This window comes from Ceratotherium simum, chromosome 15 (assembly GCF_057802395.1).
Source record: "Ceratotherium simum simum isolate JZ-2026a chromosome 15, ASM5780239v1, whole genome shotgun sequence".
Lineage (NCBI taxonomy): Eukaryota > Metazoa > Chordata > Mammalia > Perissodactyla > Rhinocerotidae > Ceratotherium > Ceratotherium simum.
This window is the reverse complement of record NC_141914.1, coordinates 50762047-50822994: the sequence shown is the minus strand read 5'-3', so window position 1 is coordinate 50822994 and position 60948 is coordinate 50762047. Positions and strand designations below refer to the sequence as shown.

General features: G+C 39.2%; 2 protein-coding genes across 3 annotated transcripts; both read left to right on the top strand.

Annotated features, from left to right (window-relative positions):
- Positions 1-407: 407 nt before the first annotated feature.
- SKIL (SKI like proto-oncogene) lies at positions 408-27331 on the top strand. Of its 2 annotated transcripts, none has more exons than XM_014783190.2 (7): positions 408-607; positions 2238-4012; positions 16443-16540; positions 18068-18300; positions 21503-21744; positions 22040-22264; positions 22921-27331. In XM_014783190.2, the coding sequence occupies exons 2-7, from the start codon at positions 2915-2917 to the stop codon at positions 23077-23079; spliced, it is 2055 nt and encodes a 684-aa protein (XP_014638676.1). In that variant the 5' UTR covers positions 408-607; positions 2238-2914; the 3' UTR covers positions 23080-27331. The 2 variants fall into 2 exon arrangements, with proteins under 2 accessions (XP_014638676.1, XP_087296160.1); XM_087440034.1 differs by lacking the exon at positions 408-607 and adding an exon at positions 1205-1488.
- A 16435-nt stretch (positions 27332-43766) lies between these two features.
- CLDN11 (claudin 11) lies at positions 43767-58346 on the top strand. The gene is made up of 3 exons (XM_004424749.3): positions 43767-44194; positions 47738-47902; positions 57070-58346. Exons 1-3 carry the CDS (start codon positions 43966-43968, stop codon positions 57300-57302), a joined length of 627 nt encoding a protein of 208 aa, XP_004424806.1. The 5' UTR covers positions 43767-43965; the 3' UTR covers positions 57303-58346.
- Positions 58347-60948: the final 2602 nt, after the last annotated feature.

The window sequence follows — 60948 nt, the reverse complement described above, 5'->3', positions numbered from 1 at the left end:
TGGCCCGTCACCACAGAGCAGCGGGTGGGGCGGGGGCGGGCCGGTGGCGGCCCCAGACAGCCGGCTGGGCGACTCGAGGAAGGAAGGAGGGCGGGCGGACGGCGGTGGGGGTGGGGCGGGGAGGGAACATCCTGTCTGCGCCGGGCGCACCGCAGACAGCGCCGCGCGCCAGCCGCCCAGACGGCGCGCGGGGCCGGGAGCGCCGGGCGCGCGCCTGGGGGGGTGGGGCGCGCGCGCGAGACGACGGGGCGGGGGGAGCCCGGAGGAGCCACAATAGGCCAGACGGCGCGCGCGTCCCTGAGGGACTGGGAGCTTCGAGGCCAGGGCGGAGACGGCGTCGCCGGCGGGCCCGCGCGCGCGGTGCCGCCGCTGGCTCCGTTCCCTCCCCTCCCCTCCCCCTCCCCCTCCCCCTCCCGCCGCCCTCGCTCTCCCCCGGGCGGCCGGAGACGGCGGCGGCGTCTGCGGGAAGCCGTGTGTCTCCGCAGTGACGTGGGCGGGCCGAGGGCTCGGTGACGTCAGAGGGCTGTGTGTAGCGATGTGTGTGGGGTTCGGAGCGGCGCCGGCACAGCCGAAGGGAGCGGGCGAGCGGCGGCGGCGGCGGGCACAGGTGCGGCCCGGGCTCGCGAGGGGGACGGGGCGGGAGGAGAGGGGCGCGGGGCCCCCCGGGAGCCCGACGGCGGCGCTAGGGGCGGGTGAGGAGTTAACAAAGCTCGTCGAGCTTCCCCGGGAGCGGAGGCCGGAGTCGGGGGTCCGGATGCGCGGGTCCCGGGTGGGGTCGGGGCCACGGGCGGCGCGGGGCGGGGGTCCCACGGCGGATCGTGCCTCGCTGACCCCGGGCGGTGGGCGCGGGCAGGGGAAGGGCGCTGCACTTGACCGGAGCCGTCGGGACCCCGGAGACCAGCACGCCCGTCGCCGCCTCCCCCACCCCCGGCGCCGGTCTGCGCTCGGTGGGGATGCCCCGAGCTCGACCTGGTCGACCGGCGCCCGGCGGCGCGGGGATCCCGGCTCGGGCGCCCCACCCGCCCGCTGACCCCTCTCCCTTCTGGCTCCGGGCGGGCGGGGGGAGGTGCCGTCTTAGGGGTGCTGGGGTAACACCCGAAAACTTCCCGGGGAGAGGGTGCGCGGGGGATTTCCACCGTCCTCCCCGCGGCCCCCGCAGTGGGGCCGTGTTGCGAGGGCACTTGGGGTTGTCGTGAGACTGCGGGTGGGGGTTGGGGGATTCCTCTTCCTGCACTTCCCACTCCCCCCTTGCACACCCCAAGGCGTCCCGGGTGCCTTGTCTTCCACTCTTCCCCTCCCCCTCGGGTTTGAGATGGGTGGGCGGCTTTGCGTGGGCCGAGGATTTCAGGGTTTGGGGGGCTCCCCGGTTCTAGGTCATGCCTGCTGCCCTCTTCCTTGGCCTGCGTTGGCTGAGGTGTTCCTGTGGTGGGCGAAAGTCAGTACATTGGCTACTGGCCTTGGTCCTTAACCCTTTGGGTCTGTTTTAAGGTAAATTGCTGGGAGCTTGGGAGGCAAAAATTTCTGTTTATTGGATTTCTTTTGGATTTTTCTGTCAAGAAGGAAGTGGAAGAAGAATCTTTTCTTTTTTCCTCTTCCTCCATTTGCATTCTTTGTGAGGTCTGTCTGCCTTGTGCTTTTTGTCCCGGATTAGTCTTGTTCAAGGATGGAGATTCCCAGGAGTGGAGTCTCTAGCTTTTGGCTTCCATTAAGCAAATTCGCTAATCTTTTAAAGGGAATGTTAAGTTTTGCCTGCAGTCATTCCAGAAAAATAGCATAAACTGACCAGATGAATTGATGCACTTAAGATTGTAACTTAGTTACATATGGTAGATATGTTAACTCGTGTCTGATTTTTTTGGATCAAACTGGTGTTTTTTTTTTTTTTTTTAAATTAGGAGATGAAGTAATGGATTATTTTAGTTAAAATGGCATAACTGAGAAAGCCTCTAGTCCTGAGTTTTGGGTGAGATGATCTGTTTAAGGTTCTTCCAATTCTGAGTTGGGGTAGCCCTCACCCTCTTGAGGGATATTACTGCTCTCTTTACCCATTCTCCAAATTGCTTTCCTATTTGAATGAAGGTTCTTCTAGTTAACTGGTGTTAGATTTAAAAAAAAATGAAGTGTCACCTTTGGTAAAGTGAACTTAGTTTAAGATTAAGAAACTAGTTTCAAACTGAGCCTTTGGCCTCTGGAGCAAATTCAAATGTAACTCTTGCCCCATCCCCATTCTCTTCCAGATTCATTAAAAGAAGAATGAACAGTAATCCTTGAAGATAACTGGGCAGTTTTTCTTTAGGTATCATTTTTAACTGTAGAAGTTCAAGTGGAGTGAGAGGCTCTTGCTGGTGTGAGGATTTATTCAAGTCTTCAGGTTGTCGACACAGACCAGCAGATCATCGTTTTTAGAGAAGAATTTTTTTTCTTTTTTTGGTGTCCTTGGTGCCAAAAATTAAATTTGGGTGCATCATTTTGACTTGTGTTTGTGTCTAGGTTTTATGATACAGTAATCGCATAAACTTTTCATGTGTTTTGCTTAAAACCAAACCAAACCATTGCATTGAACCTGGACATCTTGAATTGAGAGGATTGGTAACTTTATTTTAATACGTATATCCGAAGAATTAAAAAAGAAAAAAAAAAACTTCCTCAGAGGTGTGCCTCTTCAAATCATATTCTTTATTAAAGACAAAACGAGGAATTTTTAGCATTTGTAGTGAAATTATACTAGAGTATAAGCAGAACCAAAACAAAGTTGCAAAATCTATTCACTAGGGAGATCTCTCTTTGGAAATTTAAATTTTCTATGAGAGTAAATTACCATAAGTATTGGTGTATATCGCTTTTCTCTCTTCAAATAAGCAACTAAATAACAATGCAAATCTCAGACTTACTTATTTAACAGTAGTTTTTAGCAATGGAAAACCTACAGACAAATTTCCCCTTGGTTCAGGGTTCCAATAAAAAACTGAATGGGATGGGAGATGATGGCAGCCCTCCAGTGAAAAAAATGATGACAGATGTTCATGCAAATGGAAGAATGATGATCAACAAGATGCCAACAGTAAAGAAGGAACACTTGGATGACTATGAAGCGCCCATGGAAACTAATGGAGAGCATGTCAAGCGAACCTGTGCCTCTGTGCCTGAACCTTTGCATTTAAATCCCAGTTTGAAACACACTTTGGCACAATTCCACTTAAGTAGTCAGAGCTCTCTGGGTGGACCAGCAGCATTCTCCGCTCGGTATTCCCAAGAAAGCATGTCACCTACTGTATTTCTGCCTCTTCCATCTCCTCAGGTTCTTCCTGGTCCACTACTCATCCCTTCTGATAGCTCCACAGAACTCACCCAGACTGTATTGGAAGGGGAGTCTATTTCGTGTTTTCAGGTTGGAGGAGAAAAGAGACTCTGTTTGCCCCAAGTCTTAAATTCTGTTCTCCGTGAATTTTCACTCCAGCAAATAAATACAGTGTGTGACGAGTTGTACATCTATTGTTCAAGGTGTACTTCAGACCAGCTTCATATCTTAAAGGTCCTAGGAATACTCCCATTCAATGCCCCATCCTGTGGGCTGATCACATTAACTGATGCGCAAAGACTATGTAATGCTTTATTGCGGCCACGTACTTTTCCTCAAAATGGCAGCATATTGCCTGCTAAAAACTCATTGGCCCAGTTAAAGGAAACTGGCAGTGCCTTTGAAGTGGAACATGAATGCTTGGGCAAATGTCAGGGTCTGTTTGCACCCCAGTTTTATGTTCAGCCTGATGCTCCGTGTATTCAGTGTCTGGAGTGCTGTGGAATGTTTGCGCCCCAGACATTTGTGATGCATTCTCACAGATCACCTGACAAAAGGACTTGCCACTGGGGCTTTGAATCAGCCAAGTGGCATTGCTATCTTCATGTGAACCAAAAATACCTAGGGACACCTGAGGAAAAGAAACTGAAGATAATTTTAGAAGAAATGAAGGAGAAATTTAGCGTAAGAAATGGAAAGAGAACGCAATCCAAGGCAAGTTTTTTTTTTTTTTTTAAATAGCAATTTTGAATAACGGTAATGGTTTACTTTGAAATTAAAAGTCTATTTAGAATGTAACGTAACCTGTGTGTTAAACTGTTACTGCTCATATAACAACAACAAGAAATACTGATCTATGTGATATGTTTGTTTAACACGTTTTAGGCTATAAAGTGCTTTCCTGTGTGCGTTCTCATTTGATCTTCCAAACAGCTTAGTGAGAGAAGTAGAATTATTCCCATTTTACAGGTAAAGAGAATGAGGCTCAGAGAGATCAAGTGGCTTTCCCAAGATTACATAGCCAGAGAGTGGAGGATTTGGGGCTTCTTTCTCAAGTCATGTACTCTTTTTCACGCGTCCTCCTTTTTGATGACTATATCGGTTGTTTTCCTAGGAGTCAAGATAATTTACACTTCGGTGTTATTTCCATTTGCAAATGGTATAATAGCCAAAACAATTCTGGTGGTGGGCTCCTCACAGCATTTTTTTCAAAGGTACATCTACGATTTCTGACATTATTTCTATAGTTGGATGTTTGGCCTTGATCAATATTAGAAACAAATGGAAAAAACAGATGTATCTGAAGAATTTGTGATTCTTTTTTTTTTTGTGAGGAAGATCAGCCCTGAGCTAACGTCTGCCAATCCTGTTTTTGCTGAGGAAGACTGGCCCTGGGCTAACATCCGTGCCCATCTTCCTCCACTTTATATGGGACGTCGCCACAGCATGGCTTGACAAATGGTGTGTCAGTGCGCGCCCGGGATCCGAACCGGCGAACCCCAGGCTGCCGCAGCGGAGTGCGCACACTTAACCGCTTGCGCCACCGGGCCGGCCCCGAGATTCTTTTTTTTAAAAGGAATAATTTTAAAAAATTATGACAGATAGAAAAAAGAAAAGATTATTTTAGACTAAGTAAATATTAATATAAAAATGTATCAGTAGAGTGATCTTAAACTTACTATTTTTCCCACTGCATTTTCTGGTAGGCTAAACTAATATCTTCATTCTAAGAGTTTGAATGCCTGGGTAATAGACCAGATTTGGGTTATTAAATATTCAGTTTATTGATCTGGTTTTTAAATATATTTTCCTACTTGTTTAAAATCATTATAGTAACTAACACTAAGTGTTTAAAATGTGGCAAGCATTATTCTTGAGCAGTTTTACCTGTATAATTTTATTTGATTCATAAACTAAGAAAAGGTTGGCCATGTTTCATCTTAAGAATCGAATTTTTCCGCTATTAGTTTTTATTCCTTGAAATAATCTCTGCCCTTTCTACTTCACAGAAGAAAGGAATGAAGTGTATTAAATGACCGAAGGTCATTCACAGCAACGTTAGAGCTTGGGCTAGAACCTAAGATTTGGTGTCCTGTGCACTGTTATGGTGCCTTTAAGGTTTTGAGGGAAATTTAGTTACAGCGTAGTTTTAGACAGTGATTTGTTTCTGAAGCCCAATGAAGATAATTTTAGACTCTAATTCAGGGTGGTTTGCTACTTGCTGCTTCCAACGGGTCAGCACTTCTTTGAAATTCCTTGCCTGTGGCTACTGGATAAGTTTATATTGTTCAGGTGCAGTTATTAACTGATTTTGAAGCAGGATTGACTTTAAGCCACTTCTCAAATTGCTAGACTGGCTTATAGCTGGGCTGGTCCCATGCTGAAGCTTGTGCTTAGAGATTATCTATATTATCAAAATGTGGAATGCCCTTTTTGATGTTTATATTTTGCCCTAAGCTAATTAGGGGCTCTACTTTACATGTCCATAGGTGGCCACGTTATTTGCCAGATACTCTTGCTCCAATCTTCATTGCTCTGACATAAGCATTTTTGGAATAAACTACTTTGCCTAAATATTCCTGCTCTGTGTGTGAGAAAAAAATATCTGAGAACCATGAGAAAGGTTAAAAAAAAAAGATGATGAATTTACTTAACTGAAACTAAATGTGCTAGGGTTTGGTTAAAATTGAAACCATCCTTCATCTGGCTGTAGTCCTTTATTGTCTCAGAACTTATTAATTTGAATTCATTTTTTGTTTGTGAAAGGTGTGAGATTTTTTCATCTTTTTGCTATGTTATTTTTTGCAATATTTGCTACAGTGTTTCTGGTGTATTTTGGTATTGTTTCCAATTTTATGTGAATTCTTGGCAATTTAAGGAAATTTAAGAAAATTTCAGCAATCAAACCTTTAAGAAAAAATTTTTTTGGGTTCGCGTGTAATACATACTTGAGTGGTTGTTTTATTACTTGCCACTTCACGTTTTAAAAATTTACTCCTCAAAACTTTGTGAGGTGGTTCTTTTTTGAAGTTCTGTGAGCAGGGTTTCCCAGATGGGTCACATGCTCCTGGTTGTATAACTGGTAGGTGGGTAGAATCAGGAGTTGAATGCAGATCTTTTTACTTGAAGTCTCGTATTTTCACTACTTTTCCCTAAAGCAAACTTCGTAGCAGAAACTGAATTTGAGAAACATTAACTTTTCTTATCAACTTACCTTAATGTAATGGTTCTTAAACTTTATTAACTTGTATATAGACTAAGGTATTTTACTGGGAAGGGGGCAAGAAGATGGTCCTTGACTGGGGAACATTTTTCGTTATCGTCTGTGAGTCACTGAGTTGGTTGCTAACCAAACCAAACAGATCCAGAGGATGCTTATTTTAAAAAGTCCGCAGACTTTTTTTTTTTTAAACAAAAGAATATACTAAATGTAGAAACCTCTTATATAAAGGGCATTATGTTTAGTGTGAATACTAATGTAATTTGATATGTTTATATAGTTAATGTAGTCAAAGTATTGTTTTTGGATTAAAAAAAAACCCTGAAACTCAATAGGCAATTGTTTGGAATGTAGCAACTGTTAAATTATTTCTAAGGATGTAAATCATATTAGTAATGATCGCTAAACCATTTGCATAGCTAATAGCTATATTTAATTTGCATAGTTAGTAAGCTATGTTTAGATGAGAGAAATCAGTGGTATAAGGTCAGTGTTCTGAGTGAAGAACTGATGCTGTTCTTTGTAGAAATTAAAGATATGTTTTGACCTCTTTATTACTCAGGTCACCACAAGAAATACACTTGATTTTAGATCTGCCTAGGTTGCTTTGCAAGATGGTGTTACCAAACTATTCATATCTTCATATCATTTAAGCTTTTTGTGCTTTTTATTAGAAAAACGGTTATTGTATTTTACAGTGCACAAATATATGCAAGAGTATTATATTTCTGATTCTTTTCCAAATCTTCAATGGGTATTATTTATTTTATCTAATTCCGATTTTGTTGAATGTTACGTTTCTGTCTATGGAAAAAAGGTTGCTAAGCAAATTGATCATTTGTAAATAAAATTTGAAGAGTGATGTTTACATAAGATTATTTTCAAGCACACTAGAAAAGCCCATTTGTAGTCAATTGATAAGGTAATTATAGGAGATTCTTTACTGTTACAGCATTTGGCTGACAATCTCTACTAAGTTAAAGATGGTGTATGCCCTTATAAGTGTATTTTTTTAAAAATTAAAATTTAGATTTCTGACATTCAGACGTGGCTACTCTTAGTAAGTAAAATGATACAGTTTTTACTCTGCTTAGAGAAAAAAAAAACCTATAGATTATCTGTGATGCAAATAGATGACCTAAAGATGTCAACTTAAAAATTTTCCTCTTAAAGCCTATTAGGCATTTCACTATTTTTAGTTTTGCGTTTTCCTTTTAGTTCGTCATTTCTGCAGAGGTCGTTGGGGTAATAATAATAGTACAAAAAATTTCTCACCTCTTGTAAGCTATTTTGCTTTTGTTTAGGAAATGTGTTTCTTAGTACAAACCTAGATGAGGTAAGGAAATATACTAGAGAGAATGGGCAACTACAAAGAGTAGTGTTGGGACAAAATGTGTTCCAGTAATGATTGGAGTAGATTTGGTGTAATTTGTTACATCAGTGGTATAGTTTGCATTTTGTGATTAGCATAAATTTTGATCAAGTGGGGATAAGGTCAGAATCAAATGAAATATTTGTGCTTGTATAAGGGACCAGTATGAATATTTTTGTCTAACTTTCTAAAATTAATAACTGTCCTTGTGAGTTTAGAGACTATCTTTCTCCTGTTTTCCCAGAACATAGTTTAGTGCCTCGCATGTCAAAGGCAGTCAGTGAAATCTTTTTCTTTTTAACTGAACAGATTTTTGAAAAACCACACTACATTATATTTTAGAATATTTGGGATTTTTTTGAAAAATGATGCTTTAAGCTTTAATAAACACATGTAATTTGCAAATAAACTGTTGAATAAGATAACTATCACATGAGAGAATACATCTGAAAGCATTTTGGAAGTGAAGAGTCTAGAAATGTAGGATAGTAGTACTTCAAACTATTACTGAAATATTTACTAATTGTATTTGGGAATTTTTCCTTTCCTCAAAAATTTTGTTTACTTACCTAGAGTTATGTGAAGATATTTCTAAAACAAAATAATTGAGTATTGGGTTCAAATGTATCTTGCTCTTCGTTGTTTGTACACAACAACTAAGTATACCAATGAGTAATCATACTAGTTGGACATTTGTTTACTTACTAAAACGAAGTATACAAGAAGAAAGCATGAAACAGGTTTGTTATAAGAATTATGTTATAAGAACATTTCAATGAAATCTTTAGAATGGCTTTGGGAATAGTGCCCCCTTATGGTTTAGGAAATACACAGTCTTTATTCATTTTTACCATTAAAAAATGGTAGAACATTTAAAAATGTTAACCTTTTTAAAAGGCTTCTGATAGAAAACTTAGAAATTTATCCTTTTGGTCTGAGAAATGGGAAAAAATTAAGAAACTTCAAGGAAGAAAAGAAGAAGAGTAGTCCTGAATCACTTTGTAGTTAGCCTATAGTGTTCTCATAGCTGTGCATACATTAGTTTATGCCACTGGGAGAACAAGGAAGTAATCAAGAATTGGGTTAATTTCAATCCCTTTAGAATTCTGGGAGTGGAAAATGATTGTGGGGCCAGAACTTAACCTGTTCAAGAAAAGAGGTGGAACTAGTTTGGGAATATCTTTGGGGATGGCTTGAAACCTGTGTTTTGTCCGTATATAGAATTTTGGTCTATTGAGGGTTTATATCCATAAAATAATTTAAGTATTTTGTTAGACTATAAAAAGCAAAAAGAATATATAGTTAAACCATAAACCTTTTTTTAATGTGTGGTTTGCTTCAATCACTAAGTAAAATATTACAGCACATGCTAGGCAGAAAGAAGAATGAATAGGCAAGATAGAAAATTAATTTAAAACTCATTTTGATTTCTAGACTGCGAAGTGGGTCACAGAAATATATATCTAACGACTAGTTGGAGGCCCTCTGGGGCAGGAATTTATCTAGTTTTCGAATCTAAAATGTGGTAGATGCTTAAAAAAGGTTTGGATAACTGAATGAAAAGACTTAGTAGCCCTGTAAAGTTACCAGTGATTTTCGATGAGGAAAACAGATTTAGTTTTAAGGCAAAGTAATATTTTATTTTTATTTGTCAAATTCAATTTGTTTGGAGATTTCAAATAGCATTTAAAGTGCATATTTTGTTTATCTTACGGGGACAAGGAATAAAAAAGTTTAAGAAACTTACTAAAGACCGTTTTGGTAGGACTAGGACTTTTATTCCATGTTATAAAAGTTTTTTGGTGTGATTATGAAAGCAATTTAGACCCATTGTAGTAAATCCTAAAAAGCGCAAAGAAGAAAACAAAATTTACTCATATTTTCACCATGGAGTGATAATTACTATTGGAATTTATTCCTTTACATTTGTAATACTTTGTACATCTGTTTGTGCAAGAGCATCTGTAGAGTGCACAAGTGTTAATTAATACCGGGCTAGTTGTTGAAATAATACTTTTGGACCATTTTTAAGACAGTTCACTTAGAGCGGTGTTTTTCAAATTGCACTTTGTCACCCATGCAGCCTTTCTCACCTGGGGTTCCATGAGAGGAGAATGAAGCCCTACAGAAAATGATTTGAGTGATGGTTTTGTCAGTTCTCCCAAGGATGGCGTATCGTACCATTCTCAATGCTTTGAAGAGAAGTTAATTCATTGCGTACAATGGATGCCTCGGGGCATTTGGGCTCTTGAGAACCCCAGTGGAGAAGGGCCAGGGGGTCATGAAATCAATTTAGTGGGTCACCAGCATTTAAAAAAACATGAAACAGAGTAAAATAAAAATAGAGTACATTGTATATAGTAAAACTAATTAATCTACAATTTGTTATTATCAGTTTACATTAGTTGAAGGCCAAAATAATCCGAGATCATAATTTTTTTAAAGCATATATGCTGAAATGGGATAGAAAAGGAAAGCCTTAGATTTATATAGATTAAAACTTTTGACAACAAGTGTTTTAGTGAAAAGATATATATGACATGGAGATTTCCAGGTAATTGCAATATTAAATGGATAGGACACCATAGAATTCCAGTATAAAATTCCAGTATTTTTTAACAGTCCCAGGAATTGACAGGATTTTTTATCAGTTTGTTCAAAGGAACAAGTTGTAAAGGGAGTGGCATCATACTACAGACTTCACATGGCTTTGTTTCCATGAAGGATTTATGATAATAGTTGCACGTTATAAGAACGTGAGCCTTTGCTTTTCCTGTGAAGATTTCTAAGCACTTTAAACTTAAAATTGGCTTTGTGAGGTAGGTGGTATGATCTTTCAGTGTGGGGGCATTGCTCTAACTCCTGAAGGTCTGTCTTTAATAAGTTAGTGGAGGTGCTTAGATCCTATTGTTCCAGTTTTGCTTTAGGTCGATTAATTCTAATAATTACAATGAACTGAGGCAGAAGACTAAGCCTTAAAATCTCTTAAGTAGCTATTTGCTACCTTGTAACACTATTCCTGTTTCAGTTGTTGAAACGTTGATTCACAACATGGTGGAAGTTTTGAGGAAACCTGATCCTGTACTCAGAGATTGAAGTTTCTTTCAGTAAGAGTTGTTGGCAGCTGTCTGGTACGGTGTCTTTTGTGTCCTTCTGAAATCATTTATTGACCACTTGAATGTCCTAGTGTTATGCACAATAAAAAAACCCTGACAGGTATATTCACTTTATACCTAAGGAGTTATTGCTTAACTGTATTCAGTTATGTGTTTAGTAAGATTGCTAAGGATTTATGTTGGGTTCGTACAAAGTAATGTGTCTTTAATATGCATTATATTTTATTTCTTGTGTAAGCACACCATTAGTAAGATAGACTAAGTTTACCAACCTACTAGTCCTTTGTATGCTTACTGTCTTATGAATACCAAAACGTAAAAATTAATCTTTATCTTTCATAGCACTTTCTAAATTCAGTTTTTAGAAATAGTTTTTTCCACTTTTTTTTTAATTTGTTTATTTATTTTTCCCCCAAAGCCCCAGTAGATAGTTGTAGGTCATAGTTGCACAACCTTCTAGTTGCTGTATGTGGGACGTGGCCTCAGCATGGCCGGAGAAGCGGTGCGTTGGTGCGCATCTGGGATCTGAACCCGGGCCGCCAGTAGCGGAGCGCGTGCACCCAACTGCTAAGCCATGGGGCCGGCCCCCACGTTTTAAAAAGATTTAGTTTTGGGCCGCGTCCTACATACAGCAACTAGAAGGTTGTGCAACTATGACCTACAACTATCTACTGGGGCTTTGGGGGAAAAATAAATAAACAAATAAATAATTATTAAAAAAAAATAAAAAAATAAAAAGATTTAATTCTGACTTGGGGGGATTTTGGAAATCCCACTGATATTTTGAGGCATTGTCTTGATTTCTTTAGTTTGTCAATGTTTGTCATTAGGACTTAATTGAGGATCATCATATTAATTTGATACTGTAGTTAAAAACTAGATTGCCAGGGCCGGCCCCGTGGCATAGCGGTCAAGTGCGCGTGCTCTGCTGCTGGCGGCCCAGGTTCTGATCCCGGGCACGCACAGACGCACTGCTTGTCAGGCCATGCTGTGGCGGCGTCCCATATAAAGTGGAGGAAGATGGGCATGGATGTTAGCCCAGGGCCAGTCTTCCTCAGCAAAAAGAGGAGGATTGGCATGGATATTAGATCTTCCTCACACACACAAAAATAATAAATGTTTTAAAAAAATAAAATAAATAAAAAAATAAAAAAAATAAAAACTAGATTGCCACCTAAAAGCAAAGTTTATTATTGAAGATAAGCCTAGGGATTTTAAAGGTTTTGATTTTTTTTTTTTAGTACAAATTGGAATGTTTGTATATGAATAGTGCTGAGTGGGTGGAATTGCTTTTGTATCTAGAAAGTGGTAACAAAAATGCTTATTGGTTTTTTTGTAAATGAAATCAAGTTCTCTAAATTATTTGTCATTGTGAGACTAGTAAGCATTGTACTACCAAAATACAAGGGTTCTTTATTAGGAAATCTGATTATCGAAGGGTCATGTATGTATAACACAGTAAGTTGAAATTTAGAGAAACTTTCATGAAACGTTTCCTAATTTTTTAATAAGGAAATTATTATTTAAAATTAACTTTTAATTTAACCTAATTTTAAATAACCTAATTATTTAAAATTAACTCTTTACGTTTTGAAATTGTTTAAATTTTGCTTTCCTAGACGTTATTTGTTGTTTTATGACTTAGAGAAAGAACCTTTGGAATGAAATAATATATCTGAAATTTTTCTTATGTGTTTCAGATAAGATGCCATCTGTTCATTTTGTGGTAGATAACGGTAGGGAAGTTGGGCGATAAAAGCATTTTAAAATGTTAAGGCTCTAACTTAAGCTACTAAGTGATCTACTTCTCTCCTTTTCCAAGTAATGTAATGTATTTTATTTTAATGTTTACACAAAGGAAATTAAATTATTCCCATATTGAAAGCTAAGATAAAAGACAATAGATGCTCATATCACGGTATCTTATTTTTATTCTCGATCAGTACTTAGCATTACTGCTGTGCCATTTAATTATATTGTTCTTTTTTTTGAAGACCTAATTTGTATGTTGACACAAATGCAGAATGGATGAGAAAATCTGGCATGCCTGTGAATGTTCTGTTGAGTAATGTGTGCTTTTCTTAATTGTTTTTAACACGCAGTTAGGATAATTTGTTATAAATGTGTTTATGGCTTACCACAGCGTAATAGGTAAAATTAACTCCCGACATTTTATCATGGTTATGTTGTGCATTTCCCCATCGTTTGTATTATTTAATTTGTAGATCTGATCTCTAAAAATAGATTCCAGAGACTGTTGGGCTTCTTTGGTACTTCATGGAGTAGAACGGTATTGAACGTGAAAGAGACTATCCTTGTGAGTTTTGTGGTAGCAGAGTAACCTTATAAAAGGCGACCCTGGGTATTAATGAGCTGTGCTGTCATTCAGAATTCATTCAACAAATATTCATTGAGTCCCTACTATATGTCAGGCATGGTGCTTGGTACGAAAATACAAAAGTAAGGAAGTCCCTGATCTCAAACTGCTGTTCAAGCAGAGGCTGGGTAGCCACTTGTCAGGATTTCGAATAGGGATTTCAGACATTGGCTAGAGGACTGCACTGGGTGATCTTTAAGGGAGGTTTTTTTTAGAACTCCTTGTCTGTGACTCTGTTAGTGGGATGGTGCAAGAACAGGAAATAAAATAAAGGACAGAAACTAGAGAAGAATGGATGTTTAAAAACAAATGAATGTGCTAGCAATTATTTAAGGAGGCATCTGAAGTTTAGAGACATCATACAAATAAAGATACACTGAGTTTGGATCATGAATAAAAGTAAAACTTAAATCAAGCCTGTAGAGTTTTGAAGTGAACTTGATTATCAAAATTAAGTCAGATTTCAAGTCAAGATCTTTGGCTGAAGAAGTTTAGAATTCGCTATTCTCATGGGCCGGCCCTGTGGCTTAGTGGTTAAGTACATGCGCTCCGCTACTGGCAGCCCGGGTTCGGATCCCGGGCGCGCACCAACGCACCACTTCTCCGGCCATGCTGAGTCTGCGTCCCACATACAGCAACTAGAAGTATGTGCAGCTATGACATACAGCTATCTACTGGGGCTTTGGGGGAAAATAAATAAATGAATAAAAAAAAAAAAAAAAAGAATTTGCTATTCCCAAGATTTGAGATTCCAGATCATCATAATAGGGAAAACTTTTAATATGTAAATAAATTTTAGTTAAAAAAATCTGGAACGATTTATTGGGCAGTACATCCAGAATTGTTTCAGATATAAAATTGATTTAAAGTGGAGCTTTATTTTCTAAATCATGAGTTTAACAAATAACTTCTAGAAAAGAAATTCTCATTTAATTCAAGCTGATTTTTTTTTTTTTTTAAGATTTTATTTATTTTATTTTTTCCCCCCAAAGCCCCAGTGGATAGTTGTGTGTCGTAGCTGCACATCCTTCTAGTTGCTGTATGTGGGACTCGGCCTCAGGATGAACGGAGAAGCGGTGCCTCGATGCGCACCCGGGATCTGAACCCGGGCCGCCAGCATCGCAGCGCGCGCACTTAACCACCAAGCCACAGGGCCGGCCCTTCAAGCTGATTTTATATTTCATTGATTTGTTACAGTGAGCTTATCCATGCTCATTAACACCTCTTTTATCATACAGTGTTGGGGTGAAAAATGTTCTGCCTACGTGAATTTTCTAGATAATAAAGCTGTTCTTTTCAGCACTGTGTTTTTTAAAAGTAACCTTTTTCATGAATTCTAAAATATCTTAGTTTTCAGTCTTTCTAAGTGGTATATAGTATGGTATATATGTATATGGTATACTATTTATATAGGGTATAACTATAGAACATAGTTTAACTACGTCATGTTGACTCGAGACTTTTTTTTTTGTGAGGAAGATCAGCCCTGTGCTAACATCTGCCAATCCTCCTCTTTTTTTTTTTTTTTGCTGAGGAAGACTGGCCCAGGGCTAACCTCTGTGCCCATCTTCCTCCACTTTTTTATATGGGACGCTGCCACAGCATGGCTTGCGATGCGGTGCGTTGGTGTGCGCCCGGGATCCGAACCAGCGAACCCCGGGCCGCCGCAGCGGAGCACGCACACTTAACCGCTTGTGCCACCAGGCCAGCCCCAAGACTTCTTAAATTTCAGTTACTATACTCTGTTATGATGAGGGTAGGGGTCAATTGAGATATATTAAATTATTTGCCCTGGCCTATAAAAACCCTCAGATTGTCTTGCTTTTTGAATCAGTTTTTATGTTTGCATCTTGTAATTCTCTCTCCTTAGGCTGTCAGCTGTCACCTGGCATCTATCATTTAGTATTTCTGTTGCCAGCAGTTAGTTCCTTTTCTAATTTACTGGTAGAACTAAACTGTAGGCTGAGAAACTATGTAAACAAGCGATTTGTTTATTTTATAAATAAACAATTGATTTTACCCCAGATTCTGAACTTCTTTAGAGTATTTGATCAGGATTGTGAGGTTTTAAAAAACATTCTACTCTTATATAGAGGCTAGAGGCCCTCACTGAATACTCAAGTCTTAAATCCTTTCAGAATATTATTATTTTCCCTATAAGCTTGTGGTCTTGTTAGTCTTTCAGATTCTTTTCCCAGTAATTCTTAACAAAAATGTTGATTTCCCACCAATACAAGTTACTGTATTTTTATTTTTGGCTTTTAATTGGCCTTAAGTCATCTCCTGATTGATAAAGTTGTGTAGTGTGTGCTCCAAAAGCTGTTTCCTTTCCATTTTCAGTCCATTTTGTTGGGGCAGTGGGTTTCTTGTCAGGACTCTCCTGCGTTTCTTCATCCTCATTGGTTTCCTCCATTGGTGTGAGCTCCTTAATTAAATCATGGACAGTTTATGACTTTTTTTTTTTTTGCATATTTTAATGACTTTTTAAAAAAATTTTTTGTTTATTGCAGTAACATGGGTTTATAATATTGTATAAATTTCAGGCGTACATTGTTATACTTCTATTTCTGCATAGATTATGTCATGTTTACCACCCAAATACTAATTGCAACTGGTTTATCACCACATACATGTGCCGAATTATCCCTTTGACAGTTTATGACTTGATTTTGCTTTAATCACAACTGCTTCGCGTCTGGAGATCTGTTTCTGTTCCATTTTATCTAGTTTCTCGGTTCTGAACTGGAATATTAGGACATCAGGTGAAATAGTTTTCCGAAGATTTTGGCATTTAGTGGCGGTCCCCTGAGTGTGGAGTAGTAATCAGATGAGGGTGTCATTCCCCACACACCTTGCCTAGTTGCAGAAGGGAGTGGAGCCTCTCAGAGATAGTACTGTAAGGAAAGACTGCCTTCTTAGAAGGTGACTCTTAAATAATATAACTCTTCTTTATTAGTCAGGATTTTCCAGAAGCACCCTATGGCCCTGTAAAATTGACACACAAAATTAACCGTCAGAGCTTCCCTGAATAAACTTTTTCCCTCTGCATTTTTCTACAGATAGATACACCATCAGGAATGGAATTACCATCATGGTATCCTGTTATAAAGCAAGAAGGTGACCATGTTTCTCAGACACATTCATTTTTACACCCCAGGTGAGTGGGTATTGGCTCGTTCGTTCATTATTCATTCATTCAACATCTATATGTCAGGTACTATTCTAGTTCCTGGGAATTTATTATTTAGTTTTAGGCTTTCTTGTTAATCAGTGAAATGAATTGTAAATTGTGTTGAGTATTTGAGAACCTTTTCTTGATGTTATGTTTTTTCTAGAAATAGGTCATTTCCCTTTTGCCCCAAAGTAAAAAATGAAAGTTTTCTTTTAATTTCCTTGCTTCCCATTAAGAGATAAATGAACTCTTTAAGAGTTTGGTGTGCAACTTTGATATTTTAAAAAGAAATTTTTTTTTTGAAACTTACAAGCTTTCATAGTAGCCACACCCCTCAAAATCAAGTTTTCTTATTTTCGATAAAAGTGGACCTTAGATTATAAACTTTTTATTTATTGAATCCTAGATTTTTGTCTGTTGCTGTAAATGTATATTTCCCCCATGCATAGTGATGAAGAGTCTCAGTCTTATTTACATTTACACAGTTCCACCATTCCTATTGAATTTGGAGTAAGTCTTTGGAAGGTATTAAACCTGTCAGTTTTCTTAGCAGAGTACTGAGTTTTCATCCTCAGAATTCAGGTTATTGGTAAAGAGAAACAATATAGATGTCCTGTACAAAGAAAATGAGATGTAAGAGGAGGTTATTTAGAGTTTAGGAGATGAAGTGTTTTATCAGTTAAATTGTTGCATCTTTTGGCTAAAGGTTACTTATGCAAATTATAGTTAATAATATGGTACCTAAAGATCTAGCTTAAATTTGTCCCATGAGTCTCTCAGATAATTGACTGAACAATTTTATGTGAATTTTGAGCAGAATTGGTAGTTATCCCTTCAATCTTAGTTTTGCATAATTTATTATTGCTGTTTTATCAAATAAGTAGGAAGTGCTAAAGTATTTTAGGCAGATTGCTCTGTGGGGTGTGACACAAGAAGGACTGCCCAGTAGCTGGGCAGCCTTCAGAATGCCTGTTCTCTCCCTGAGCTATGTAAGGAGGGCCCTGGGAGCTCCTCATTGGACCTATGGTAAATCAGGCCATAGCCATGAAGTGTGGGGCTGGATCAGCCTCACCATAATAAAAAGCAAGAATTTCTTGCCTTGGAGGAGTAGCGGGCAAGAAAACGGTCCTCCAAAGTAGCATATCGTCTCTTTTCTTTCTAGCATAGACTTACCTGCTCAGGGCTGTTAAACAGCTCTGGAAAGTGCTTCATGCTTTTAGTTCTCAGGTGGTTTTGAAGGAAAGAGGAGAGACGATGATTTTTCTTTCCCAGTGAGTATCATTTTAGTGTTTAGAAATTACTTTTTGCAGAATAACAAAAGTTCCTCCTGATTTTGCTCTTACTTTCTAAAGTACTGACTTTTTCAAGAATTGTTTTCTATGACTTTATTTTCTGAGTTGTTATGTTGTCTGTTTTGGTAAAAAAATTGTTTAACCATAGAAATAGATGTAACATATTTTACTTTTTACCTGAATGTAATATGTGTCTTATTTTGCCTTTCTTTGTTTTCAGTTACTGCTTATACATGTGTGATAAAGTGGTTGCTCCAAATGTGTCGCTTACTTCTGCTGTATCCCAGTCTAAAGAGGTCACAAAGATAGAGGCGAGTAGATCTGTACCAAGACAGTCAGAGAAGCCTCACAGTGGTGGGAAACATCAAAAAACAGTGTCTTATCCAGATGTCTCACTGGAGGAACAGGAGAAAATGGATTTAAAAACAAGTAGAGAATTATGTGGCCATTTAGGTAAGTATTCAGAAATTATTTTTTTTAAATCAGATATCTAATGAACACATATATTCAGCATTTTCAAAGAGGATTTCTATTTAAGAGAATTGTCCAAATAATTGAAGCTTTTATCTTAAAAAAATGCCTCCTTTCAAAGCTCTGAGGAACTATTTTGAACCTCAATTGCTGTATTTTCTAAAATGGTGATAGTTCTAGAGGCTGATGAAATGGATACATAGGCTACATGGCTTCCTACTGTAAGTGATTTTTGTCTGATTATTTTTTACCCTTCCTGCCTTTTATTTGCTGTCAGATTTCTTCAGAAGGTCCTTGTTTTTCTTTCTAATGTGCCGTGAACTGAAAACATTTAACTAATAATGCTAAGAAGTATATGTAGGAGTAGTTAGGTATAGGACTCAGGGAAACTTAGTCATGGAATAAGCAAGAATTGAAATCTCATAGCTGTGGGAGCAAGGCAAGTGGCATAAATGCAGAATGCTTGCTAGACATCTAAAAAAATTAGCTACCTAGTTATAGTGGCTTTTAAAATACCGTGGGGCAAACCAGACATGTCCACTCAAATGCTGCCTATATTACCCTCTATATAGCAGTAGAGCTTTTCTTACAGCTTAGGCAAGTGTGATAGTTATTCTACTTTCTCGCAACAGTTGAAGAGTCCTCTAGTCATTTAACTGTTTTCGTAGATATTTGAGATTCTTGGGGGATTTTCTGTACTTTAATTTTGAGATTTTAAAAACTTAGTTTTCTTGGGATTTAAATTTGTAAACAGTAAGTAGTAATGTGCCATTATGTCCTATTTGCATTATATTTTATTTCCCATATTAGTTAAGGTCTAGTGACTTGTAAAAATTGTTGTGATATAATTCATATAAAATTTACCCTTTTAAAGTGTACAATTCAGTGGTTTTTAGTAAATTCACAAAGTTGTGCGATGATTCCAACTATTTAATTTCATAAAATTTTCATCACCCCAAAAAGAAACTCTGTAATCCATTAGAAGTTACTCTTCATTCTCCCCTTTTCTCAAACTGTCAACTACTAATCTATTTTCTATCTTTATGTATTTGCCTGTTCATATCAAAGGGATCATATACTATGTGGCCTTTTGTGGTCTGGGTTCTTTCATTAAGCATAATATTTTCTCAGTCCATGTTGTAGCATGTATTAGTATTTCTTTCTTTTTTATGGTTTAGTAGTATTCTACTGTGTGGATATACTATATTTTGTTTATTCATCAGTTGATGGACATTTGGATTGTGTCCACTTTTTGACTGTTATGAATAATGCTATGAACACTTAGGCACAAGTTTTAATGTGGACATGTTTTCATTTCTCTTGAGTATATATTTAGGAGTGGAATTGCTGATTCATATGGTAACTCTATGTTTAACATCTTGAGGGACTACTAAACTGTTTTCCAAAGCAGCTGTACCATTTTCATTCCCACCAATAGCTTATGAGGGTTCCAGTTTCTGCACATCTTTGTCAACACTTGTTATTGTCTGTCTTTTGATTATGGCCATCCTAGTGGTTGTGAAGTGTTATCTTGTGGTCTCGTGGTTTTGATTTGCAATTCTCCAATGACTGATGATATTGAGTGTCTTTTCATGTTTTTATTGGACATTGCAGATCTTCTTTGGGGAAATGTCTAATTAGATCCTTTGCCCATTTTTAAATTGGGTTGTCTCTATACTATTGAGTTGTAAGAGTTCTGTATTATTCTGGATACTAGACCCTTATCAGGTATATGATTTGCCATTCTGTCAGTGTCTTTTCGCTTTCTTGTTAGTGTCCTTTGAAGCACAAAAGTTTTAAATTCTGATGAAATCCAATTTACTTATATATTTTTTTGGTTCCTTACTTAAGGTGTCAAGTCTAAGAAACCATTGCCTAATCCAAAGTCACAAAGATTTACATTTAAGAGTTTTAGCTCTGACATTTAGGTCTTTGATCTGTTTTGAGTTAATTACGGTGTGAGGTTCAAGCTCATTCTTTGTATGTGGATACAGTTGCCCCAACTGTATTTGTTGAAAAGGCAATTTTCTCCTGATTGAATTGTCTTGGCACCCTTGTCTGTTGCTCATAAAAGCAGTTGCTCATAAAAGTATGGGTTTATTTCTGGACTCAATCCTTATACCAGTACTACACACAGTCTTGATTTCTGTAGCTTTATAATAAGCTTTGAAATGGGGATTGTGAGTCCTCCAATTTTGTTATTCTTTGTCAAGATTGTTATGGCTATTTTGGATTCCTTGCATTTCTTATGAATTTTAGAATCAGCTTGTCGGGCTGGCCCGGTGGCTTAGCGGTTAAGTGCGCGCGCTCCGCTGCTGGTGGCCCGGGTTTGGATCCCGGGTGTGCACCGATGCACCACTTCTCCGGCCATTCTGAGGCCGAGTCCCACATACAGCAACTAGAAGGATGTGCAGCTATGACATACAACTATACACTGGGGCTTTGGGGGACAAATAAATGAATAAAAAAAGAATCAGCTTGTCAGTTTCTGCCACAAAGTCAGCTGGGATTTAGATAGGGATTGCATTGAAAAAGTAGATCAGTTTGGGGGAGTAGCACCGTCTATTGTAGTCCTTTTGGGCTGCTATAACAAAAATACCACAGACTGGTGGCTTAACCACAGACATTTATTTTTCACAGTTCTAGAGGCTGGAAGGTCCAAGATCAAGGTACCAGCAGATTTGGTGTCTGGCGAGGGCCTGCTTCCTGGTTCATAGATGACCATTTTCTCACTGTGTTCTCACATGGTGGAAAGGACGAGCTCTCTTGAGTCTCTTTTATAAGAGCATAAATCACATCAAGGGGGCTCCACCCTTATGGCCTAATTACTTCCCAAAGGCCCCACCTCCTAATGCCATCACATAGGATTTTAGGATTTCAACATATAAATTTTGAAAGTCACTAACATTTAGTTCATAACACCATCTTAACAGTGTTAAGTCTTCCAGTCCATGAATATGAGATGCCTTTCCATTTATTTAGGTCTTTAATTTCCTTCAGTGATGCTTTGTAGTTTTCATTGTACAAGTCTTGTACTGCTTTTGTTAAATTTATTCCTAGATATTTTATTATTTTTTATTCCATTTGTAAATGGAATTATTTTCTTAATTTCACTTATGGATTGTTCTGGTGACTTTTTAACAGTGATATTCATACTTTGTTACTTCATTTTTGCCTCTCAAAGATCCATCGGTCTCAAATAATTCTACAAGTAAAAAGAAACCTGAGTCTACCACTTGCAACTTAGTCCGAGACACAAGCAAGGCGGGAATTGACCATGATGCTCTAGCTTCATCTTCACTTCTTGTCAAAGATGTCATTTGTGAGGATGATAAGGGAAAAATCATGGAAGAAGTAATGAGAACTTATGTAAAACAACAGGAAAAACTGAACTCAATTTTGCAGAAGAAGCAACAACTTCAGATGGTAAAATTGTTATCTAAATGATAGTCCATTATGAAAAGATACTTTTGCATATTCTTAAGAAAAGTCAAGATGAGATGCTGCAGATGTATTTAAGATTGTTCAGACTTGTACACTGATAAGCAATTTTAATATACTTTTAAATTTTTAGAGAAAATAGTTTTTCAATATAATCACTTCTGTATAGAACTCATGATAGCTGAATTTTAGATATTTTCTGTCCTATTTTTTCCTGAATTGAAATTTTTAACATGATGGAAATAAAGTAAAAATTGTATTGTGATTCTTGATATTACAGGAAGTTGAAATGTTGAATAGTTCAAAAGCTATGAAGGAACTCACTGAAGAACAGCAGAATTTACAGAAAGAGCTCGAATCTTTGCAGAATGAACATGCTCAAAGAATGGAAGAATTTTATGTTGAACAGAAAGACTTAGAGAAAAAATTAGAGCAGGTAATGAAGCAAAAATGTACCTGTGACTCAAATTTAGAAAAAGACAAAGAGGCTGAATATGCAGCACAGGTAAGAATTACTCAGTTTGTTTGATGTTGCCCTTTCAACATGAAAATTGAAGCCGCCTTTATTAAATTACTTTTCGTCAAGCTCATTAGGCTATATTTCAAAATAGATAATTCTGTTAAAAGAATTTTATGCCATACCATCCAAGATGATTTTTTGACCATGATTGCTTTATTACTTTAAACTTTTATTGAGTTTCTGTAGTTTAGTTGCCCATATTGCTAATCTCTAGCTATGTGAATATCAAATGTTATATTATTTTAATGTAGCATATGGGCTTTCAAATCAACAAATTAGCAAACATGCTCTGTTGCCTACTATGTTCAAAAGCACTAGAGCAAAAATGCATGGTAGCTCACAACTTGGGGAAGGTGAACAAATAACTCTTAACAGGAGCAGGCTGTGATGAGAGGTGTACTAAAGCTTGGAGCATAAGGAAAGTGCTCTAGGTGTTCAGTTCTCTTGACCCTTGTTTTTCCCTCAATTTAATGTCATGTTAAAGTTAGGTTAATATTATTAGATATTCAAGAGATTATAGTATGTATGAAAGTAGTTCATTTTGTAAGAAGTAACTTGAAAATAGGTCTTTACCTTGATGTGAGGATTACATGGAAAAACAAAACTGAATGAAAGCTGACACAGTCTTTTAAATCACACAGTTGGCAGAACTGAGACAGAGATTGGACCATGCTGAGACTGATAGGCAAGAACTCCAAGATGAACTCAGACAGGAGCGAGAAGCAAGACAGAAGTTGGAGATGATGATAAAAGAGCTAAAGCAGCAAATTGTGAAATCATCAAAGACGGCTAAAGAATAGAAACCTTTAAAGAGATTCATCTGTGTATTCCCAACAGGGTTTATTTTTGTTTGTTTGTTTGCTTTGGTAGTTGAATTCTGAACAAGTTATCTGCATGAAGATTACTTAGCATTCTATCCATTTGTAGATCAGAGAAAGTGAAGAGATTATATATTAGTACATAAATTTTTACATTTTTCCAAATGAATGAAAATGTATGTTTCTTTGTACTTTTTTTTCCACCAGCTTAGTAACAGTACTATATGGTTTCAGCTATTAGATAATCTGCCTATATTTCTAATACAAATTTAGCAGTTGTATACTTTTTAAAAGCTGCGTTATGTGATGGAAAATAGTTGTGACCAGTTTTGTTATCCGTATCTCATACTCAATTTTAGATACAGTAGTGACTTCATATTTCAGATATATAGAGCTATTCAAGGAGTTGAATCTCCATTTTTTTCATTAACATAATCTCCTTTCTAAGTTGATATAGTATGCTCATTATTATATACAAAATTTGCTTTTATTTTGTTCATATTGTGGAATGAATTTTCACCAGTTCTCTTTAGTGTCTCCTAAAAGACGTTTTGTCAGAAGAGGAATTTCACTGACGAGGTTACAGCACACCCCATGGGCATAATGGGGAAGGATAACGTGTTTTGTTATACACTGCTGCTAAACACAAGAAGCAGTTGTAATTTGTTTTTTGGTTTAAATGTGGTTATAGTTAGAAAAATTTTTTTATGTAGCAACTTCAGAAGAGGAAATAAAATGGAATAATTTTTGAACTTTTGTTTATGTTGTTAATAGTGGTGAGAAAACATTAATGTTCTTGAGGAAAACTGATAACCATTGATGTACATCAGTTTCTATACAATCCATAATCCTCCTGTACAGTTTTTATATGTAGTTATGGGTCTTACTGAAATTTATATAATGGATTTGTTTTCCTTAGTGGATTTGTTTTCCTTTAAATTGTAAAATATTAAACACCTTGAAGGTTATTTTGGACTTTTGTATGTTTAAATGTTAAGTCTTACCAAATTTGCACGGATGGACCATTTTCAATTACTACTTAATATCAAAATCAGGTAGTTACAGTCAACTGATAGTGTATGATAGGTTAATTTAGGGAACTTTAGTTATCTGCTACTAAAAGTTTTTAGATAATTTTTAGAAGTCAAAGGAATTCCATAGTTTGGGGTAGGGGCAACATCTTCTGCACTTTTTTTTTTTTTTTTGCACAGAAAAGTCTATCATTCTTTAATGGCAAATTTCATATTAGTTAATTCTTGGCTTAAAAGATGTTAGGTAAAATTTCCAGTGTGCATTTTTTAAAGGAAGTTTTCTGAAGCTGCCATTAATTGACATTATTATCCCATGAATTTTGTCTATGTTCTCACGTAAGGGACTGTATGAAATTAGTTGAGAGCTAAATTTATATTTAAAATAACTCAGCTACAGTTAAGGTTATAGTCCCAGCATAGATGATAGAAACTTGAATGGTATAGAACTTCAAAAATCAGTGAGTTATCTATCATTTAGCCAGTTATTTCCATATTTTGCTTAATGGTACTTACATGTCCTAAAAGAATTTTTGTACTTCACAAAGTATAGTTTCTTTGCTAGGGTGTGATCTAAATGTGTGTTTTCTATTTTTCATTTAAATGTTACTGTATTAACCCTAAAATTTAATTTGTTGATTCTTGGAATCTCCCTAAGGAGGAACAAATGTTAAAAATAACATACCCTCCTAATACCTTTTATTTAGATCCAGAGAAAGAAGAATCACAAAGACAGTTTATGATGGATACAGTTTCATTGTAGTTGTGAATTAGTTGTGTTACAGCTAAGCTTTTTGGGAGACAAACTCAAGCCACTATAATTTCACTTATTTTTCTCATTCACTCAAAATCTTTCTACTTACGTTATGCAGTGAATGATAAGCCAAGTTCAACCCAAAACTTCTAAAATAAATTGCTTAAACTTTGAAATATGTTAAGATTTTAAGCAGTTCTTAAACACCTTTAAATTATCATAAACTCTTAATTTAGAATTGAGTAAAGGAATATTTTTTCTAGTCCTTCACGTAAGGAAAACTTGCGACATGAAATTGTAGTCTTCATTTTCCAGAAGATACGTTGATGTGCCATAGATTTCTGTCTAACTTCCTTGGAAATAGTCTTTTAGTCCATTGTAAATATTATACCTATTCTAGCTGAAAGTAATTTTAAGTTAAACTGCACCACATAGCTTGAAAATATAGAGATTTTGTATACTTTAAAAGTGACCTCTGCTAAAAAAGCTTATCCATATAAACTTATTCTATTCTTTGCATGCTCATTTTGAGTGTTGGTTGCTAGCTTAAAGTTTGTTTTGGTGTTAGTTTTTGTGTGCCAATTCATTAGGCAAGGAGATTTTTCCTCAGACTTTGTAATATTATTCTTTTTAGAAAAAATATAAAAATATTTACTTTAAAAAGCTACATAAAAGGAACAGCCTATGAAAAGTGCTAGAGCATCTTTAGAAGGAAGAAAAGATAGAATGTTAGCTTACTGGGTGATGGGTGATGCTTAATTTGGGTGATGATGGTTTCTATACTCTAAACTTGGTGAGAAAAAGATACCAATCTGTCAAGGTAGTAGATGTAAAACCTCCTGTCATTGAGGAAGCTCTGAACCACCCTGATTTCACAGTTGCAACTTATAACACTGTGAAGGGATGTGACCAACAGCGTAAGTTTGGCTTGTGTTTTAGTTTTGTAAAGCATATTTTTTTGCTTGAATTTCTGTGTCCATGAGAGTTAGGATGTTTTATGCTTCTTGAACTAATTTTATAACATATTTAATATATTACCAGTTGAGATATAAAATCATTTGTACATAATTGAATTAAAAACCAGTTACTAAATAGGTGAAATAGACTGAGTACAATGATATTTACAGGTTAGCCATATGTTTTGGAAGTCATGACAGAATAATTTATTTGCACATCTATGACTTCTGTTTGAAGGCAAGTAAAATAAGGAAACTCCAGTAATAGGAAACATGCTCAAGGTATTTCCCTAAAATTAATGGTAAAGCTGGTGCTGAAGGTTTTTGATCAGCTTCTAAAATTTTCTTCTCAATGACTTATGTTTTGATTGCTTAGGGAAGAATCCACATTTTTATTTGCTCTATGCATTTAATCCTCACGACAGGACGTTAAAAATTAATATAGTGAAAAATTGTGCTCATACTGTACATCTATTTCTGTGCTTGGAACTACTTGTTAATAGTTTGTATTGGAGCTATCAGCAATAAGGGACACATTACTGCTGTATTATACATTGCGGGGTTGAATAACTTAAACAGAGCTTAAATTTTTTTCTAGTATAGGATACTTCAGCATTTCCATTATTGGAAGAAATTTGTATGGGTATTCTATATTGCATCTTGTTTAAAAGGACAGTGTTTTTTTTTTTGTAAAATCTTTCCATTTTAAATGGCTTCTAAACTACATAATGCAATTTGGAGCCTGTTTCTTTAGTAATAGAATTAAGCGTCTTATATAGTGCTACTGTTTTTAAATTACAAAGCGATCAAATGTAAAAACTGAAATTTAAAAATTAAGCCCAGAAAACAAAATAGTGTATTTAGTTGAATGTAAAAGGAATTTATAAGATTTTTTCTTCAATAGAGATACCTCACTTGAAAATAAAGCACAGCGTACTTAAAGTAGTTCTAGAAAAAAAAATCCTACAAAAAGAATTGCTAAATCTAGGACAACTTTTGGGAAATTATAGATTGGGAGAAATAAAATAGACTTGCTTTTAACCATCCTGTGAGAAGTATTTGTTTATCCTGATAATTTTAAGCCAACACAATAGTCTTAAATTATTTCTGAATTTCCAATCTGTGAAGGCAGTAAATATCTGTTCTGCAACTGTTGAAATTGTTGACTACATTGACCATAATTCAATTTAAAATTTTGCCAATGATGTACAGTTTTATGGTTAAAATTGCTGTGGTTGGTTGCATTACATGACACACAAAACTGTCCTCTACCTCACGTGAAATAAATATTTTATATGGTTTTACTATAAAACAAGACTCATCTATCTGGTCACTTAGTTTACAAATTTTGAATTATATTTATTGAAATATGACATACTGTGCTCTTAGCTTATACCTCAATTGTATTTTGTGCTGTTTTCCATTTTCATGCCTTGTAAATAACTTGTATAGATTGTGGATTAAATTCCAAATAAAAACTTTTAATGCCAATGAAATTGGTTCAAGTTTTCTTAGTATCCTGTGTGAGCTCAATTTTCTTATCCCTTAAGATTGACATTTTCTCCTTTTGTTCCTTTAAAGTCTATTATTCATTACACACTAAGTGATTAACTTGAGAAACCTTTTTAAAATTTTAAAATGTGAAATTTTATGCAGTATTTCAGTTGATGAACATACTAGCATTTTGTGATTATTCTCTTTCATGATACTTGGAATCTTGCTTCAACATCTTTGCCTTACCCTGTACCCCTACCTCTGGTATTAGTTATCACTGTGTAACAAATTACTCTAAAATTTAGCAGCTTAAAACAACAGATAACTCACACAGTATCTGCGAGTCAGAAATCCAGGAGCAGGTTAGCTGAGTGATGGCTCAGGAGCTCTTAGAAGGGTGAAGTTACAATGTTACCTGGGGGGAAGCCATCTGAAAGCTTGACAGCTGGAGGATTTACTTCTAAGCTCACTCACATGGCTATTGACAGGCGCTCAGTTCTTCACTCTATGGACCAGTCCATGGAACCTCTTCACAACATGGTGGATGGCTTCCCCCAAATGAGTGATCCAAAGGAGAGAAAGAGAGATGCCACGATTTCTTTTATGATCTAGACTTTAAGTCACATACTGTTACTTTTGCCTTATCCTATTTGGTAGAAATGAGTCACTAAGTCCAGCCCATACTTAATTGGAGGGAATTACACAAGGGTATGAATACCACGAGGCAGGGATCATTGAGGGCCATCTTAGAGTCTGTTTATGACATCCTCCAAATTTTTATTTTTTTGTGGCAAAATATGCATAACAAAATTTACCATTTTAACCATATTTAAGTGTATAATTCAGTGGCATAAATACATTTACAATGTTGTGTAACTATCACCACTATATCCAGAACTTTTTCATTATCCCAAACAGAAACTCTCTACCTATTAAACAATAACTCCCTATTCCCCCCCTCCCCAGCCCTTGATATCCTCTATTCTACTTTGTCTCTGTGAATTTGCTATTCTAGTTACCTTGTATAAGTGTAATCATAAGATGTTTGGTTTTTTGTGTCTGACTTCTTTCACTTAGCATAATGTTTTCAATGTACATCCGTGTTGTAGCATGTATCAGAATTTCATTCCTTTTTATGGCTGAATAATATTCCATTGTGCATATATACCAAATACTGTTGATCTGTTCATCTGTTGATGGACATTTGGGTTGCTTCCACATTTTAGTTACTGTGAATAATTCTGCTATAAATATTGGTTTACAAGTATCTATTTAAGTTCCTGTTTTATTTTTTCCACCCAGAAATGGAATTGCTGGATCATATGGTAATTCTATATTTAACTTTTTGAGAAACTACCAAACTTTTTCACAGCAGCTGCATCATTTTACATTTCCACCAGGAATACATAAGGGTTCCAATTTTAAATATCCTCACCAACACTTATTTTCTATTTTATTGATAATAGCCATCCTAATGGATGTGAAGTGTTATTTCATTGTGATTTGATTTGCATTTCTCCAGTGACTAATGATGTTGAGCGTCTTTTCATGTGCTTATTGGCCATTTGTATGTCTTTGGAGAAATATCTATTCACGTGCTTTGCCCATTTTATTTTATTTTTTAATTTTTTGTTTATTGCAGTAACATTGGTTTATAACATTGTATAAATTTCTGGTGTACATCATTATACTTCTATTTCTGCATAGATTACATCATGTTCACCACCCAAATACTAATTACAACCCATCACCACACACAAGTGACGAATTACCCCTTTCACCATCCTCCCTCCCCCCTTCCTCTCTGGTAACCACCAATCCAATCTCTGTCTCTATGTGTTTGTTTATTGTTGTTGTTATCTACTACTTAATGAGGGAAATCATAAGGTATTTGACCTTCTCCCTCTGACTTATTTCACTTTGCATAATACCCTCAATGTCCATCCATGTTGTCACAAATGGCTGGATTTCATCGTTTCTTATGGCTGAGCAGTATTCCACTGTGTATATATATCACATCTTCTTTATCCATTCGTCCCTTGATGGGCACTTAGGTTGCTTCCAAGTCTTGGATATTGTGAATAACGCTGCAATGAACACAGGGGTGTGTGTATCTTTACGCATTGGTGTTTTCAAGTTCTTTGGATAAATACCCAGCAGTGGGTAGCTGGATCATATGGTAGTTCTATCCTTGATTTTTTGAGGAATCTCCATACTGTTTTCCATAGTGGCTGCACCAGTTTGCACTCCCACCAGCAGTGTATGAGAGTTCCCTTCTCTCCACATCCTCTCCAACACATGTTGTTTCCTGCCTTGTTAATTAGCCATTCTGACGGGCGTCAGGTGATATCTCATTGTAGTTTTGATTTGCATTTCCCTCATAGTTAATGATTTTGAACATCTTTTCATGTGTCTGTTGGCCATCTGTATATCTTTTTTGGAGAAATGTCTGTTCAGGTCTTTTGCCCATTTTTTAATTGGGTTGTTAGTTTTTTTGTTGTTGAGATGCATGAGTTCTTTATATATTTTGGAGATTAAGCCCTTATCAGATGTATGGTTTGCAAGTATCTTCTCCCAATTGTTAGGTTGTCTTTTCGTTTTGTTGATGGTTTCCTTTGCTGTGCAGAAGCTTTTTAGTTTGATGTAGCTTTGCCCACTTTAAAATTGGATTGTTTGTTTTTTGTTGTTGAGTTCTATGAGTTTTTATATATTCTGGATATTAGTCCCTTATCAGATACATAATTTGCAAATACTTTCTCCCATTCTGTGGGTTGTCTTTTCACTCTGATTGTGTCATTTGATGCACAAACGATTTAAATTTTGATCAAGTCCAGTTTATTTTTTCTATTGTCTGTGCTTTTGGTGTCATATTCAAGAAATCATTGCCAAGTCCAATGTCATGAAGATTTTCCTATGTGTTTTCTTCTAAGAGTTTGATATTTTTAGCTCTTGCATTTAAGTCTGTGATGTATTTTTAGTTAATTTTGTATATGGTGTAAGGTAAGGGTCCAATTTCTTTCTTTTGCATATGGGATCCAATTCCCAGCATCACTTGTTGAAAACTGTCCTTCCCTGTTCAATGGTTTTGACCTTTGATGAAAATCACTGACTGTATGTGAAGGTTTATTTCTGGGCTCTCTGATTTATTCCATTGGTCTATATATCTGTCCTTATGCCAGCACCACACTGTTTTCACTACTGTAGCTTTGTAGTAAGTTTTGAAATGAGGAAGTGTGAGTCTTCCAAGTTTGTTCTTTTTCAAGATTGTTTTGGGTATTTGAGGCCCCTTAAGATTCCATATGAATTTTAGGATGAGTTTTTCTATTTTTACAAAAAACACCATAGGAATTTTGATAGGGATTGCACTGAATTTGTGGATCACTTTAGATAGTATTGTCATCTTAAACAATATTAGGTTTTCCAATCTATAAACATGGGATGTCTTTCCATTTATTTGTCTTCTTTAATTTCTTTCAGCAATGTTTTGTAGCTTTCAATGTACAAGTCTTGTCCTTGGTTAAATTTATTCTTAAGTATTTTGTTCTTTTTGATGCATTGTAAGTGGAATTGTTTTCTTAATTTCCATTTCAGACTTCATTGCTAGTGTGTAGAAAATGCAATTGATTTTTGCATGTTAATTTTATATCCTGGAACTTTGCTGAATTCATTTATTAGCTCTAACAGGTTTGTGTGTGTGTGTGTGCGTGTGTGTGGACTCTTTAGGGTTTTTTACATATAAAATCACATCATCTACTAACAGGTAATTTTACTTCTTTTCCAATTTGGATGCTTTTTATTTCTTTTTCTTGCCTAATTGCTCTAGCTAGAATCTCCAATACTGTGTTGAATAAAAGTGATGAAAGCAGGTGTCCTTGTTTTGTTCTTGACCTTAGATCGAAAGCTTTCAGTCTTTCACCATTGAGTATGATGTTAGCTGTGGGTTTTTGTATACGACCTATTTATCTTATTGAAGTTCCCTTCTATACCTAGTTTACTGAGTGTTTTTATTATGAAAGGATGTTAAATTTTGTCAAATGCTTTTTCTGCATCAATTCAGATGATCATGTGGCTTTTTCCTTCATTCTATTACTGTGATGTATTACATTGCTTGGTTTTCCTAAATTGAACCATCTTTTGCATTCCAAGAATAAATCCCACTTGCTCATGCTGCATTGTCCTTTTAATATGCTGTTTTGTATTTATTTAATTGAAATATATTTGACATATAACATTGTATAAATTTAAACATTGTGTACATGTTAATTTGATACATTTATAAGTTGTATAATATACTGAATTAGGTTTGCTAGGATTTTATTGAGGATTTTTCATCAATATTCATAAGGGATATTGGTCTGTAGGTTTTTTTTTTTTGTAGTGTCTTTGGTCTTGGTATACGGGTAATCCTGGCCTTGTAGGATGTGTTAGGAAGTGTTCCTTCTGCTATGATTATTATTTTTTTTTGTGAGGAAGATTAGCCCTGAGCCAACATCTGTTGCCAATCCTCCTCTTTTTGCTGAGGAAGATTGGCCCTGGGCTAACGTCAGTGCCCATCTTCCTCTACTTTGCATGTGGGACACCTGCCACAGCATGGCTTGATAAGCGATGTGTAGGTCCATGCCCGGTATCTGAACCCACTAACCAAGGGCCGCTGAAGCAGAGCATGCAAACTTAATCACTATGCCACTGGGCCAGCCCCCCTCTGCTGTGATGTTTTGGAAGAGCTTGAGAAGGATTGTTGTTAATTCTTCTTGCAATGTTTGGTACAACTCACCAGTGAAGCCATCTGATCCTGGGCTTTTCTTTGTTGGGAAGTTTTTGGTTACTGATTTAATCTCCTTACTAGTTATAGGTTTATTCAGATTTTCTATTTCTTCATGAGTCACTTTTGGTAGATTGTGTGTTTCTAGGAATTTGTCCATTTCATCTAAGTTATCTAATTTGATGGCAGACAACTGTTCATAGTATTCTCTCTCTCTCTCTCTCTCTTTTTTTGCTGAGGAAGATTCACCCTGGGCTAACATCTATTGCTGATCTTCCTCTTTTTTGCTGAGGAAGATTTGCCCTGAGCTAACATCTGTGTCCAATCTTCCTCTATTTTGTATGTGAGCCACCACCAAGGCATGGCCACTGAACAAGTGGTGTAGGTCCACACCTGGGAACTGAACCTGGGCTGCCAATGCAGAGCACACTGAACTTAACCACTAGGCCACTGGGGCTGGCACCACAATATTCTCTTAAAATATTTTTTATTTCTGTAAAATAGGTATAAATGTTCCTATTTTCATTTCTGATTTTAGGAATTTGAGTCTTTTTTTTTTCGTTAGTCAATCTAGCTAAAGTTTTATCAATTTTGTTAGTATTTTTGAAGAACCAACTTTTGATTTTTTTGATTTTCTCTATTTTTTAAATTCTCTATTTTGTTTATTTCTGTTGTAATCTTTATTATTTCTATTAGCTTTGAGTTTAGTTTGCTCTTCTTTTTCTAGCTCCTCAAGGTTTACAGTTTGGTTATTTATTTGAGGTCTGTCTTCTTTTTCAATGGATGCTTTTATAGCTATAAATTTCCATCTTAGCACTGCTCTTGCTGCATCCCATAAGTTTTGATATGTTATGTTGTGTTTTCATTTTCATTTGTTTCAAAGTATTTTCTAATTTCCCTTGTGATGTCTTTTTTAGCTCATGGTTATCTAAGATTGAGTTATTTAATTTCCACATAGTTTTGAATGTTCCCATTTTTCTTCTGTTATTAATTTCTAGTTTGATTCCATTGTGGTTGAAAAAGATACTTTGTATGATTTCAATCTTTTTAAATTTATTAAGACTTTTTTTGTAGCCTAACATGGAGAATTCCCATGTACACTTGAGAAGAATGTGTCTTCTGCTATTGTGGGTGGAATGTTCTGCACATGTCTGTTAGGTCTAATTGGTTTGTTGTGTTGTTCATGTCTTCTGTTTCCTTATTGATTTTGTCTTGTTGTTTTATCCATTATTGAAAGTGGGGTATTAAAGTCTCCAACTATTCTTGTAGAGCTATTTCTCCCTTCACTTCTATCAATGTTTGCTTCTTATATTTTGGGCTCTGTTATTTGGTGCATATATGTTCATAATTCTTATATCATCTTGATGACCCTTTTGTCAATATATAATATCCTTCTTTGTCTCTTGCAATAGCTTTTGACTTAAATTGTGTTTTGTCTGATATTATCATAGTCACCCCAGCTCTCTTTTGGTTACTATTTGCATGGAATATCTTTTCCCATCCTTTCACTTTCAACCTGTTTGTGTCTTTAAAGTGAGTGTCTTGTACACAGCATATAGTTGGATCTTTTTTACATCCATTCTGCCAATCTCAGTCTTTTGATTGGAGAGTTTAATTCATTTACATTTAAAGTAATTACTGATAAAGAAGGCCTTAGTATTGCCATTTTGCTGATTTCTGTATGTCTTATAGTTTTTTTCCTCCTTTATTTCTTCCATTATTGCCTTATGTTATATTTAGTTGAATTTTTTGTAATGAAATATTTTGATTCCCTTCTCATTTTCTTTTGTGTATTATTCTATAAATATTTTCTTTGTGGTTACCATGAGGCTTACATTTAACATTCTAAACTTAAAATAATGTATTTTAAACTGATACCAAATTAACTGCAATTGCATACAAAAACCTCTGCTCCTATGCCACTCCATTACCCCCTTTATGTTTTGATGTGACAAATTACATCTTTATACATTATATGCTTAATAACAGATTTATAATTTTTAATGCAGTTTTTTAAATCACATAGAAAATAAAAAATGTAGTTACAAACCAAAATTACAATAATACTGGCTTTCATATTTGCCCACGTATTCACCTTTACTAGAGATCTTTATTTCTTCTTACAGCTTCAATTTACTGTCTAGTGTCCTTTCATTTCAATCTGAAGGATCCCCTTTAACATTTCTTGTAGGGCAGGTCTAGTGGTAATGAACTCCCTCAGCTTTTGTTCATCTGGGAATGTCTTAATTTTTCCCTCATTTTGGAAGACAGCTTTGCTGGATACAAATTTCTTAGTTGAAAGTTTTTTTCTTTCAGCACTTTAAAATACATCATTCCACTGACTTCTAGTCTTCAAGGTTTCTGCTGAGCAGTCTGTTGATAATCCTCTTGAGGACCCCTTATATGTGATGAGTCACTTTTCTTTTGCTGCTTTCAAGATTCTCCATTTGTCTTTGTCTTTCAACAGTTTGATTATAATGTGTCATGGTGTGCGTCTCTTTGAGTTTATCATATGTGTAGTTCATTGATCTTGTTGGATTTGTACGTTCATGTATTTCAAATTTGCAAAGTTTTCGGCCATTATTTCTTCAGTTAATCTTTCTACTTCGTTCTCCCTTCTCCTTCTAGGACTCCCATGATGCTTCAGAATTTGGTTTATTTTTATAATTTCTATCTCTTTATTGATATTCTCATTTGTTTATAAATTGTTTCCTGATTTCCATTAGTTCTTTGTCCAGATTTTCCTTTAGCTTTTTGAGCATATTTAATACAGTTGTTTTGAAGTCTTTGTCTAGTAAGTCCAATGTATGGGCTTTTTCAAGGATAGTTTCTGTCAATTTGTTTGTTCCTTTGAATAGGTTATATTTTCCTGCTTCTTTGTATGCCTTGTGATTTTTTTTGTTGCAAATTGAGCATTTGACAGTTATAATCTGGTAACTCTGGAAATCAGATTTTTCTTTTCCCCAGGGTTTGCTATTTTTTTTTTCTTTTAATTGTTGAAGGCTGTGGTAGTCCATTTGTTTGAAGGCTTTTCCACACTATTTTGCAAAGACTATTCCTTATTGTGTGTGGTCAGTGAAGTATCTGTTCCTTTAGCTCATGTTCAACTAATGTTTTGACAGATTTCCTTGATGCCAGGAGCTAAACAAACAAAACAAAACAACAACAGAAAAACTCACAAAAAAATAAAAAAAGAGAAGCAGAAAATAACAACAGAAAATATGACCACTTCTCCCAGTCTTTTCAGGGTTGCTCTGTGGTGGGGCATTCCTTCAACACTTAGCTAGGCTTGCTCTGATCTGAAGAATCAGCCCAAAGTGAAAGCTTAAGCCCATCTCAGGTCTTTTCTGGGCATGCATCTTGCCTGGACATGTGTGTGACTTTCTAAATTCCCCCACATATACAGTTGCTTTTGAATGTCTTAATTTCCCAAAGAATCTCATCCTAGCTTCTCCTCCAGTCCTTAGGCAGTCTCTTGATTGTTTCCACCCATAATCTCTTGTCCCAGGCATCTGTGAGTCTGTAGTCCAATTTGCAAGCAGTGCAAAAGTGGAAAAGTGGGAAACTGCTTTTTCCACTTAAGTTCCAAGTTAGGCGAATTGAAGATGAGAGCTTTGTGTTCATAGTTCAAGCATTCCCCAAACAGGTCAGAACAGATGTACACTATGATTTTCAAATAAGGTCTGCTCTGCTCCTTCTTGTTCAAGGGAGGGAACTTGGAACTGGGCTGCTGCTACTTCAAGATCAAGACTGCTGCTGCACTGGGAAAGGGAGGCAAAAAGTGAATAAAATGCCCCAAACTTTTCTTTCGAATACGGCCTTTTCTTGATGGGGTATTTTGCTTGGTTGCTAAAAACCTTTGACTATTTTCCAGAGCACCGACAAAGTTGGTCCCTACAGTGTCTTCTTTTTTTAAAAATGTTTCTGTGATAGAATGAAAGCTTGGAGCCTCCTAGTTCATCATTTTGCTTACCACGCTCCTGTTTTGCCACAGTCTTTTTATAACCTGATCTTGCAAGTGATATACCGTTGCTTCTGTCCTATGCTGTTGTTCTTACAGACTCCCCCTGGAGCAGTGTGGGAGGTCACTACGCAAGAGCGTGAATACCAGGAGGTGGGGATCACTGGGGGTCATCTTAGAGGTTGCTTACCACAGAATAGGACCAGAATTTTCCTCCAAAATGATCTTGGTTGAAACCACAGAGTTTTATACATTAAAGCGAGAACTTTCGTTTGGAAAGCTTTAAGAAGGGATGGTTAGCTCAGATAACAATGCTTACTGTTTGCCCTGGCCTGACACTGACACTCTGCTAGATACGGGACTTTCCGGAATGAGTCAGGCACAGCTTCCGCCCTTGAGGAACTCCCAGATAGATGAACAGATAATTTCAAAGCAGTGTTGCTCAAGTTCTATACAGAGGGCTAGGGGAACACAAGAAGTACACCTAGCTCAACCCAAGGGTGAGGAGTGTTCCTCTTCCAAATGACACCCAAACAGAACTTTGAGAGATGTGAGTTGGGGGAGGGGGTGTGGGGCTGTGCTGGGAAGCATTCTAGGCAGAAGGATCTGCATGAGGGTAGGTTGGGGGCTAGGAATGAATGCAAGGTTATAATTTGTGAGAAAACAATTCACACAGTTAAATTCGAAACTAAACAGTAGAATATGGGTAATTTATGTTTTGATAAAAGTATACATAAGGTGCTATGGGAACTCTTCAGAATTTCATAGGAAGAGGCAGGAAAATCCTATCATAGAAGGTTCATTAATTTTGGGTGACCGGAAAGTAGCTAGGTGGAGAAGGGCGTTTCCTGCAGGATGAGGGCAGGTGTAAAGCATAGAGGATGAGAAAGTGCGCTCTTCCTCTATGAGGAACTGCCAAGGAGTTCATTGTGACTGGTGTGGACATTCCTTGGAGGGGAGGGGTTGCTGAGAGTGTTGTGTCATAAAAGGCTTGTGTGGTCTTTTATCCTCAAGGGTCTGAACTATGTTCTGAAGGTGAAGAGGATTGCCAATGAGGTAGTGACATAATCATCAGGATGGTCACATAGCGTAAAGGGACATGAGTGCTCTTTATAGAGCCTTATAATAATGAATACTTAAAAATATTTTCAATTAAAAAATTAAAAATTTTTTCTCATATAAAATCAGCTTATGTTTATTATGGAAAATTGGAAAATGCCTAAAAAACAAAAGAGAGAAAAAACCCTCAATTTCACTAACCAAAGGAACTGCTTGTCAACGTTTCAGTGTATATTTTCCAAATATATTTTTATATATTTAAAAACCAATCTCCAACTGTACAGATATTTTTAAATGAAATTTAGCAATTTGCATTTTGAAATTTATATTTTATAATATACATCTCCTTCTTAATTGAACACTTAATTGAAATGTAAATTGAAAAACTTGAACACTCATAATAATTTTCTTAGGTTTTTAGAAGCTGGTTCAAAGAATATGTATATTTTAAATCCTTTTGCTATATATTGCTGAACTGCTTTTGAAAAGGGTGTATCAGTTGTGTTATTGGTATTTTGTAATGCTCATTCTTTGTGTTAGTTATTTTTATCGAATCACTTTTATATAGCATTAATGAGAGGCTGTGAGAGCCCTCCAGTGGCCCAGCTAATTTCTGGAAAAATATTATTATCAGTGGAACTAAAAGGAGTCATATCTAGTTGTTAAATCTTAACGGCAAAAACAGGGGAGTGGATAGAAATATCTTCGCTGTTAAAAAGGCCTTATCCTGTAGCTAGGGAAGAGATGCTATTTGCTTTTCTTCCAAATTCTTTTTCATGCTCTACCAGATTATGAAATGTTTTGAATTTCACTGCTATGTAACATGAAGGTTAAGATTATGTTGGTTTCAAACAGGTTTATAACCAACTGAGTAACTATTTTTAGTATAAAAGCTAATATTTATTGAGCATTACTATGTGTTAGGCACTGCTCCAAGTCTTACATACAGTAATGCATTAATTCTCATGGCTATTATGAAATAATTCCTATTTTTAATATCATTTTACTAGAAGGAAATAAAATATTAGTTACTAAACAGAGTTATTTAGTAAAAAGTTAAATAACTTGCTCAAGGTCACACAACTAGCAAGTAATGGAGCCAGGATTCTAACCCAGTGCCCTGAACCACCCTGCTCTAACGTCTCCCTTGGATCTTGGTGTCCAAGAATGTTCCCATTCAGGATAATTTCATAAAGTAGAATCTTTATTCATGTAAGAAACAAAGAAACAGACAAATAAAGAAAATAATTGGTATGATTGAGACATAGGCTTCTCTTCTAGCTATTTTTCTATGGAATAGTATAGTGTTGATAATATAGTTTATGTTTTATGTGATATTAATATTATATATAGTAAATAACAAGAGGACAGATGATAGTTTTGATCACTTTATAATTCATACATTTTCAGTAAAAGACAAAGTTTGACAAATTGTATTTTGATATCCTAAGTAGCAAAATGGAAACACCACCTCCTAATTTCTAAGAGAATTTAATAGTGTGGCTTTGTAGTTAATTTTCTTATTTTTCCTTTTAGTACTTATATACTTTATTACTATTTTATTTTTAGAAAATGTGATCTTCAGTTTGAGCTAAAAATAAGGACTTTTACTGCTCTTCAGGAAGTATGATTTCATAGGTTGAATTAGACATGATATCATCCAATGTATTCTGAAACTTCTGGTAGAGAAGTAGATACCTAGAATTGGCTGTTGGACGCAGAAGAGAGAAAATGTTCTGGAAAGGACTAAACTTAACACTCCAGGTACAAACTTTTCATTATTTTGCTTTATCTCCAAGCAGAAGGAGAGGAAATTGGGAATAAAATGGCTTCCGAAGGAATGGTATTTCATTGCACCATAAAGGCTAAGAAATGGGACCCCGAAAAGGCAATTTTTTCCCTAGTAGCTGAATTCGAAAGTCTAGATGGAAGTGAAGGTGCTCTCTTCTCTTGATGGAGATGCCTTGACTGAGGCCAGTATCTCTAGGTAATCAGAGATTTTCCTGCTTGAGGCCTGAGCAGCGCACATCCCTTCTATTGCAGAAGGCTGTGCTTTACCAAGGGCAGCAGGTGGCTGCTGAGACCACAGAGTGACTTCACTTCTCCTCTTGCCCACTCCCTAGACCTGTTCTAATCCTCACCTTCTGATTGCTTCTGCACCATGTCTTCACATTCCCATCTGCTATGAACTGAATATTTGTGTCACCTCCCCAAATGCATTTGTTGAAACTTAATCTCCAACGTGATGGTCTTGGAAGTGGGGCCTTTGCGAGGTGATTAGATCATGAGGGTGGAGCCTTCATGAATGGGATTAGTGCCCTCATAAAACAGAAATGTAAGTGCCTGTATGTGTGCCAGGCACTGTGCCACACTCAGATTTCAGTGATCAACAAAATAGACAAAACCCCAAAACTCACAAGGCATTTCATTTTTTTGTCTATGTTTGATACATTTGTTTACACTATGAATTTGTGTACAGTTGTGTACTACAATGTTTCTAAAAGTGTATGTATATATGGAATTTTTGTATTACCAAATAGTAAAATCCACCAGAGGAATTTATCCTTTAAAAAGGTATTATTAAAAGTACTTTATTTTTGAATGAATAATCTCACCTAAGTAATTTCATATATGTCCTATGTTTTCATGTTTGGTTTCCTAAAGAATGCATCTTTTTTAATATATGAGGAAAGCTTTCACAGAGAAATGTACATTCCATCTGCGTCTAATGAACACACATTTGGAATGTGGGAAGCTCTGGTCAATCATGTTTCTCTGCAGGTCATGGGTTACACAGACCACGTTTTTTACCAGTCATGCAATGATAAAAGACAACCACTAGTAGTCGCTGCGAGCCCACTCCTTGGGCCCAAGCTTTGCTTTTAAGGTGGGCTTTTGCTGCTTGTCAGCAGACACATTTGCCACTGCAATACACTTTAACGCTCTAACTGAATCACCCATTAGTTTGATTGACTATTTTTTAGTGTAAATGGTAGAAGAACAGTTAACCAGGCTGTTTCTTTTGTTCAGTACACATCTAGGGTTTAGGGCATTGACTGGCTCTCTAGTTCTCCCCTTTAAATATTTTCTAATAAGAATAAGATTAAGGAACTTATGCTCAAGCCATAGGGAAGACTCTTCTTATATTTTTCATAATGGGAAGAATATTGGACTTAGGGTCAAAAAGCCTGGAATCAGATTTCAGCTATACCTTACTAGTTCTGTTACATACTGTAGAAATGTGAAGAGATGGCATGGCAACATTTCCCGAGAGAAGTGTAACTAGAAAGGCCTTTGCCTGGGAGAAAAGTAATTAGACCCACTGTTGACACTTATGTGGGGTGACTGGACCCTGAGAGACTGACTCTCACAACTAAAAGGGTACCTGGTGCTGTGGTAGACATGGCATGTCAGATTATCAAGTTACACTACATGGGAAGTCAGATTCTAATCACAAGGAGGGCTTGGTGAGTAGAGGCACAGAGGAGTGTGGATGATTTCAGGAAAAGTTCCTCAGGTAAGACAGCTTGAGGGGCCTCTCCACTACAGAGGGACCACATCCTTGGAGTCTGTGGGCCACTACACCATCTCTTGTGGATAGTAGAGGATGCTCATGGCCTCTCTGTGCCTCTTGGCACCCAGTTCCCTGTGCTTCCATGGCTGCCCTACTTCCTTTCCAAAGGGACACACTTTCTCTATTTATGGCTAATTCATTCAAACGGGTTACACTTTGCTGGCCTCCCTTAAGTGGCCTTTTGTACAACTGTGCTGTGATCGTTTAGACATTCATCTTAGGATTTCTCTTCCATTAATAGATAATGATAATGATAATCCAATTATTTCAGCTTCAGTCTCTATCAAAGGTAACTCATATTTCCAATCGAACTATATTGCCTGTGAATAATACTAACAGTAGCTAACATTTATGAGTGCCCATCCATGCTGGACACTGTGCTATGCACTTTGTGTCAGTTATCTCACTCAGTCCTCACAATAATCCTAGGAGGGCCTCTGCTATTCTTACTTCATATATGAAGACCCTGAGAGTCACATAAGTTAAGGGACAGCCCAAGTGATGAAGTTGGAATATGAACTCAGGAGATTCCTTCTTAACAACTTGACAACTCTTTCTACCATTTAGTGCCTGAGTTCTGAAATGTGGCTTTCCAAATACCTCTGTGTGTGTGACCTGTGGGTGATGTGGGCATTGCTGAATTCTGAGCGGTTGAAATTTTTATCGTTGGAATGTCGAATGCTAGTGGAGTCACAAGAGTGCAGATTTCATAACTGTTTTTTCAATGACTTGGTGTTGCTTGGATTTTATATTTTATATCATACATCATACTTAAAACAAAAGTGCTCTCTCTCTCTCTCTTTTTTTATGTTATGAAGAAATACCTGAAAACATGCAGGTCAATAGACCCTAGTGATGAAATGACCCCAAACACAATGGCTTACTCAAAAAAGGGACATAGGGGGCCTGGCCCACTTCAGTGTGGCCCAGGATCACCGGTTTGGATCCCAGGCCCGGACCTACTCCACTCACCAGCCATGCTGTGGTGGTGTCCCACATACAAAAAATAAAATAGAGGAAGATTGGCACAGATGTTAGCTCAGGGCTAATCTTCTTCAAGCGAACAAAGAGGATTGGCAGCAGATGTTAGCTCAAGGGGAATCTTCCTTGGCAACAAAACAAAACACAACAAAACAAAAAAAGGGACATATGTCTTATACTGTGGTTTCCACAGATCAAACTTGTACGAATGCAAGGAGAATACATAAGAGGGCAGAAGCAAGAGTTTTGAATCATCATGATAATAGCAGCCCAGGTTTATTGAGTGCTTACTTTGAACTAGACATTGTTTTAAGCTCTATATGTGTGTTAAGTCACATAATCATCAAGAAATCTCTGAGGTTTAGGCACTATTTTCATCTCTGTTTTACAAATAGGAAAGCTGAGGCCTACACAGGTGAAGTAACTTGGTCCCACAGCTGGTAAGTGGTGGAGCCAGGATATGAAGCCAGGCAGCCGGGCCCTCCTTCCTAACCACTGTGCTCTCCTGGGTGATTACTGTGGCTCTAGTGCTTGACACTGTGTCATCTATACGGAGCCCTTTCTCTTTGTGCACTTGATTCCTTTGGGGTCTCTGGAGGCCCATCTTCCCTAGAAGATGTGGTGATTTGCCCTGACACCCAGTATAGATATGGGAAAGCTTAGTACCTGTGATTTATGATCCATATCTTAGACTGAGAGTGTTGAGTAGGAAGTTCTGTGCTTGCTGAAATCCTTCGCATCTTTAAATCTCATGATTCTTGGTAGAGGGATATAATAAGATAAGCAAAATGTATCAAAGGGAGTTAAAAGTATTTAATGTAAATAGAGCCCAAGGAGGACTTCTCTACATGATAAAAAAGTGCACATAATGGGTCTTCCTTGAATGCAGGGAGAGAAGGTGGCTTAATAATGTTGATGTTGGCCATGACAGCTTACACTTGCAGACCACTCACTCTAGGTGAGGGAGTGTTCTCAGGAGAGCAGAGATATTCACTTATTTACAATGAGCCGGAGCTCTCAGCCTAGCTTTTTTTATAATTTTATTTATTTATTTTTTTCCCCCAAAGCCCCAGTAGATAGTTGTATGTCATAGTTGCACATCCTTCTAGTTGCTGTATGTGGGACTCGGCCTCAGCATGGCCGGAGAAGTGGTGCGTCCGTGCCTGCCGGGGATCTGAACCCCGGGCCGCCAGCAGCGGATCGCACGCACTTAACCGCTAAGCCACAGGGCCGGCCCTGAGCCTAGCTTTTAATGTGTCAAAAATGGGACACTTGAACCCTTGAGGAATTTTCAGAAAGTGATAATCAGGACAGCTTCCCAGGAATGGTGGGGGGAGCGGGGTGAGATGGGTCCACGGAGTCTACCCCTTCCTAGCTGTGTGAACTCAGGCAACTTAACTTCTCTCATGCTGCCGCTTTGTGCTTTTACGTGTAAACAATTGTCCCTACCACAAAGGGTTGTTATGAGAATTAAATGAGATAATACATAAATATAAATGTATGCACATAGTACACGACACAGCTGGTAAGTGTGAGTTGCTGTTGTTGTCACCATTATCACAGCCATGGCCCCCTCTGATGATTTTGACCACAGGAAAGGATCACTTTCTTTCTACCTGTAGCTGTGGTATGCTGAATGCTTCGTCTATTCCTTAGGGCAATTCCCAGCTCATCAGTTACAATGCTGGGCCGTGGAGGAACTGTGTGTCCTCGGGAGAACCCCGGTCCAGCTGTCGGGCCTGGAAGAAGGAGCGAGTGGGGAAAAGTTGAGGAGGGATGGAGCAAAGCGAAGACGAGAGACAGAGATGAGAGAGGGGCAGGAAGGAGAGAGAGAATTCGCAGCAACATAGAACGCGCCTGACGCGGGCCCTCCTGTCGTCTCCACTTCTTGGACCGGATCGAACTATTTTACTTCCAACACCGACCGCGCGACGGGGCGCGCCGGGCAGCAGGATCGCTCCCCTCCCCTCGTCACCCCCTCCGGACCCGGCCCTGCGATTGGCCGGCTCGACCCAGGGCCGTGGCCGATTGGCGCTCGCCGGCGGGGGCTGCGGGGTTTAAAGAGGGGGGCGGGGGCGCGCTGCCCAGCTGAGCTGCTGTCCCCGCCGTGCGCCCGCCGGGCCGTCGGAGCTGCGCCCGCAGCCTCCTGTGGCCTGTCGCCGCTGCGAGCATCCCGCATCGGGCCGTCTCCGGCCAGAGGCTCGCGAGCGCGGGAGGGCGAGGACCGGGGCAGGCTCAGTCCAGCCCGGGGCGCGGATACAGCTTGTGAGGGGCGAAGCGCAGGGGCGCCGGCGTGGCCATGATGGTGGCCACGTGCCTGCAGGTAGTGGGCTTCGTCACGAGCTTCGTGGGTTGGATCGGTATCATTGTCACCACGTCCACCAATGACTGGGTGGTGACCTGCGGCTACACCATCCCCACCTGCCGCAAGCTGGACGAACTGGGCTCCAAGGGGCTGTGGGCCGACTGCGTCATGGCCACCGGGCTGTACCACTGCAAGCCCCTGGTGGACATCCTCATCCTGCCGGGTAAGGACCCCCGCCTTGCAAGTGGCTGTCCTAAACCCTTACCCTCGGGGCAGACCGGGGCGGGGGGCATTAGAGGACGTCCACAGAAACATATTGGGGGCTGGAAGTCATTTAGGCACATTTTGTAGAGGAATTAGCTCCGAATCTAACCTCTCTCAGCCTCAGTTTTCTTATCTGGAATTTGGGATGATAGTGGTGGCCACTGGCCGAGTCATCCTGAGAAGTTAATGAACCAAGACATAGACACATAGTCGGAACTCAGTCCATGTCGTCCAATTACCGTCGCCCCACCTGTCCCATGCTCCCGCCATAGGTTGGCCAGAAGTATTTTATTCCCTGGCCCCGGCCTCCCCCTGCAGAGGAGAGGAAGACAGAAAGAAACACAAGCATCCCAGCGCTCCGAAAAAGGCTGTTTCCCCGTCCTCCTGGGACGGACGAGGCGTCCTGGCCAAGTTAGGGTTCTTCTAGCTCCGCCGGGTCTGTTCCCGCAGGGCCCGGGGCCTATCTTGTTTCCCCCACCCCTTGTCCCCGCAGTGGGGGCATCGGTCCGCGGGCCTGCCTTGACCCCCCCGCCTCCGCACCGCTCGGTGGGATGGGGAAAAGCGGGCGCCCCTCGGAGGGCCGACTCTCCCTGGGAGAAGACGCGCCTCCGCGGCCGCCCCCTCCCCTCCAGCTGCGTCTCCGGGTGGGGGGAGGAGGGAAGGACTCCCCCCACCCCTCCCCCGAGGCCGACGCCGGCCGGGGGCCCCATCTTCCCTTGCTGCCCCGTTGAACAATTCTGGGCAACGGTTTCAATTCACATTTAAACCTTGAGTCAGTTGGGTGATTGGCGAGGCGGCGGGCGCCCCTTGGGGCTTTCTGCTGGGAATCTGTCCTGCCAGGTGGGGTTTGTCCCGGCCGTGGCCTGTACGCGATTGCCTCCTGTCCCGCTAGCCTTTGAGGATGGTGCGCGTTTAAAGGCCTATTCCGGTTTCCGAACAAGCGGAGTAACTCTGCCTGAGGCGCCAGTCTAGGAGCCTTTGGCTTGGTGCCTTCTCCCGGATGAACCTTTCGCTTCCCGGAGACTCTGCTCCCCCTGTAAGCCCCCCCCCCCCCCACCTCGAGTGCCTCCTGTCTCCCAGGCCTTGTAGTTGGAATCAATTCCCCCTTCCTCCTTGCTGTCCTGGTATTTGACTCTTATCCCCATCAGGGCACATTTTGATTTTTTGTTCATTGTTTGTGAGTCGAGTTCTTCTACCACATTTTAAATTCCTCAGAGATATAGATGGCGTCCTACTCTCTTTGCATCTTCCCAGGGACCCCGCATTGCCACTGGCCCACCGCAGGTGAGCACAATGCATGCCAGTCCTGCGGTTCACAATCCTTTTCTCCATTTTGGACTTTCAGAGTGACAGAGGTCGGGGTGACCCAGATTTGGACCCACCTTCCATTAATGCTGTTGTTAGTAGACCTGGGTCAGACCCTGGGTCCAGTGCTTACAATCTGGGTCATTTGGAACAAGTTATGAACCTCAGTTGTCTTCTTTTAAAAATTAAAATCAAACAACCACCTATCTTTCAGAGTTGTTTTGGGGATTAAATGAGATGAGAAATGTAATCCTCCTTTGATGTAGTAGATGCTTTCTAAATGCTAGCTATAATTTTTTTATTAAAAGCTGGGCGTGGTATCTGTAGGAATCTTTGACTGAAGCATAAAGTTACTCTCTGCTTCTTTCCCCTGAAATTAAATTTACTGAGCACTCAGTGCCAAGTGGTTTCTTTTCAGAGAACACAGAGCCTCCCACAGATGGAGTCCATTTTAGGGAAGGCCTAATCCTTCCTGCTGTCCTCCTCCCTCACACTTTGGGTGGGGACAGGGATAGGTCTGAGTCTCCATGTTTTGATTTTCACACATGGCCTTGGCACCTGGCACGTGGACAGCCTGTGCTGTGAATTTCAGAGCCTCAGTTGCTAGGCTGAGGAGACTGTCTCCTTTATGTCAGCCCTGGCTCACCTACAAGCCTCCGGGGCACAGGGCTGTGCTCAGAGGTCCTGCCTCAGACCTCCTGTAGCTCCTCTCCGGGGGTCTTCAAGTCAATAGATACTTGATTGATTGATTACCTGTAATTCTGAGGAAGCTGAGACAGGCAGTTGTTGGAAGAGTGCCCTTGTGAAGTCTGAATTCTTGCAGAATGTATCCTGCTAAGAGACAGTGCTGCTGGTGGGTTTTGGTGCATGAGGCAGGCTGGCCAGATTTGGTGTGAGGGTCCTGGCATGTGAGGCAGAAGTTGGGGCCCGTTTTTGGCTTGGCCATGAACTCTACCTCCTCCAGGCCACTAGCTCTAATTCCCTCTGAGCAAAACAGGGAGAGCAACAAATACAGCCCCCCTGCCCCCTTTTTTTGGAGGAAGGAGAGTTTTTTAATGAGAAACAATACATTTAAGTCTATCGTATTCTTGTATCTTGTCAGATTTATTTTATGTAGTATATCCAGTATCCAGTATCTTGTCACATTTATTTTATGTAAATATTGCACATATTGTAATCTGTTTCTTAATAAAGTTGTTCCCTGGCATTTTATTTGACAACATATAGTTCAGGTAGTTTTGCTCCACTCTTGTTATTCAACTCACTCATTCCTTCATTCGTAATTGTATGTTTACATCATCTGTTGTGGGCACTGTGTTAGCTCCATGAAGACAGAGGCAGGTGTCTGCCCTCCAAGAATCCTCAGGGCTGGAGAGATGCTTTTAAAGCAATAACGGACCATTGCGGAAGCATGCCCAGGGCGCTGTGGGTGAGGCAGGAGATGGAGCCTGACCGTCTATAGGGGCAGGGTTCACGAGCACAGCAGCCTGTGGGGAGATATCAAGAGAGGAACCCTGAGTCCTAGTTAGGGCCGCATGCTATTTACACACAACGTGAATGACAAACACATGGTTAGGGACAAAAGCACTGAGTACACTTAGAGATAAAAGTACTGCGTGACACAGAGTAACACCAGTAACAATAGCTGACCTTTTTGGAGTACTTAGCGTGTGCTAGACACTGTTCTAAGCACTGCGTGAATTAACTGATTTCATCTTAGTTGAATTCTATTAGAGAGATGTAGGTACTGTTATTATTTTTACTCTGTAGATGAGGAAGGTGTCAAGACACAGCACTTCAGTAACTTGCCCGAGATCACACAGGTAGAGCATATCAACAGCAGGCTGGAACCAACACAGCCCATCACAGAAGACTCCTTGAAAGATTTGAGTTTTAATCTGAACTTTCACAAGGTGATGTAATAACGTGATGGGCTCTTGGCCCCTTCATCCTGGAAGCTTGGACCAGTGGTTTAAACCAGGGATCCCCATTCAGTCTCTCCAGCCCTGAACCTCCTTTTTTTGTCGCTGCGTCACTTTAAAAGTTGGACATGTGAAGTGATCCCGGACAGCATTTAATACACTTTAAGTCCTGGGATGAGGCAAGAGGGAGGAAGGTAGATGGTGCTGAATTCTCGGGGGACAGGATCCGAGGGGACCCAGGGCCTAACCCACCCCCTCTCCTCTCTCGTTTCCAGGCTATGTGCAGGCTTGCCGGGCCCTGATGATTGCAGCCTCGGTCCTGGGTCTGCCGGCCATTCTCCTGCTGGTGACGGTTCTCCCCTGCATCCGGATGGGACACGAGCCTGGCGTGGCCAAGTACAGGCGGGCCCAGCTGGCTGGTGTTATGCTCATTCTTCTGGGTAAGACAGCTTTCGGTACAGCGCCCCCACTCTGAGCAAACCTGATGAATTGCAGATCTTGCTGCTGCTTCCTCGTGTTCAAGACACACGTGAAAGGAAGTCAAGTGAATCCATGGCAGAATAGTGCCCCCCACAATGTGTATCCCTTTATGTTTCATGGGCAGTTTATATATTAAAGGAATGTCTGCGGGGGTCACTGAACATGAAAATAAGTTAAAAAACAAAAAGAAAGAACGGATTTTGAGGATACCTAAGAGAGAGACCAGAAGGACAGAAGAGAGTTACACAGTGGCTCTCCACTCAGGCTTCACAGTGGGATTCCTTTTTGAAAACACCTTTGCCCAGGATCCCCCGCAGGTCAACTGAGCCAGAATTTCTGGGTATCAGGTCGGGCAAAGATATTTTTTGAAAGCTTCCCAAGTGGCTCTTATGTGCAGTCAGGATCGAGGACTTCAGTTCACATATAGAGAAAGAGGAGGGCAAGAGAAAAGTAAGATGTTGAGGGTGGGAGATCACTGGTGATGATTCAGTCTTTTATTCAATAAGCATTCATCCAGCATCTGCTGTGTGCCAGGCACTGTGGGAGGCATTGGGGATACTGGGGAAGAAGAGGCGGTCTCTGCTTTGAGTGTACTCGGACATCTCAATAGAAAATGCTGTGTGCTCATCTAAAAAAGGTATGCGGGCTGTGCACACACGTAGGAAGGCACCTAAGCTGGACTGGAGGAGTTTTGCAGAGCAGAGGACCCCAGCAATGAGTTTTGAGAGTTGAAGAGAAGGTAGTCAGGTCATAGATTGGAGAGAGGGACCGTCCAGGCCAAACAAATGGCATGTGCTCATTCAGGTTTCCTGATTTTCTGCACAGGGAGGGCTTGATTTAACAACCCAGGGAGGATCCTTCTAGCTCTGTTCTCTTCAGTGACTTCATTCCTCTGTTTTTTTTCTTGACTGCTAATTCTTTCAGTATATTTTAAATCCTAATAGAAGACATGAATTTTAAGAACAGCAGCTCTTGCTGCAGAGTGTACTGATACGTCAGTGAGGAGACGCTGGTCTGCATATGGGTTAGGTGCAAAGTCAAGTTCTCCTGGGACAAGGAATTCCCATCCCCAGACACATATTAGACCCTGTGCTTAAGGGGTAAGGGTAAGGGATCAGGGTTCTGTGTGGGTCAGTGCCACTTAGTGATGGTCACCCACAGTGACACCAGTGGGGTGAGGGGATGTGAGAAGTAGGGGTACCATTTCACAAGATTGCAAAGGGATGGAGGTTTTCAGGGGCTTGTGAAGCCACGGAGAATTCAGAGGAAGGGCTTGTGTGTGTGTGTGTGTGGTGACAGGAGTGAAAAGACCAGAAGACCACTGTAATTTCCGGAAAAGAATCTGGGCATGGGCATTTTGGTTCCAGCCACAAAGAATTTGTGTGGGAGCGCCGCATGGAGCCCACAGTCAGCATCGCACGCTTCACCTAACTCGCAGGGTCCCCTCTTGTGGTGCTCTTTGGCCGTCAGGTCCTTGTATCTGAATTCCCTTTCCAATGGGTTGCCAGGGCTCCGCGAGTAAACTGGTTTGCGGAACCCAGGTGAAACCCTTCCCATCCTAGACATTTGCTGTTGTTTGTTACTATCCTCACTTCTTACAGAAGCCCCAGACAGCTCTCTTTGGCTCTGAGGATGCCAAAGCCAAAGGATGGGTCTGTTGCGTTAGGTGTTCATCTTTAGAAATTCTGGCCTTCCGTATGAGAGTCACAGAATATCCACAAGTGAGAGAATACGTTAAAAACAAGCAAAACCAAACCCAAGCCCTGTGGAAAATAAAGATATAGAAGCAAAGTACATACAGACAAATAAGTATGAAAAAAACCCTAAAAACAAATGAATTGTTGTTGAATAACAGAGTTATTAAAAAAATAGCAACCAGTTGTTTGAAACTTCCTAGCTGAATTAGACGAAGTGTTTCTTTATTTTTTTCAAGGGGTTGGTGGCAGCAGACAGATTCAGAGAGGAAAGCGTGTGATGTGAGTCCCTCAGTCCCTGTCGCTGCCTGGAGTGAAAGGAGGGAGGGGGCGTTGAGTGATCCAGCCCCCAAGGAAGGCTGCACTCTTCTGGCCACACGGCCTGGGGTGGGTCGAGGGCGGCGCTCCCTGCCCTCTTGTAGCCTTGCACTTCGGTGTTACCTGGTTCTCTGATTGCTCCTGTCCGGATTTATTTCTCAGCGGGCCACCACTTGCCTTTGGGTTGGATGTTTTGACTGGAACGAGCTGGCTCTGAAAATGTAAAGCTCATTGTCTCAAGTGTGGCACCTGCTGCTCTCCTCTGCCTTCTCCCCACGGAGCCCGGGTGCCTTGTTTCCCCTGTTGGCAGGGGGTGGGAGGAGCAAGAGAGACTGAAGGCTCCCTTTGTGTCCCTCTGCACTGGCTCTGTCGCTCTCCTGGGAGAAGCCAGTGCTGGGCTCGTGCTAGGTCCTAGGGGTCACCGACGGTGCTCTACCTGAGGTGTGGTCACTGACCAAAGGGGACCAGGCCACACTAGGGTCTGGGGGCTGGGAACTGGAAACAGTGTCGAAGCTAATCTTTTTTTTTTTTTTTTTTGTGAGGAAGATTGGCCCTGAGCTAACATCCATGCCAATCCTCCTCTTTTTGCTGAGGAAGACTGGCCCTGGGCTAACATCTAGTGCCCATCTTCCTCCACTTTATATGGGATGCCGCCATAGCATGGTCAGTGCACACCCAGGATCCGAACCCGGGCTGCCAGCAGCAGAGTGCATGCACTTAACCACTATGCCACAGGGCCGGCCCTATCGAAGCTAATCTTGATATGGAAACTGTAGGCGCTATTAATTAAAATCAGTTCTTCCTGACCCTGAAAAGCTTTAATTATTTTTCTGAAAGCTTAAAAAAATTATGTTTGTTGTATAACAGCTTTATCTTCTCAGCAGTCTAAGTTTAATGGTGTGAGGATTTGGTTCCTGCTGTGGGGGAAGGAATGGGAGCCCGATGCTGCTGTCTTCTTAAGCCAGATGAGCAGCTCAAGGAGCAGCAGGCGCCTCAGATCTGGGGTGGATCTGAGGCGAATCTAATCTGTTTGTGGCTTTTTAAGAGCCCCTGCCAAGGCAGGAGGTACTTGTGCCCTGAGTTGCTTTATCTTATCATTTGGAGTTAGACCAACTGTACTGAATCTCAGATCTACCACTTTCTAGCTGTGTGAACTGGGGCCATTAATGTCTCTGAGCCTTTATATAAAATGGGAACAATAATGCCTACTTCTGAGGTTGGTAAGAAGTGGAATGATGTATGCAGGTTATTTAGTGTGATGTCTGGCTCAACAAGTAAGTGCTCAACAAATGGTTGCTATTATTATTGCTGTCATTGGTTAGAGGAGATAGAGAGCTAGCCCAGAGGGCAACTGGATATTCTTCTGATCTCGTCTAATTTCTGCAGGGTAGTCTCCACACACGGAGTTGGTAAGGAGAGACAATGAACTGTTCCTAGAAACACTAGGTCGCATCCTGGTCTAATGGAAATATTTCTTTTGTTTACTTTGTAGAAACCAGAGTGTGGAGATCAATAGTTGGAGTTTTTTGCTTATTCCATTATAAAAAGCCACATTAAGCCACCCAACCAAAAATGCTCAAGCTTAGTTCCGATTCAGTCTAATTCTCACCTCGCTAGAAGTTAGAAAGTACTTGATTTGGGTGTTTTTTGGGGAGATGGGGTAGGGAATGGAAGGAAAGGAAATGTATTTTCCTTCCTAAGTGGAATCCTTTCATCTTCTCTCTTGGTTTTTAAAAATATGGCCCCAGGAATCCTATTGGTATTGGAAAAAAGCTGTTTTAACTTGGAACTTACAAGTTAATAATGAAAGTGCAGTAAAATGCAGGGTGCGTTCAGATGTGGAACACATTGAGCTTGTCATGTACACAGAGTCAGATGTCCTACAGGGAATCCTTGGGTGTGGAATCAACAGGGATGCCCTTAATCCCGGGGTCTTAAGGGAGTAGTTAGGAAAAGTCTTCTTCCAACTCATTAGCTTTCTGCAAACAAGTCCTTAATCTAAGTCAGATTTCATATGGATAGTGGAAAGGATGTGGCATCTTAGTATGTTTGTGGCTTAAAATGACCTTATCACTAAAATTGGAGGAATTAACTGCTTTCTGAAGTCTCTCCTGTTTCTAAATTCTGTGACTTAAAAAAAAAAAATTAACAAATGATCATGAGACTAGCTTTTAAAAAAGGTTATAGGAAAAAAAAAAAAGATGATGCGTGGAATAGAAATAAGGGAAAAAATGTTGAAAGCAGGCCAGGAAAATAATGTACTCAGATATTCCATTGACCTGATGATTGTTGTAAGTATTAGATTTTCATGAAAGTCATCGGGTAAGAGGAGTATGTCCTTTGGCAGCAATATCTTCTTAAGTCAAAATTTAGAGAATGACAAATGAGAAAAGAAAAACAAAAACTTTTCTAGTTTCACATTTTAAGGAACAAAAAATAAATATGACTCCAACCAGCAGCTCATTAGAAATCTTGTTACTTGTTTCCTTGAGTTGACTGGCTTCTTTGTGAAAAGCTAAAGCTAATTGCCATTTAGATCATGTGTTAGAATAGCTTCGATTGTAGAAGACAGCGTCAATGCATTGTAAAATGTTAAATGGAGGGGGATTTTAAAAAAAGTTTTTATTGTGGAAAATTTGGAAAATACACAAAAGCAGAAAGAACTGTATAATGAACCCCCATGAACCCAAACTCATTTTCCATAATGGTCAACTCATGGCCAATCTGCTTCATCTATGTACTTCTCCTTTTCTTCCAATCCCCAGATTTTTTTAAAGCAAATCTCGGTTATAATATCAAGGAAGATTTTTTCCAGTATGACTAATATACATCAGAGTAATTTAAGTGATTTTAGTGAAAATATTGCTTTGTGCTAGAAATGATGCTTTTAAAAGTCCTTTCCATGCTTAGTACCTGAAAGTGACAAGGCCTGAAAACAGAGGAGTTCGTTAGAGGAAGGAAGGAATGTCAGGGTCTGGTGCTCTTGCGCCTTTCTGGGCCTCTTTTTCTGTCGGTCTGTCTGTCTGTCTCTAAGTTTCTCTCGGTTTCTAAGTTGTTACCTCCACAGACAAACACACTTGTACCAATTTTATTTAATTTCATAGCATTAATCACTCCATGTATTATCATATGTCATCTAATCCCTAAAGAAATTAAAAGCTACGCATACGTTTCATTGCTCTAAAATTGTCTTTCCAAATATTTTCTTTGTTTGGCTACATCAAGATCATTCTCAATTTTAATTAGAGTGCATTCTATCAACTAAAGAACACGTTGTATTACATTATTTAAAAGTTATCAAAAGAGGCAAATAATTTTATTCTGTGAAGCAAGGAATTCTCTTGTGTGTCTCTTTATGAGTCCAGATGGACTTCTATCTACACGGTGAAGCTTTCCTCTCTTCTCTCCTTCTTCTTTTGTTTTGTTTTGTTTTTGCTAAGAATGTCCCCAGTTTTCACTTTCTACTCCCCTACAAATGGCAGATTCCCTCTTCCAGCTCCCCGCCTGTGCAATTCACTGTTCAAGTTCTGAGGGTGGAAGAGGAGAAACTGATTGAAAAATGTGAGTGTTAAAATTCTCCTGTCTTGTTATCAGAGCCTTAATTTAAGAATAAATTCTGATGACATAAAAAGAAAAGCAATGAAAATTCCCGTTATTTTTCTTCAATTTTCTTTACCTTATAGGTAACTGTGACTTCCTTAGAAAAGCATTTTCTGTATTTTCCCCAGATAATGGAGAGAACCGTTACAAACTCTTTTTGAATGTGTGTGTGTGTGTCTGCAAATAGAAATAAATCCAGCAGGCCTTTTCTGTCTTTAAAAAAGCCCCAAATTATTGCTAATTCTATTAATACTTCACATTTGTAAGTTAAATAATGACTTGACTTGCACTTTTAACTTTGTTGGTCAAAACATATCCCTTTTCCCCCTCAAACCATTGCTGAAATTGAGTAAATTCTCCTTTTTTAGTTTCTAAACATTCTTCACTGTGAGTTCAACTGAAGGTCACTGTTTCCAGCGAACCCCTCATTTCCCTTCATGTTGTGTGGCGGTCTGTCATCTTTTGGTGGTTTTGATGTGGTTCATTTTTGAGAGCTGCAGGAATTCCACCCAGAGTTCATTTATCTACTAGGAAATAAAGAGCCTGCTGGTGCTCATTTGCCTTGTTTGGAATGGGTTATAAAAGAAGGAAATCTTTAATGAGGTAAATCATGAGTGTGTTACATTAAGTGTGTTGAAGTCACATTAAGGCTTTACGATTTTGGAAGTCAGTTTTGGTGTGTATGAAGTGGAAAGTAGAATTGAAATGAGACCATCTCTCATCCATTCTTCTATCTGTCCATCCATCCACATATTCACTCATCCAGTCCTGTAGGTTCATTATTTCAATATTTAGACATTTTTCTGATTTTTCCTTTTTCTGGTGAATTATATTGGAATAAAATCTAACAAAATCCGTAGAACACTCAAAATCAAGACTGATGGTTACTTTTGGAATATTAAGCCTGATTCTTTCCTTATGTGAAGATAACCTTCTTTTATTGCTTTGCTTAGGAAGAGGGGAAGAATTAAATGAAATTAGAGGCAACTTTTTATCTTATTCTATAGCATCGAAACCAAATCTGAAAGTTAGATATACATGAAATGTGAGGAATGCTTTTGTGTGTGTGTATGTTTGTGTTGTATATATAAATACAAAGGAATTGAAAATATAAAACTTAATTTGAACCATAAGCTGTTCTGAGACCATTAATTGTTTATACGAAAGATCGGTTAGATTGAACCAAATCAGTTATTTGGGAATCAAATCTTTTTTTCCTAGGGAATTCAGCTTTTCACTCCCACTCTTTTCCTCTAAACAAGGCTGGGTGTTTGGAAGTCGTTGCTGGGTTGCTGTTTTTGTCCATAGCAGAACAAATGCCCACTTTTGGGGTCTTGGGGTGTGTAGCTGGATTGTGTATTGATATGGAGAATTTATAGCAGTTCTCTCTGGCTGAAACACTCTAGAAGAGGTTTCTGTCCCTTGTCCTGATAGAGAAAAAGCTTTTCTCTGTGCCTCGCAGAGAGTATGACTATGGCAATAGCCAAGTGGTTCTCCAAGAGAGCCTGGTTTGGCTTCCATGGCCAGAGGAAGAGAAAGAAAAAGACTTTTCCCTGTATCTGAGGTTTCCCTGGGCTGGAAAGGGAAGGTTTGATTAACACTGATCTTCTTGAACATCCTTTCACAGAAGGAAAATACATCTCCTCATGGTATCTCATATAAAAATACTACAGAAGCTGGCATGATTGTGCTGACTCTTCAAGAAAAATGAAGCCCTTAGCATATGGATAGATTTTAGCTTCTTAGATAATCTATATAAACTCCTTAATTATGTGAATAGTTCACAATTAATGGAATGAATTTAGGCTATTAGAAAGCCAATTTGGGCAATTCAGAGTCCCCAAATTCACTTTCTTCCCTCTGACTTCTCCTTGAGATCTATACTTTTTAAGGATAGAAATCACTTCTATTTATGTATATTTATACCCAGCTTGTGGGGGTGGGCTTAGTCTGTTGTCAACAAAAACCTGTGTTACAAATTACACAAATGCAATGAGATAGTTTAAAAGGTCTTTCAAAATGGGTAAGTCTTAAATCTTTTCTTTAGTTTAAAACTAATGTTCGAGGCTGTTAAAGAAAAATTATATTTCTTCTCTGTGGGCATAGAGGTAAGTTAGAAAATAATTCAGTATGAGCAGAAATCAGAAAATGCTTGCACCTCAGGTCGCAAACAGCGGACTGGCATTGCAATGCTCTGTCTTGAATTTATTGAGGGCGTTATGACTAATGATTGGAAACCTCGTTATTTTTTTTTAATGTCTGTCCCCTTTAAAGTGCCATGCCAACTGAAAGCTTTATCCAAAACTTCTGTCCTACTTGTAGTTGTGAGAAATCAGATGATACCCAAGGAGGTTACAGAGTTACTTTGTCTAGAGCTGTGTTGATGAGTACAGTAGCTGCTAGCTGCATGTAGCCATTTAAATGTAAATTAATTAAAATTCAGAATTCATTTTTCAGTCTCAATAGCCTCATGTGAAACCTTCAATAAGTCCATGTAGCTGTGGCTACCCTATTTGACAGGGCTGGTCTCGAGGTTTAAAAATTGTTTTAATTCTTTATAGGCTTCCGCCTGCCCTTGTTTGGTTACTTCGCTTAGGCGGAAGGGAAGAACTAAATGATTTAGAGGCATTTCTTACATTATTCTTTAAAATCTAATCCAAATCTGAAAGTTAGACTGGTCAGTACAAGACCATAAAGTTCTACCCTTGTGACCCGTTACAACAAATATCATCACTGTAAAATCCTTGAATGGGTAAATTCTTTTACTCCAAGAACTGTTCATTTGTGTGTTGAGAGTTTGTGAGTGTGAACAGCATACCACAAACTCAGACTCTTAGCTGATCCTCCACTTATGCCTAGCAATAGTCACCACGGCAAGAGAATTTTCATAGCTTCTTCAGGTCTTTGTAATGTGAATTGACCACATTAAAAAAACAGAGTGGAAAATTGAAGTGGGCACCATCTTGTTTCTCATTTCTGAATAGCTCAGGTCATTCAGTCATGCAACTACTATACATTGAGCACATAGTATATACTCAATGGTAGTGAACTAAATGCTGACTTTGCAAACATCAGGTAGAGATGGCACTTGCCTTCCAGGAACTCAGAACTTGGAATGGGAAATAGACATGTAAAGAGATAGTTATAATACAATAGGTAAGTGTAATAATAGAATTATAACAATAGATATATAAGGTCAAGATATATAAGTAAATAAAAATAAATATTTTTGGGCTTAAATGATTTATCTCTAGGTTTTTACATCAGAGTTCTTTTGTCTCTGCCACCTGTCGAAAAAATAAGGACCCAGCAGTTTGACACAAGCTTTTGATCAGCTTATTCTACAGATGCAAACCTTCAGGTTCAGATTGCCAAGGGAGCAGAGCTGTGTGTATCAGTTTTTTGGCGTTGGTTGGAAGCCAAAGGTGTGTGTCTGTGGAGTGAGGGGGAGCCTGCCCGCTGCTCTTGGTGTGTGATGGGTGTGCCCAGTCACAGCCTTCTCCATGTCTCCCCAGCTCTCTGCGCCATGGTCGCCACCATCTGGTTCCCTGTGTGTGCCCACCGTGAGACCACCATCGTGAGCTTTGGCTACTCCCTGTACGCGGGCTGGATCGGTTCCGTGCTGTGCCTCGTGGGTGGCTGTGTCATCGTCTGCTGCGCTGGAGATGCCCAGGCGTTCGGTGAAAACCGTTTCTACTATTCTTCGGGCTCCAGCTCCCCCACTCATGCCAAGAGTGCCCATGTATGAGAGAGGCTGCCCGAGGAGGTGCTGTCGATGCTGGGCCCATGGCCCCGGGTTTGCTCACCCCAGGGACGGGGAAGCCCACTCCTGTGCCAGTCTCCAAAGCCAAAGGTCTAGAAAAGCATCCTGTCTGGCATTTTATAGTCTTAACACCACCCTTTTTGTTGCCTTAAAAGAAATCTTCAGCTCAGATAATGCCCACATATTTTTCTCATGGTTCTGCCCCCCCATTAGCTCTTTTCTTGGGCATTCCTTTTTTTTTCACTGAAGTATATATATATCTTATATATATATATATTTGTTTGTTTGCTTGGTTTTCTCTCTTTAAATTTTAAATATCTTGCAAACATTGCTGACTTGGGTGTGGAGGAGAGAAATAAAAGACACTTTTCAAACTGTACAGATGACAATGGGAGCCTCATAAGATGCCTCTCTGTTCCCTCGCTGCTCCTCAGCTCCAAGGTCATTTAGTTATAAGCGATAGAAAAAGATAGAATTGGGGACATAGGGTGGGGAGGGAAAGGAATAGTGGAACTTTCTCTCCATGGGAAAGTTTCTCTTTTGTAAGTTGAGGGCAAGGGGTGGGGATATATTTTAGTTTCTGATTTTAAATTGATCTGTACATATTTTTTCAAGATTGGTCATTTTTATAACCATGGTTTTCCTGAAATCCTCAATTCATCAGTATGAAGGAAATGAACCAAATAGACTTTAATTATGCGATAAATAACAGTATGAGTGAGTATAACTCTGACATTCCGCAAAACATTTTTGATTTCCAAGTTTGTGTGATGTAGTTTTTAATCCTACGCTTGCATATGCTTCAACTTAACACATTTTTAAAGCTTTTTTTCCTTTCTCTCTATTTTCATTTTGTTAGCCACCCTGAAGTGACATCGTTTAACATAAACTGTACTGTTGAATTTGGCTCTACGGGTGTAAACACTGATGGTGTATCAGTATCTGAGACCCCAAACTCTCCAAACTTTGATGGTGCGTTTTGTTCTTTAAGTGAAATCTGTGCAATAAAATAACATACTGTCTGCAAAACTGGCCTTTAATATTCTGTTATATCCAGAGGTATTGATTTTAAAAAATTTCATTAATCTCTGCTAGTAATTTGTAGGGAACCTGATCAGTGATTCAAGAACAAGTCATTCTGCACTGCCCTGAATAATTAACAAGTTATATTTTATTCACTACAGTGTATCCTGATGGTAACGTGTAGTCATAAAAGTGTGACCTAGATGCTCTCTAGGTTTCTTAGGCGGAGTGACAGTATGGCATCTTTAAGTCATATATAAATGGGCAGCAGTGCTTGACATTTGGTTTCTGATTGCTGCCCATTTATATGTGACTATATATATAAAAACTCCTTTATCTACTTTGAACACTTAGTAAAGGAATTGGCTAGGTATAAAGGGAAGTATAAAACAAACCCATTGTATTGGGTCTTTAGGTAATAATATCTGAATACATTTCTTTCAAACATGTGCATATAGATGTTGGGAAATTTTGGACAAAGATAGACACATTGAGTTGATTTTTGTTTGTTTTCTATTCCAGAAACTCTGTCAAGTTATGAGCCTACTCTAGAAAACAGATTACAATCTATTTTGTTTGTATTTTTCCAAAAATACCAATGTCACTAGCTGATAGTATAATAATTGGCAAACATTTCCTCTTTGGAAATATCCATTTGGGCTGGTCATTTTTGTAGATATTTGTGTATATTAGAAGATTATAACCTGGTGGAAACTATTTCTAAATTACTTAGGCAGAAAAGACAATCTTCATGTTGATCAAAATATTTGCTTAGTGATGACACAGTTTTGTAAGGACACAAGTCATGTGATGACATTGGAGGACCCTCCCTTCCTCATAAACACTTGTCACGGTGTAACCATTGTGCACATGAACGGAGCAAAAGGCAGTCGGGGGTGGACAAGTAAGGCTTTGAGTCCCCAGGTCCCCTCTTTTCACAACCACCAGCTGGAATCAGAAGTGTCAAGTCATTCTCCTCTCCTCTTATGGATGTAAGTGCCCACTCGCCCACCTCCTTCCCCTAGGCTGCTTTCTCATGTGAGGGGGTGTGCTACATGAGCACCACTTTGCCCTGCAGCAGCAGAAGAGACACCCCAAACCTCTCCTAGCTGACTGCTGCCTTCCTAATGGGGAATTCCATTTTGTTGGTCATAATTTCAGTGTTGGGTTTTCTCATCAGTGTGAGGGAGGGAGGGTGGGGTAGCTGTTCCTCTAGAACAGCGCTGTCCAGTAGAAATATAATAGGAGCCACATATGTAATTTAAAATTTTCTAGGAGCCATCTTAAAAAAGCTAAAAATAAATGAAATTAATTTTAATATTTCTATTTAATCCACTACATCCAAAATATTATCATTTCAACATGTAACCAATTATTAATGGGATATTTTACGTCCTTCTTTTTGTATTAAGTCTTTGGATTACGGTGTGTAATTTACACTTCCAGCACATCTCAGTTCGTACTAGCTACACTTTAAGTGCTCAAGGGCCACAGAGGGCTGGTGGCTATTGGATTGGGCAGACAGCTATAGAATAACAGGTCAGCCTCAGAAACTATCCAGAGGGGTTCAGTCTTGATGATTTTATTGTCTCTCATTAGAGCTCTGTTAGAATCTGGCCATTACAGTGACAATAATTATCATCCAGGGGAAGACAACGACCCCAATCCCAGGTGAAATGGCAGACCTCCAGGGTTCTACTTGAATGACAGGGAAAAAGGAATTCATGCTCTTGAAACCTGTTTGTGCCAGGAACTTCACACATTTAATGCTTCCCACAGTCCCTATCATACAGATGAGGACAATGAGGTGTAGAGAGTTGAGGTTATTTGTCAAGGTCAGATAGCTACTGTGTGGAACTAAAATTGGATTTAAGTCTGTCAAACTCTAAAGCCCTCATTCTCTAATTTAAGAATCATTACTAGGGAGTCAGGTAAAATGCAGATTCTCTCTCTTCACCCACAGACACCGACTCTGGGTTGGTATCCAAGAATACGCATTTTTATTGTGCACTGCCCCCACCCCCCCCCCCCCCAGAGACTCTGATGAGGTGGTCCCCACGCCACACTTTGAGAAACAGTGACGGGAAGGGCCTCTTGCTCCTGCCTTTCTGTAGAGCAACTAATCCCCTCCCTCGTCCTCTTTGATGGTCCTCGGAGACGAGGTGACTTTGAGAGGTACACCCAGCTTCCCCCCTCTCTTTGGCCTAGTCTGAAGAGACCACGTGCAGGGGATCTTTGGTTTGAAATGAACCAGTTCAGCTCATGCTTTCCAAGAATTTGATAGAAACCAAATTACAGAAAGAATGTTTCAAGGAAATCTCTGAATCTAGGGATGCTAGTTATACCGACAGCAACAAAAAAGAGAGGACCGTGTCTTTAAAGAATACAAGCTACACATTTGTGCTGAATTGGTGGTTTGGGATAACAATAGAACAAGGTTTGGTTGTATCTTGCCATATGTGTGTGTTTTTTTAAAATTTCCAATCTGCATGTCAGTGTTTCTCTATACAATGTACACAATGTGAGCGGCAGCGTCTTAAATGTTTGGCAGGACGTTCACGCTCATGACATCACATACGAGGAGGACAGGGAGGCCACTGTCGGGCTG

Excerpts from the sequence above, each read along its gene's own strand:
- SKIL (XM_014783190.2), top strand. The coding sequence starts at position 2,915 with ATGGAAAACCTACAGACAAATTTCCCCTTGGTTCAGGGTTCCAATAAA. Across the intron at positions 21,745-22,039 it reads AGAAGCAACAACTTCAGATG|GAAGTTGAAATGTTGAATAG; the intron begins GTAAAATTGTTA and ends TTGATATTACAG. Across the intron at positions 22,265-22,920 it reads AGGCTGAATATGCAGCACAG|TTGGCAGAACTGAGACAGAG; the intron begins GTAAGAATTACT and ends TAAATCACACAG.
- CLDN11 (XM_004424749.3), top strand. The coding sequence starts at position 43,966 with ATGATGGTGGCCACGTGCCTGCAGGTAGTGGGCTTCGTCACGAGCTTC. Across the intron at positions 44,195-47,737 it reads GGACATCCTCATCCTGCCGG|GCTATGTGCAGGCTTGCCGG; the intron begins GTAAGGACCCCC and ends TCTCGTTTCCAG. Across the intron at positions 47,903-57,069 it reads TGTTATGCTCATTCTTCTGG|CTCTCTGCGCCATGGTCGCC; the intron begins GTAAGACAGCTT and ends ATGTCTCCCCAG.